This window comes from Erythrolamprus reginae, chromosome Z (genome assembly GCF_031021105.1).
Source record: "Erythrolamprus reginae isolate rEryReg1 chromosome Z, rEryReg1.hap1, whole genome shotgun sequence".
Taxonomy (NCBI): Eukaryota; Metazoa; Chordata; class Lepidosauria; order Squamata; family Dipsadidae; genus Erythrolamprus; species Erythrolamprus reginae.
Window position 1 is genome coordinate 110,497,301 of NC_091963.1, and position 72,089 is coordinate 110,569,389.

Consider the following 72,089-nt stretch of genomic DNA (forward strand, 5'->3'; position numbering starts at 1 on the left):
AAGAGATCCAACTTAGAAGTTTTCTAACAATGAGAACAATTCATCAATGGAATGACTTCCTTCCAGAATTTTTTTCACTGGAGATTTTTAAGAGGAGATTGGTTAATAATTTGTCCGGAATGGTATAGGGTCCTTGCTCAAGTAGGGAGTTGGACTAGAAGATCTCCAAGGCCCTTTCCATTCCTGTTGTTCTATATTCTATTTTTCTAAGAACAAATCATGTGGATATAATGAATGATTTGATAAAAACTGCAGGCACCAGAGGTGGGTTCTTCCCGGTTCAGACCAGTTCTATGGAACTGGTAGTAACTCGGTGGCCAGGATCACTGGAACCAGCAATGACCCAGGCTTGCCACATCCTGAAGCAGCTCTCTTGATGGTGCTTATGGTGCTACCATTTGGTTTTGGGTTTTTTTTTAGCACTGTGCATGTGCACAGCCCCACATGGCATGGCATGGAACAAACTGGCAGTGAAGAAAACCATAACCCACCCCGGCAGTCACCTTTTCTATTGCAGCATGGATCAGAGCATGTCAGCAAGATTTTTGTTGATGCCTGCTTGGTGTTTCCTGTTGAAAGCCACTTCCTCAGAGTTAAGCGTGGAATCCAGATTATTATTATAATTTATTTCTTCAATTTATGTAGCTACTCAACAAAACAACACTTGACAACTACAGCAGGTAAAAGCAATAGAAAGCATAACATAAGATACAATATTACATATAGCTGCAGTAATATCCAACTAGAATAAACCAAGTAGCATCTCATAGGCTCCCACTAATATTCTTTCCTCCAAAACCAGAAACACAACCATGTATTAAATTATTAAATAGCAAGCAAATAAATATCATTGTTTGAAAGAAGTATTTAACAACTGTGATGTCTATTTTGTTGTTTAGATTAGTTGATCATTGGGAAACATTTTTATATGAGAACAACAATCTTAGAATTCTTAAATGCTAAAAGATTTATTATGTTTTAAAGTTTTTGGGCTGGAATCCATTTAATCTGAGGAGGTGGACTGCACTTCATGCAAGCTAATGCTAATGGACTTGTCTTTAAGATGCCAACATATTTTCTTACTTTTTGCTGCAACAGGATTATGCAGCTTATTGTTCTGGAAACTCTGAATGCCTTTGTGGGGGGGGGGGGGGAAGAGAAGAAAATAGTTTCATCTTGAATGGTGCAGCAATTGTGGTTGATGCTCTTGACTCTTCGTGACCTGCTGGATATCATTCTGTCGGGATTATTTGTCTATAGCTGGTCCTCTGAATTCTTTTTTAAAAATATTTTTATTAAAGTAAAATATATTTTTATTTTACTATTATTATAGTAGTAAGAGGAAATACAAATTAAGCTCAGAAAAAGAAATAAAAAGTGCAAAGAGAAAGGAAAAAACCCCATACGAATTGACTTCTAATCTGCATCACAGCAAGTAAAAACAAATTTAATATAATAATTTAATAATTCTTCATTCCCTATAAGGTTACAAACAAATATCTTCTTTCCACAACCCATCCCTTATTTATATGCAAATCCATAAATAATCAACTTTTTAATCTTGATGTCAGCAAAAAGCCTGTAAGGCATTAATAGAACTTTAGAAAAAGATATTTTATTTTATTCTTGACCAAATAAACCAACTTTATATTTCTTCCTCTTTTTCAAGACCTGATTCAATCACATATTATTGTAAGATTTGGTTTATCTTCTATTTTTCTATTGTTTTATTGCAGAAGTTTCTTTGAAGCTTTAGAAACCTTTTTTTAAAACATCCAATAAAAAGTAATTATTCAGATCATTGTACTTGTTTCCCATTTGTATTTACACTTTGATTTTCAAAACTTTAACAAGCTCCTTTTGTTATCCAGGAAAAAATACTTATCAGTTTCTTCTGGCTTGTTATTTATATTTCCATTTTGACTGCCTGTTCTATCCTGTAATACATACTTTTTTTATTATGTAGTATTTCCAGTTCAATAATTTTTGTAGCAAGTTTAACGTCTTTAGGACATAGTCTATCCAAATGTCAGCCATCATTGCTGATATTTTTGGCATTATAACTACTAATGTCTGGGCTCATTCTCTGAAAATCTCCTGAAACATTTCTAATATGACAGTAGTTTTGTTATTTTGTAAATCTCCACATTAACCACAAATCAAACTTTTTTTTTCCTTTTCCCTTTTCCGGCCTAGAATATTTAATCCTTGAACAACCAATTTCTAAAATCATAAATCTCAATTTGTGTAATAATTTAAGATAGAGAAAACATTTTGATTCTCATAAAATGGTGTTTATTTGTTTCCAAAATAATACAGTATAGTGAAAATTCTCTGTATTCCAAAATTGTCTTGAACTTTAATTCAATATAAGAAAATTGATAACTAATGATGTGTCAGAATAGAGTAGAGTAGAGTAGAACAGAATAGAATAGAATTTTTGGACACACAAAGAATTTGTCTTTGGTTCATATGCCCTCCGTGAGCATAAAAAGACAAGATACATTCATCAAGAATCATAAGGTACAACACTTAATGATTGTCATAGGGTACAAATAAGCAATCAGGAAACAATCAATATTAATATAAATCATTATCAGGATACAATTTACACTTCTGCGGTTATAACTAGTGGAAGGAGATGGGTAATAGGAATGATGAGAAGATTAATAGTGATACAGTCTTAGTTAATAATTTGACAGTGGTGAGGGTATTATTTGTTTAGCAGAGTGATGGCATTCTGAAAAAAACCTGTACTTGTGCATAGTTGTCTTGGTGTACAATGCTCTATAATGTCATTTTGAGGGTAGGACTTGAAATAATTTATGTCCAGGATGTGAGGGCTCTGTAAATATTGGAATGGAATGGAAGGCAGGTTGGCAATAATTGTTTTGGGTTTTTTTGCAGTTCTTATTATCCTCTATCTTATTGGGTTGCAGAACTGAACCAGACAGTTATAGAGATGCTGATGACACATTCAATAATTCCTCTGTAGACCTGAATCAGCAGTTCCTTGAGCAGTTTGAGCTTCCTGAGTTGGTGCAGAAAGAACATTCTTCTTGTGTTTTTTTGATGATGTTTGTGATGTAGGTGGCCATTTTAGGTCTTGAGATATGAGAGAACCTAGACATTTAAAAGTCTCTACTATTGATATTGTGTTGACTGGTATTGTAAGAAGTAATAGAGTGGGAGGGTTTCTCCTAAAGTCTACCACCATTTCTACAGTTTGGAGTGTGTTCAGTTTCAGATTGTTCCAGTCACACCACAAGGCTAGTGTTCAACCTCCTGTCTGTATGCAGTTTCATCGTTGTCTCAAATGAGACCAATCACTGTTGTATCATCTGCAAACTTCAGTAGTTTAACAGATGGATTGTTTGAAATGCAGTCATTGGTATATCAAGAGAAGAAAAGTGGCGACCGTACACAGCCTTGGGGGGGGGGAGCGCTGTGCTAATTGTACAGATATCTGATATGATTTTCCCTAGCTTCACCTGCTGCTTCCTGTTTGTTAGGATGACTTTGCCCTGTTAACCTTATAAAATCCATACAATTCATGCAATTCTCATAAATCTCAGTATGTTGAAGAAATGTCAAAACAAACCACAGCATCTCTGATTGATGATGCTAGCAGCCCTATAATTAATACTCCAAACTTAGACCCATACAATCTTCACACTTCTCAAATATCAATTACCTCGGGGGCCGCTTTCTGCCACACGAATCCCAGCGACCAGTTAGGTCCCACAGAGTGGGCCTTCTCCGGGTCCCATCAACTAAACAATGTTGTTTGATGGGACCCAGGGGAAGAGCCTTCTCTGTGGTGGCCCTGGCCCTCTGGAACCAACTCCCCCCAGAGATTAGAATAGCCCCCACCCTCCTTGCTTTTCATAAGCTCCTTAAAACCCACCTCTGCCGGTAGGCATGGGGGAACTGAGATATTCTTTCCCCCTAGGCTTCTACAATTTATGCATGGTATGTTTGTATGCATGATTGGTTTTATAACAAGGGTTTTTAGCTGTTTTTAGTGTTGGATTGTTACATGTTGTTTTTACCACTGTTGTTAGCCGCCCCGAGTTCACGGAGAGGGGCGGCATACAAATCCAATAAATAAAATAAATAAATACCTGGAAGTAACTGTTGGTGATAACTTTTATTACATCTATATCTTGCCTATCAGCTTTCTAAAGCATTTGTTTAACCATTAGATATTGATGATTCTGCCAAGCAAATAGCCCACTTTGGTGCTTTATACAAAGGACAAGACAAGGACTTTCCACCTCCACATTCCATATTTTGTCAATTGGATTTTATATACAGCAACGGCTATATTGGCAATGTTCAGAGGTCAACTTTAGGAGTCTAGGACAACCATGAGTCAGTGATAGCTATATCTTTTGAAGTCAATTTATTTTCAAGTAGTCCTCAACCTCTGAAGATAATTGAGCCTAAAATTCATACTGCTAAGTGAGACAGTTATTAAGTAAGTTTAGCCCCATTTTACAATCTTTCTTACCACAGTTTTTAATGTAAATCATGAAAGTTATTAACATGGTTGTTAGGTGAATCTGACTTCCCAATTGCCTTTGCTTGTTACAAGGTTGTATGACCCCAGGACACTTCAACTTTAATTTTTTAAAAAGTGAGTCAGTTGCCAAGTGTCTGATTTTTGATCACATGACTGTAGGGATGCTACAATGGTTGTTGAGTGTGAAAAATGGTTATAAATCACTTTTTTTCAGTGCTGTTGTAATTTCAAACAGCCACTAAACCAAATGTCAGAGTTCCAAGTAACTCCCCCAACGAAAGAAACTTGGAGGCATAAACTTCCTCAAAGTTCCATTTTATAGGTACCATACCATACCATAAAAAAGCATGCCAGCCTATTTGCAAGTCATGACCTTCCAGAGTTAATAATCGTACATATTTTCAGAAGCATTGTTTAAGGAACAGTTTGTTAACAGTGTGGGAAAAAGTAAACTGAAAACATTATATGGAAGTACCAATGTGGCTTTCGACAATGGAAGCACTCAAACATCCAAATATTATTAGAATTCAATACCATCCGAGAAAAATGGAGAAAGTACAGTAAAGGAAAAAGTAAGAGAAAAGAGGAGTAAGAAAGAAGAAACAAAGAGGAGAAGAGAAGAAAAGAAGAGAGTGAGGAGAGAGGGCAGGAAGGGAAGTAGGGAAGAGGAGAAGAAGAAAGGGAGGAGAAGTATGTTTAGAAAGAGAAGGATGAAGGGAAGAAAGAAAGAAGGAAGGGCTACATGAGATAGGAAGGGACGATGGTAAAAAAACTCAACCTGCAAATTGAACTAACAAAGATACCATATTTGCAGACAGTAACAATGAAATAGCTTGCAAGCCATAAGAGCTGGGAACATTGTTAGCACCTGGTTAGGGCTGGAAAGAAACTTACTCAGAGCAAGTTAGAGCAATGAAAAAAACCCTGCAAAGACTTAGAGCTTGGAAAACATTCTTCACAGAAAGAAACAATGAAAGAGCTGCATGGTAAGGGCTTGGAAGATCGTTAGCAACTAGTTAGGGGGGATCTATATTCAGAGTATAAGACACACCCAAATTATCAGCCTCTTTTAGGGAAAAAAAGGTGCAACTTGTACACCGAAAAATACAGTAAATACAGAATATATGTATAAAGATTTTGTAAAAGAATGAAATGAGAAATGAGATGATAAATATGTAAAAATGTCTGTATGAGAATAAAAATAAACATTTTTAAAATAAAAAATGTTCCATTTAATGGAGATGTTGATCTGTTGGAAGAACAAGGGGTGGGGAATGTAGCAGATGTCATATCGGCGCATCTGGGAAAATCTGAATCTGAATGTTTGTAGGTTTTTCCCATCCAAAGGAAAGTTCAAACCCCTGCCCAGTACCCACAAGTCCATCACATGGTCCAATCAAAACCATTCCAACTGGAGATGTTTCCTAACCACTCCCCTCCAGGTGTAGGGCAAGTTGGTCCTGACTCTCTGAGAGAAGAATGTTATTATGACTTGTATGACTACATATCACCCATGCTCCATACAATCTCCCTTCCAGTGTCCCACAGTAGTAAGTGTGGTGGCTTGAAGGCCCAACGCAAAAGATGGCCTGACACTGAACCATTGTTTGTTGGTTTGTTTATTTATTTAGTCCAATACATAATATACATTGAAGAGAATAGATATTTAGTAATATAACTAAAGAAATGAATAGAAGGAAAGATATAAAAGTATAGGTGAACAAATTTGAAAGGAAGAAAAGATAAATGAAATAAGGAGAGACAATTGGACAGGGGACGGAAGGCACACTGGTGCACTTATGCACGCCCCTTACTGACCTCTAAGGAACCTGGAGAGGTCAATTGTGGATAGTCTATGGGGAAATTTTGGGGGGTTAGGGGTTGACACTACTGAGTCAGGTAATGAGTTCCATGCTTCGACAACTCGGTTGCTGAAGTCATATTTTTTTACATTTGTAATCCTACCTACCTTGTATTTAACCAGAGCTTAGAAATTAAAATGTTGCTGAACATTTTGTCTACTAAAAGCTCCTGGCAGGTTTAATTCAATGGTTTCTTTAATTCAATAAGTTCCTTGCCCCTAAGTATATACACCATTTATAGGGTGGCCTACCTGATGTTCCCCAAATGTATGAAACTTCACCTCTTAGATTCCTAGATAGTTCCTCTGACCATAATTGAAATAATATAGACGGTTGAGCAGGATGCTCATGTCAAATAAAAAAACAAACATTGCAGCAAAAAGTGCATGCATTATAAAACTGAAAATTCACAAGCTAAAACTGTAAAGGATGCAGTGGTAAGGCTGAACTACGTTTCTTTTCCTCGGCCAAGACAACTCCATGATCAAGAAGCTATGAGGGAAAAAATAGATTCATGACTCACCGAAATTCAACAGTCACATCATGCTTCTTCCAGCGGTACAGCAATATGTGACTAATTTCTGACTAATCATTTTTCTGTCTCCCAGGAGACAATAAGTTTCCAGGCTTTGGTTTGAATCGAACTGAGCAGCTGTAATAGGATAGAAAAGGTGGTGGCAACCATTTTGAGTCTTAGGAACTTTCGTGAGGAGTTATTTCAGTTTCAGTGGTGGTGGCTTAAATCCTTAACACTTTTTAGTTCCTGCTTTGTTCACACTAAGAAAGATTTTTAAAAAGTCAAAATGTTAAAGAAACAAACCAAATCAACCAGTGAAAACATGTTTTTCAAACCCAGGTAGCTATGTCAAAAATGGCAAAACAAAAAGACAATAACATCATTTTTAAAAATCCAAATTGATTTTTTAAAAAAATATGTAGGTGTTATCTACACTTGGATCTTATAAGACAATTTATATGCCAATGAGTCCCTTTGATTTAGAGGAAATTAATTTAATCACTATTTAATCCAATAAAAATAATAAGAACATAGCTAAAGTGTCAGGATGGTTAAAACCTTCATTGAATCTGAACATGAATACAATCAATCATTTGTTTTGGCAGTTTTCCCTATTCTGCTGCTCTCTACTATGTTGGGTGCTAAATGCTATTTATTTGATTCCATTAACAGACATAGCTCAATAGAAGTTTAATTTTCATATGCTAATTGGATATTTACAGAAGCATTTTTTTTCCTCCAGGGACTACAAAAATGTTCCCTTCAACTAAATTCTAATACTGTACAGCCTTTGTTATGTGGAATTATGGGAACTATATGGGAACAGGTTGATCTAGTGTTTAATACTTTTCTGTCTGATGAACTCTGGGAGTTGAAGTCCACAATTCTCAAAGTTGGTTTAAAGTAACAAAACTAAGAGACTATAAGTTCTAGTCTCGTCTTAGGCATGAAAGCTGATTTTGAGCCAGTCACTCTCCCTCAGCTCAACCTCCCTAACAGAAAATAGGAGGGAGGGGTATTATATGTGTTTATCACCTTTAATTATTTATAAAAGTAAAAAAGGTGGAGAAAAAGAAAGAGGAAAGAAAGAAAGAAAATAAAGAGAAAGGGAGGGAGGAGAGAAAGAGAGAGAGAGAGAGAGAGAGAGAGAGAGAGAAAGAAAGAAAGAAAGAAAGAGGGAGGAAGGAATATTTCAGAACATCAAGAGAGTATCAGGTTATTGATAGATGTCTTGGCATTACTATTCAAAAGCTTCTATGCACCTATGCTGTGTTTGTCCTGTATTTTCAATTATTGGATTTTTTACATAGAAAAGAGAGCCAGAAAAAATTGAAATGTTTTGGGATAATGTCCAGATTCTTGCAAAAAAGACTAGAGTGTTTGCATGGCTTTTCTTCCTGTGTCTGGCTTATTTTCAAAGGTTAACTCTGGAAAAAAAAAGACCTTAGTGGTATAACTTATCTTTCACACATGAAAGCAGTTGAAGGTGTCTAGTATGAAGGATCAAAGCCCAAGGATTTGAAATTGCTGACCACTTCTGGGCTATTCAAATGACACTACTGTATACAGAATTTCCAGGAGCATATCCGATACAATACCTCCTGATTCCATCCTGCACTGGCTTTTGTTCTTTATATAGAACAGTGATGGGAAACCCTTGGATGCTGAAAGGGTGTGTCCGCGCGCTATTGCACATACGCAAGTACACCCATAATTCAATGCTTGGGGTGGGCGAAAACAGCTTCTACCACCCAACACGAGTTGTTGCCCTAGCTCAGCTCCAACGTCCATGTGTGTGCCAGCCAGATGATATTTGGCTCACAAAGAGGCCCTCTTGAGACCGGAAATGGCCTGTTTCCCAACTTCTGGTGGAGCCAATAGGCTTGTGTTTTGCCCTCCCCAGGCTCCAAAGGCTTCCCTGGAGCCGGGGAAGGATAAAAACACCCTCCACCATCTTCCTGGAGGCTCTCTGGAAGCCAAGAACATCCTCCCAGAGCCTCTGTGCGAGTCAAAAATCAGCTGGCTGGCACACACTTACATGATGGAGCTGAGCTAAGGCAATGGCTTGATTGCCAGCAGATATGGCTCCATGTGTAACCCATGCCATAGGTTTGCCATCACTGATACAGAGGGTCTGTTCTGAATAATGGATTTCACAATCCCAGTCACACTGGTTATGTTGATTGATTGAATGGGTCATAAAACAGTTGTCAACTCTTAGTTACTTTTCTCCATCAAAGGTGCTTTGATATATATATATATTTAAACCACCTCCAGTCTTGTTATATTAAAATTATGGGCATATGCTGGGTTTCCAAATGTCAAGGGAGGGCATTCCCCGGTTTATAACCAATTATTCTTCCTGGAGCTTGAGGCATCATATATGGGGCTCCCTTCTCCAGTCCCCCCCCCCTTTGCAACCCAATCCTAAAAGGGAATAGAAGAATCTGACTAATCCAAAGTTTGAAAGTGGATTTGAATCTTGGCCTTATTCAACATCTTAACTACTCTAGTACTTCAGGCAATCCTTGACTTACAACAGTTCATTTAGTGACCATTTGAAGTTACAAGGCAATGAAAAAAAAAGTGACCCATGATCGTTTTTCACACTTATGACTCTTGCAATTTCACCACAATTCAGAGACTTGGCAACCGACTCATATTTCTGAGGATTGCAGTGTCCTCAGTCATATGACCAACTTTTCTGACGCACTGGCAAGCAATGTCAGTGGGGATGTCAGATTCCCTCAACAACCGTGTTTATTTATTTATTTTATTTATTATTTGGATTTGTATGCCGCCCCTCTCCGAAGACTCGGGGCGGCTCACAACGAGTGTTACTACATTACATGAGCAATGATTCACTTAACAACAGGCAAAAATGGCAAATAACATGAGACAACACTCACCTAGTAAGTGACTTGCTTAGCAACAAAAATTTTGGGTTCCATTGTAGTCATAAGACTACCTGTATATCCACGACCCCAAAATATTGGAACTACATGTAATCCAACTTTATGCAATCTTTACATCAGTGGTCCCCAAACTACGGCCTGCGGGCCACATGAGGCCCACTGAGGCCATTTATCCGGCCCGCCAGTGAGTGACAAGAGCACAGGGAAAAGAGAGAGAGAAAGAAAGAAAAGGGAAAGAGAGGGAGGGAAGGAGAAGTGGAGAGGAAGGAAGGAGGGAAGGAAGGAAGGAAAGGAGAAATGGAGGGAACAAGGAAGAAAGGAAGGAAGGAAGAATGAAATGGAGGGACAGAGGAAGGAAGGACTGTTTTGGGGGGGATAATTTTTTAAATTTTTTCTCTCAACATACATTCAAACAACACAGTGTACCATCTAATTTTCCATGAATAAAATGTGGTATTTTGTTAGTAACTAATATTAATCATCAAAAGGTGCAAAAGGTTTTTTTTCTAATTTTGTCATCCAGTTACATTCATTTTCTTTTAATTAAAGTCCCTCCTTAATGTTCCTTCAAAAAGTGCAACACCAATTATATTTCTAACTTATTAACCATTATGCCAAAGTGCTTCCTTCTTTCTTTATACATTTTTCATAAGCCAAGAAAACCTTGTATAGCCAATGAGATGTTAACAAAAGAAAATTAAAAATAAAACATAAACATATATGAATTTCAGATCTTCTCCCCCCTCTAAATAGGACGTTCCCATTTTGTTTTTTACTTTAAAACAAGTTATGTGCAGTGTGCATAGGGATTTGTTCATAGGGGCTTTTTTATAGTCTGGCCCTCCAACAGTCTGAGGGACAGTGAACTGGCCCCCTGTGTAAAAAGTTTGGGGACCCCTGCTTTACATAGTCAAAGTAGTGGGTTTTTTTCCCCCAGTAGTATCCAAGTCTCAAAGACTGACTGAACAATCCCCTGCTGATTCCTTAGGAAGACTGTTCTGAAATGGATTGCCATTGCCTTCTTTCCAAGGTTGAGAGAAACCTCAGGGACACCTGGCTGGCTTCAAATCTGAGGCAGGACTAGAACTCAGAGTCTCTTGGTTACAAGCCTGATACATTAACATTTACACCAAATTGAGCCAAACTATACCAAAGTAATACAAAGTGAAATCTCATTAGACTGTGATAAGATCTGAAACATATATATCTATTCTCTGTAAAAGTGGCAAATAAACAAAAATTAAACACGGGGAGGACCCCGGAACAGCCAAAAAGAACAGCCTAAATAATTTTCCACGATATGGAAAACTGAAGGCTGAGAGTAGAATGCAGGATTTGGAAAAGAGATTGTCTGACTTTGAAACCCCCCCCCCCCCCACTTATTTCCATTTCTTGCTATCATGTTCTACTGCTGTGGTAGATGCATTCAAAGGAGAAATGGTTTGAGTCATGACTTTGTAGTGTTTTGATTCCAGGACAAAAAAAGAGAAAGAAAATTAAATGCAGTCTAGGCAATTCCTGTTTCCTCTTTTAAAAAAAAAATTGTTTCCAGAGGTGGAATTTTGTGGTAGGAAACAGTGACCTCTACTGTTCAGCAATGAGAATTACATGTCTTCATAAATTTATCTTAAAATTTTGTGGTTGTGTGTGTGTGTGTGCGTGTTTGATTGTTTGTTTGTTTCAATTTGTATGCCGCCCAACTCCCTAAGGACTCTGGGCCGCTAATTTTTTCAGCGTTTCCTTTTCTGCTCCTTGAGCAGGAACCATCCAATTAGATCTCCCTCTATCAATGGTACAAATTGTCAATCTGGAAAGTAGTTGCACTATGCTCAGTGCACTTACTGAGTAAAGGAAGCTAAGGGCAGGCTTGCATTTTTAAATTAGTTTTTTGTTTGAAAATTTACTCTCTCCCCCTCCCCTTCCTTCTTTGAGAAGGAGAAAGTTGAGAGTTGCTAGTAGCAAGAAGGCAGGCAGATGATAAAACTGCTCAGATTGTAAAAATGGAGGATTTCCCAGCTATAAGATAGGGAACTCTTCTATGAACCAAGTTAGCTTCTGGAATATAGTGGAAAAGATTACACAATTTAGCAACTTTAGGATTGTAAACTTCAATTCTCAGAGTTGGGAATCAGCCATGCTGGCTACAGAATTCTGGAAGTTAAAGTCCACACATCTTAAAATAGCCATGGTTGAAAAAATACAGGATTATAAAGATGTTCCTGATTTACTGAAGGGCTCTAGAACATGGAGAAAAACAAAATATGTCTAAATTGAAGGAAAACACCACCAAAGTAAGCAAAAGTGCAATTAAATGTTTAGGGCCTATTTTAATAGTTCTGTATTTCCCACATTTCGGAAAACCTTGTTTTAAATTGATCGCCATCCTTTAAGAGCAGGGTGGATTAGAGATTTCTCTTCAGACTGCTATGACAACTTGGCTAGATAATTTCCTGAAACAGTCAAAACTAGGCAACTTGCTTAATAGATGCCTGCTTAATAGATGCATCATCAAAAATTGGAATAATGTCTTAGGAGGTAAAGCAGCATTTTAAACAAATCTGATTAATATGTGTCTTGCAATAGAATCTTTTATCACCAGTAATGGGTATTTTTATTTTAGTCAGTAATGGCAAGCAGAAGATGTTAATATGTGCCTTGCTTTGTAAGTGGAACTATATAGCAAAACTTTGTAGCAAGAAATCTGGCTGGCCAGCTCAAAGAACTTGTTTATAAATGAGATCAGTAAGTCCTGGATATTTTACTATATGAGGGTAAATGAACAGGCTCTTAAAATCTCTACAGAACCAATAATATATTTTTTTTAAAGGCAGAATCAAGTTATTTTCTAAATTTTGGCTTTCAAAACATCCAACAGCAAAACATTGAATTGGCCTAAATATCTTTTCAATTTGGAAGCCCTGCTAAATTTAAACATGTTGCAGGTTTAAAGAGAGGATACAGTAAAAATGGACAAGACTATTATTGAAGTAATCACTATACTAAGAATACTCAATGAGAAATGAATACATAAAACTCTTAGCCTCATTTTTATATATTCAAGGTAAAAACAACTCCTAGTCTCTACCCACCCCCCAAAAATCCTGCCTAGTCCAAAAAAATTTATAATTCAGAATGGGAAGTACATAATTTTCATGTTAATATTATTAAGCCTTTCTCGACCTTGGTATCTTCTCATGATTTCTTCTCTGCAAGAAAAAGGATTACAGTGTTAAATGACTCATTTGCTACAAATCTTCCCAAACACTTTTTCCTTCTATTTTTGATAGTCTCAATTTTATATACACATTTCTCCCTGCATCATAGTATCTAACATTCATAGCAAAACATTTGGAGTCTCAATTAACAATATGCATTGTTTGCAGTGCTCCCTCTAATTTTTTTTCGGGGTGAGCGGAAAAGTATAGTGTCTGAGCGGCAGTCCCTTTGGCACTGGGCGGCATATAAGTATAAATAAATAAATAAATAAATAAATAAATAAATAAATAAATAAATAAATAAAGTAAGTAAGTAAGTAAGTAAGTAAGTAAGTAAGTAAGTAAGTAAGTAAGTAAGTAAGTAAGTGTGGGGGTGCGCTATCACACATGAGCAAGTTCTTGCATCCATAATTCTATCCTTTCTATGTCTTCCTCCCTCTTTCCTCCCTCCCACTTTCCTTTCTATCTCTCCCTCCCTCTTTTCTTTCTATCTTTCCCTCCCTCTTTCCTTTCTATCTCTCCCTCCCTCTTTCCTTTCTCTTTCCCCCTTTCTCCAAGCCCTTCCTTTTCCCTCTCCCTAACTACCCCCTTCTCCCTCCTTTCTATCTCTCCCTCCCCCTTTCTCTCTCCCTTCCTTCATCTTTCATTCCCTCTCTCTCCATCCCTCTTCCTTTCTCTCTTCCTTCCTTCCTCTCTTTTTTGTTCTTTCTCCCTCCCTCCTTCCCTCCCTCTATGTCTTTCCCTCCCCCTCCTTCCCCCCTCTCTTTCTCTCTCTCTTGCTTTCTTTCCCTGTCTTTCTCTCTTGCTTGCTTTCTCGCTTTCTTTCTCATTCTCTCTCCCCTCCTTTCTCTCTCTCTCTCTTTCTCTCTCGTTCACCACGCCGGCAACAGAGAGAAAGAGAGAGAGAGAGAGAGATGGAGAGAGAGTGGAGGGCGCCGTTGTCTTCGCCTCTGCCCGGCGGCTCTGCAGTGAAGAGGAAGCAGCCGCGCACCGCCTCCCGGGAGTCCGGCCGACTTTTGGAGCCGTTTTGTTTTCGGCCGGGCGGAGGCGGCGCGCGGAGGCGAAGACACGGCGCCCGGCCAAGCTCCGCCTCTCGGGAGCCCGGCCAACTTTTGGAGCCGTTTTGTTTTCAGCTGGGCTCCCGGGAGGCGGAGCGTGGCCGGGCACCGTGTCTTCGCCTCCGCGCGCCGCCTCCACCCGGCCGAAAACAAAACGGCTCCAAAAGTCGGCCGGGCGCCGTGTCTTCGCCTCCGTGCGGCTCTGCTGGGCTCCCGGGAGGAGGAGCGTGGCCGGGCGCCGTGTTGCAGCGGAGGAGAAAGAGAGGCGGAGCGGGCAGCGAGTGGCGGGCGGGTGGCCAGGTGTTCGGGGGGCAGCCGGCGCGTGCTCTCCAAATCTCCCTGCCAGCCCACCCGCCCGGAACATTCAAAATAAGAAAACCCTTCGCTCTTACTTTGAATGTTCCGGGCGGGCGCGCAGGCAGGGAGATGGGAAGAGCGCGCGCTGGCCCGCGCGCCCGCCAGCCTCCGGAGAATGCCTGCCCCTCCCCCCTCTCTTGCAGCGGAGGAGAAAGAGAGGCCGGGCGGGTGGGGGGCAGGGCCGAGAGGCCAGGAGCGGGAGGGGGCCGGAGGCACCATGGAGAGGCAGGTGTGGCCGCGGCTTCCTTCTACTGCCCGCGCCTCCCCGCACGCCCCCCCCGCCCCCCCGCGGGCTGTCAGGGGGATGGGGACTGCGCGCCCGAGGAAAAAGGTGCGCGTGGGGGTATTTTGGAGCGCGCGCGCACGTGCGCATCTTACAGGGAACGGTTGGTATGCAATCCCCAAGCAACACATTGTAATCTACAACCAACAACTAACATTATCTTTATACACCCACCTATAAGTAAATTAAATAATCAATGTCTGCTACATGCATGTCTTACTGACTACTCAATGGTTAATCAATTGTTGAGCATTTATTTATTCCCCTTCTATGTTATTTTCATCATATGGTGTTCTTACTGCAAGCTTCAACTCCACATTCTTAAAAAAAAAAATCTAATTGAGATCTACTGAATTCATTATGCACTTTTTCCAAATCATTAAATTTAAAATAATGTTTCTTCCTGGCAAACATACATATCTCAGAGACCTGATGAAAAACAAATACTGACCTTCGCAAGGAACTTAAAGTAACACCATTGCTTCCTAAATTATGTTCATTGTCACCTTTCATACCCTTTCAATCAGAATTGTGTCAAACATCTTCCCAGGCATACTTAACAAGCTAATCCCTCTCCTTCTACTCCTGCTGTCCTTTCTTTTGTAATCAGGAACAATGACTGCATTTTTCTAATGATTAGGCACAGGTGCAGTCTTTATATACACATGAAACAGATCATAAGCCAACCATATTCATTTTTAACATATCTCCAGTTGCATCTTCTGCATTTGAACTTTAGCATTTTTTCCCAACAATGTCACAGCATTTATAACTTTCTTTTAATTCATTTGTTTCTCTGGGCTCTAGCATTTATAGCATTTGTTTCAATTTCACAGCAAATCACTATAATTCCTGTACAAACCTCTGAAACATTCCATCTATCATTCTCTCATGTCAGTTTTACCTCAAATATTTTCATTAGATTTTGTTCTTAGTTTCATCCTGCTAGAGGTCCTTATTTAGCCACTTTCATCTAAACCCCTTTTTAAACTTTCATCAAATCACTTTACAGTTCTCACTCTTGTGCTCTTAACTATTTCTCACTGTCTGTAATGATACGTTTTTGAAATACTGTTTTCTTTATATATAGTATATATACTGTACAATATTTTTCTTTTTTCATTTTTAGCAGCATTTTTCCCATTTATAGTCTTCTTCGCTTCATCATCCATCAATTACCATTTTCCATACTTCCTACTAGAGAAAATCCACCCTCTTATTTGGCATAATTCTTTTCACTTTATTCTAAGCAGTTTACATATTCTCTTCCCCTACATCCTCTTTTGATTTAATGTCTTTGAAGGTTAATATTTTTTCTAAAACTTTTTCATAGAGGGCTTAATCTATTTTTACTCTCCTTACTTATTGCCTTATTGTTCCCTGAGATCTACTCTCCACTTTAGCAAGAAATTGTCCCTCATTCAACATCTTTTTAAGTTAAAAGAATAATAAAAGAGTTAAGTGCCTTGTCCTTAGGGGCAGGGAACTGTTGTCCACAGGCCAGATATAGCCTTGCTACCAAGAAGTCTTATGATTAAACGCATCTGCAGGTTCCAGGTCTTTCCCAAATCTCCCTCCCACTTTCCTGAAATCTTATCCCTTTATGGACAGCTATCTCTACGTCTATACATTGGAGGCTGGAATTTAGGATAAAGCAAGAAACCTGGATCCTCAGAATGGATTCACATACTGATTTTGTTTAGTCCCCAAGAGAGAATTGCATCCCCAAAGCAAAAAAAGTTTACAGTGTTCCCTCGATTTTTGCGGGTTCGAACTTCGCGGAGCGTCTATTCCACGGTTTTTCAAAAATATCAATTAAAAAATACTTTGCGGTTTTTTCTCCTATACCACGGTTTTTCCCACCCGATGACATCATATGTCATTGCCAAACTTTCGTCTGCCTTTAAGAAACATTTTTTTAATAAACTTTAATAAATAAACATGGTGAGTAATAATCTAAATGGTTGCTAAGGGAATGGGAAATTGTAATTTAGGGGTTTAAAGTGTTAAGGGAAGGCTTGGGATACTGTTCATAGCCAAAAATAGTGTATTTACTTCCGCATCTCTACTTCGCGGAAATTCGACTTTTGCGGGTGGTCTCGGAACGCATCCCCCGCGAAAATCGAGGGAACACTGTATTTGGTTTTTGCTAATTTTTAGAAGAAGGCAGGTTGGTTAATGGCTACCCAGAACTATGAGTAGCAGTAGAATGGACTGCAACTAGTTTATTGACAATGAGGTGTTGATTCAGGGGAATTGAAATTTCCCTTCCCCCTAGGCTTATAGAATTTATACACGGTATTCTTGTATGTATGAGTGGTTCTTTAAATTGGGTTTTTTTAGATTGTTTTTTAATATTAGATTTGTTTACATTGTCTTTTTATATTGTTGTTAGCTGCCCCAGTCTTCGGAGAGGGGCGGCATACAAATCTAATAAATACAAATACAAATACAATACAGTGCTAAGCATGATGCACAAATAACTGAAGTTGCCTCTGCCTACAATTGCAAAAATTAATGAGAGACAAAAGGAGAAAGAATTAGGATAGGGGGAGAGATCTCTGCATGCATTAAAGAAAGAATGAAAAGAGGGAACAAAGAGACACATGAATTGTGGAATGCAAAAGATAAATTGAGTTCATAATCCTGTGTCAAATAAGGAGAAGGTCAGTCAAGGATTTCGTGGAAGGTACTTTCTACCTTAAAAGCTCATGAAAGAGAACGCAGGGGAGATGCAAGCAGGTCAATCACAAAGTGAGAGGCTTCATTAGCAAATTAATGTTTGATCAACTGGGAGGATCTGAATGAGAAACCAAAGGAAAAACAATAAGCAATGCGGATCTTTATTGAGAAATAAGATCCAAAATGTCTGAAAATAAAATACTGAACAAGGCAATGAAGAGAAACAAAGAATATAAAACACAAAGAAGTCAAGTTTTAAAAAGTAGAAAATGTGAAAATAGAAAAATAAACATATCTAAAGCAGAGTTACAACCATGAGATCACATGAATGTATGTGTTGCTTGAGGTCTCTCCAAAAGTTGCATTTGAAAGTATTTCATACAAATGAGCTAAATATGTAATTAATGTACTGGAGTTTACATTGCAAATGAATATAATTTCATTTTATATCAGTTCTGCATTATTCCAGTTCTTTGTTTTAGTCCACCTACTTTTTGGCCTCAGGATGTCAGTTCAAGAACTCACAGTGTTTGGGGGGGAAATGGTTATGCACATCATAATGCCCAAGACAGAATGGAGATATAAATAAAATAATTTTAGTTGAGTCAAATTAGAAAGAACTGTTTGAGGAAAATAATAAAGAATAAAAAGATCTCAGCTGCAGCAAAAATGTGAGCTAAAAGTTCTCAAAATAAGATGTAAACTAGAATATATCTTTTGTTAGTCTCTGCCAGTAGAGGATTCTAAAACCCTTTAGTTTGTGCGTGTGCTCATGCAATGCTTCTGTGCATATGCAGAAGCATTTCGGGAGAGTGGGCGGAGCCTCCCACAGCTGGCGCTACCAGTTCTTAGAACTGGGCTGAACTGGGGGCAGCCCACTGCTGGTCTCTGAGTAATATGCCATTCAATTCTACTTTACAGATTGTGATGTTCTGTCTTATTTAATGTCATTTCAGGTACACATTTACTTAGATATCTTATTTTCCATCCAGGTGCAGAATATTTGATGGACAACTTTCTCCTGTTCTTCCTCTATACAGGGGAGTAAAACTTTCATCAAGTCCAACCCTATCCCAGTCTTCTTCAAGTCTGGATTTAAATTTCAATATGATTCTTGCTGTTAGTTGGGGAGGGGGAGGGTGGATTTATGTTTTCCTCTTACTCACTTTGGAAGTCTCCTGGGCTGAAGAGAACAGGATAAAATATGCCCCATAGATAAGCCGAGAAACAAACTACAGATTTGCCCATTAGGAAATCCCTTTCCTGTGGATGGAGGGATAAAGAAACTCACCGGATGGAAGTTTATGGTTTATAAATAGTTTTTATGGTGCTATTAATATACATGGTATTGTGTCTCATATAAGGCGGGGGAATGCAAAATCTTAGTCAAGGCATGGTGTGTAGTACTGCAAATCTTATTAAGTGAGTGCTAGATAAACTACAGAAAAGATCTCAATGCCACCTACACTGCCTTTCTTTCAATTCCATATTTTCATAATGGTGCATTATTTTAAAATGCACCGTACCATATCTGGGGTAGTCAAAGCAATACAATGCTGTTGGTTCTTAAGATTGCTAGCTTTTAAAAAATTGTTGCCAAATTCTTAAGGGTAGCACGAGGAAAAATGGTAGAATTGGTAGAGTCTACGGAGAATTGGTAGAGTCTATGGAGAGGGGCGGCATACAAATCCAATCAATCAATCAATCAATCAATCAATCAATCAATCAATGATCTGTGCCCGTGTGAATCTGCAAACAGTAACAACCTTTTCTCTTAGGGATCATCTTGGAAAATATGAGGGGGGGGGATCAGCAAGGCTCTAACAGGGGTTATTATTCATCAAAATCATATTAAGAAATTGCTTTATACCGAATTAGACCATTGATTTATCTCTCTAGTGGGTTAGAGAAAGCTATCCACAGCACAGCAGGTGGCAGCACCTAGCTGGTATCAAAAGGCATTGGATGGATCTCTTTACTATGTAGGTGAAGAGATCAGTGGGGATCCTAGGGCTGTAGGCTACAGTGAAAAAAAAATTGAAAATGCATTCCAGAAGGCTGCAATGGCAAACCACTTCTGTGTTGTTGCTGAATAAACAACACGTGGGTGTCCGTGTGAGTTCACCAGGATTTTAATGAGATTTGTTAAAGCTTTATTTTTGCCTTACTGAAGATTTCACTTAGAACTCTGTCTCAGGTATTTAGTATTGTGCTTGGGACTTTCTGCAGATAAAGCAAATGTTCTAGCAGAGAATTAAAGTCCTTCAGCATTACTATACAGATACTTTACTACAGAGCTAGGCAAATCTTTTTGTGGTTTAAGACAACACTGATTAAAAATGATGTGTGTGGGGGGATTGGGGGGGATCCCAAATGTATCTGGGTAGAGTAGTAATGAATTGACATCATGGGGAAGAGAAAATGTAAAATTCCCATCTCCCCTTGGGTGACAGTGAGGGGGGTGTACTTTTTTTTAGAATTTGAGAGGATTAAGTAAAATAGGTAAAGAACAAATTGTAGCACTACCAAGGAGGAACAAGGGGCCACATGATGCTGCCGACTGGCCCACCCTATTCTTAAAACATTGGGGAGTTTTCAGCATAGATTTTTCCTCCTCTGTACCACTTTATATCTTTCCAGTGATTTGATTCATCTTGAAATAAATATATTTGACTCAATTTTGAACAAAATTTTGAATTAAAATCCCCATTTCCTCAATTTTTCATAGGCATCACAATCCTTGGATTGTTTGTTTTATATTCATATCCCAGCATCTCCTTTTTTGCCTATTTGCAACCCTAGAGAGCTACTGCCAATCAATGTTAAACTAAATAAACCAGTGTGAGTTGAATCACAATCTGTTTCCTTTGTTGACTTACCTTTTGGATACTTGCTCTATCCTGGAAATTTTCATGGATACTTTCCCAGTTTGTTCACATTCTTCAACTATCTGGTGCAAAGTTGGTCACAGGACTCCAGAGCGAGGTTTTTAAATTCTCTAAACTGAAGACTCAGGATATTTTTTAGATACCCAAAAGAAACAAACTCAACTATCAATTAAAAGGTTCTTTTCCTTCCATCCCCTATACTACCCATTCTGCAAAACCGTTCTTTGCTTTTCCTTCTGTTTCTTCTTTCTTTGCTTCCTCTGAGTCCGGTAACTTCATCCTTTGCCCAATTGGAACTGGACTAAGCTCAGCTCAAGTGATCTGGGTAGGTCAAAGGTTCACTGCAAAGGTCATAGGGGTCAATGTATAGCCATCCCAGGTCAATAGGCAACAGATCACCCCTCAAATTCTATACCAGGCACTTAAAGAAAACAGAGAAATAGAAGAATCCATTCAAGCTATTAACAGCTTTGTCAATCAAAACAAAGGCATGAGAAATACTAGGGAAAGAATGAAAGAGGAAAGAAAGGAGAAAAGAAGCTAGCCGTACCTTTAGTAGAATGAAAAAGAAGAAGTGCTACCAAAGCATATGCACCTCTTCTGTTCTTATAACCATTTAAAAACTTTAAGAAAATGCACAAAATATCTTGCTAATAATGCATATGTTTCTGTGTCTTAAGAGTTGCCTCATAATGCGTAGAGGCGTTACCTTTATACTTCTAAATTTATAAAGTATTTAGAAATAATACATCCATTATAACAATATTAATGTTTATTGCCTATAATTCTCATACACGTCCAGAGATGTAAAATATCCATTTAATATGTCAATTTAACATAATTGATAAATACTATAAAGAACTCTAAAAATACAGAATTTGCATTTTATAATATATCTTGTTGATAAAGCACATTTTTATAGTTATAGACAACATAAGATTTTTATTTTAAAAATTACAAAACAATGACATAAAATATACAGTTATAGCAGACTGAAATTTGGCACAGTACATAACAAACCAAAACCTATTTTGCTAACAAAAATACATAATTTAAATCATTTATGAACATACAAAGTGGTAAAAAAATATTTTCTAAATAAACCACAATTGTTTTTTTTAAGTGTTTATGTTAGCTCTGAGAAAGCAGTTTAAAATATCTATTAAATCAAATATTTACATATTTCATTATTTTAAAAAACGTTGGTGCTGATGAACAAAAACAGGTTGAAAAAGAAAGCAAATCACAAAGCTTAATTTGGCATAGAAGAATAAACAGGAAGAGACTTTTTTTAAAAAGATAAGAAGACTTATAATTTAGGATATTACTACTTTTTCGTATTTCCAGATAAAAGCTTATTATTTTGGATCTTAAAAATTGCAATCTTCACAAGTAGTACTAATGTCTGGGTTAGAAATTCATTGATCAGCTAGAAACATACGTACATAGGAAGGTATTATTTTCAGAAGTAAGACACAAAAAAGAATGTCATTCTCATGAGGTTAAAACCAAGCTTAGCCATGCATAGAAATGTCCTATTAAAATTAATGGGACAAATCATAATTAACTTAAAATCCCTTGTTTTCATTGCATCCTTTATAATGCAATGCACAACAACTAGTGAACTGGTAGCAATTCTGCCAGAGCATAATGAGAAGCAAATAGTTACAAGATTAATGTCAGAAGTTCTTTTTTTAAATATTAAAATTTGATTTAAATATTTTTTTTTAAAAAAAGATATTTTTCTTTTAGAAAAATATTCTAAAAGAATATTACCCCAACAAAAGATATTTTAGATGTGGTTGGATTGAAAATTCTGAGTCCAATGTATTTGGAGGCACCAGCTTAAGAATGGTAATGTAAAATACTTTTAAACAACAGATTATGTACACAGAAATAAGAAACTGTCTTTATGTCATCTATTGTATGTCATCTATTCAATCTTTTAAAAATCCAGATGGATATATAGGAAATATTAAAATAGAGAAATAAATGTTCAAATCCTGCCATTTATTGAAAGAATACATTTTATTTCTGAGGATACAAACACAAGATTAGACTGAAATAGAGCAAATTTATACAAGTGTAATCAGAAATAACTGAAATGAATGATATTTGCAACCCAAATGACTCTTGTGAATATAATTTCGATAGGAAAAAGTTGTAAAATTATGTGAGAATTTTCTTATTAGTCATATAAGGAACAATAATTACTTCTTAATCACCTCAAATAATATGCTTTAGATGATTGCTCCCATAATTGTTCTCTTCTCATCTGACATCAAATTTGCAAGCCTACTCTTGCAAAAATAAATATTACTTTTTTAAAGAAAGAGCCAGGTTGTTTTAAAAGCTGAGAATCAAATCACTGTATAATATAGAAAATGTCAAAGGAAGACAGAAAAATGGTACAGTTCCCTCTACCCCTGTCTTGAAGATTGATGCATGAATATTTTTCCTTGGAAATGTACAAACTCATTCTTTTGAAATGAGAGAATCATGTTAGCATTGGTGGTGGACAATAAAGTTATTCCTACAAAACTATGGGGGGTAGAGGTGGGAGTGGGGAGAAACAGAGAAATGAAAAAAAATCAAGAAAAACATATAAAAAAGGACATTTCCTTACCAGGTTATAGTAGGTTTTTAAAAAAATGTGTATTATGATTCCTTCACAAACATCTCTCTTCTGAAACAGGAAAGTGATTTGATTGTGAGGCCCATCATGGAAACACAATTATTTATTGTTTTTCCCTTTAATTCTCTTCAGTGACTTTGTACAGAGTACTTATCAAATGCATAATAAACTGTAGTGAGGTAGAAAAAATATTTGCTCCTACCTCTTCCACCTTTTGCTTCCCACTGTAAAAATGCTATTTTGAAAATTGCTTAAAGTAGAAATATTTTTCCTTTTTCTTTCTTTTGTTGTATAGCATATCCTGCCAAGTGACGTTTGCCATATTACTGTCTGCTTTGCAAATTTTCATGTTGAAAAAGAAGCAAACTTTGACCATTTTCTTCTTGAAACACTTTTTCAGGTATAAAGGGGGTAAACAATCCTAAAATTAAAATGAAATGATTTACAAGGCAATCCCCTCAATATGTTCTTTCTACAGCAAGTGATCACAGTCCCAAATAAAAAGTAGCAGTCTTCAAGAGTAGCCAAACATGTGCTACCGGAATTGCTAACTGCTTACAAAATAAATAAATAGCAAACATGATTTTAAAGTTTCACTCAATATTGATTTGAAACAACTGTAAATGTCTAAAGATATAATCCTTTCTGAAAGGAAAAAAAAGCAGTGAGTTGCTTAGGTGTTGCCAGCTGCCGTATATTTCAATCCTGTCTGTAGCCTTGATTCAGTGTTTTAGAAGATTGAGCTATTTTGTATATTCCAATGATATATTGTTCAATTTATCTCCAATGCAATAGAAAGATGTACTACATCTAAATGAATATTTGTTTCACTTAAGAACAATACAGGAGAGATTATCCATGTCAGGATTAAACATTAGGATGGATCATTGATTTGTTCTATGCCTAAGAAATTTCCTCAAGACTTACCCCTCCAGAAGTCCCATCATCAACCTAGAATTACATTTGAAATCTTGATTCTGAGATCAATTCATATGGAATGAAGACTGGTTGAATTTCATGGAATTACTCTCAGGTCTGTATTACATTTAAACTTACAACTTTTTTATTATTGAAGAAGAGAGTGAAACAGTCTTCTGTACAACCACTATTGTTTTCTTAACAAAAATCTCTCTCTCTCTCTCTCTCTCTCTCTCTCTCTCTCTCTCTCTCTCTCTCTCTCTCTCTCTCTCTCTCTCTCTCTCTCTCTCAAATAAATGCTGCTTAAACTTATTTTATTTGTGGACTTGCACTGAACCTCTAAATTTCTGATAGGTAGCCAAGCAATTATTGTTTTTCTAACTATGTACTGTATTTTTCTTCCATATATAGAAACAACTTATCCTCATAAAATGTGTCTACACTGAAAACAAAATATCAGAGCTCAATCAATTTTAATGCATTTATTTTGTTTTAGTAATTTAGCAATGCAAGACTGTGCTTAGCAGTCTACCATATAACATCAATAACAACAAATCTAGGGATTATGGAGAACAGATGCTTGTTTTCTCCTTCCTTCCTTCCTTCCTCTCTTCCTTCTTTCCTTCCTTCCTCACTCACTCACTAGAAATGGGGCAGAATTTCATTCTGACATTTTGGCTTGCAGTTTAAAAAAATACACACATATATAAGCCTTCAACATTTTCCAAAAGGTGCCACCAAACTGCACTTTTTACATTGAATGTGAAAGCTATTAAGTACCAATACATTTAATTCATCATTTCAATTTAATTAATGAAATCAAATTTAGTTTTATCTTGGGTCAGCCTACTCACTCTGACAGAGAGGGAGACCTCTCTGGATGTAGCCTATGGTGATTTCATTTTTTAAAGGCTAAAGAATTTGAAATGGGAAAATTAAACTAATATAAGGCAAATTGAACAGCTGAGACTGATGCAGTAGGAAAACGATGAGAAGGGTGAGTTATTCTGCATTACGCTGCAAATGACCTTGTGGATATTTATATAAAAATCTCCACATAAGGGAATTCAAAAGTACCATAAATATGTTTGCCTGCAGGTAAGCTTTTCAAAAGGGATTAATATTCACCTGAAACTTCCCTCATGTTGAAATTCTTCAAATCTTACAGAACACCATTTTAGGCTTGCATTCAAAGCTATTTTGCTTGATCGAATTGTCCTGAGACATTATTAAAGTTTGTAATTTCTTGCCATTAAGATTTTATTGATGTTTCCTTAAGAAGCCCTGTTTTTCTTCGTTTGATATTAGCATCACGGATTCCCAGTTCAAAACATTAAAAAAAATTGCATACTCATTCTATGCAAAACCACCCCCCTCCCACCCAAACTCAACCCCTCTGGGTACCACTTTTTATTACCACAACTAGAAAACATGCAGACAAATAAGAACAAGCAAATATTGCCCACATACATGACAATCAAATTCATTATATATGGATTGCTAGAAGTGAGAATTGGTACTCATATGAATCTGGATTTCCAATATGTGGAAGGAACCATCCTGTTCTCTTAAATTTTTCCTTTGACAGATCTACCTAAGGCTGCACAATATATTTAATATTTGTGTGTGTGTGTGTGTGTGTGTATACATAAACACATACACACACACACAGGCAAAAAGACGGAGAGATAAAACATTCAATTAATTCTCATGGAAATCAAATAACTTTAAACCGCTTTCGTGATCTTCAGATTAGGTTAGATTTAATCCTGGCAGACATTTAATTCAGTTTTTTTTAATTGGCCTGTTTGCTGTCATTCAGCCCAACTAAAGAATCTCTAAGACAGGGGTCCTCAACCTTGGCAATTTTAAGACTTGTGGAGACCCATGCAAAGACCATCCCAACCAACACTGATGGGCCAAGCCACTAGAACTGCAGAAAAAACAATTGCTGCCAACCTGCCTTCCATTGAGGACCTGTATACTGCATGAATCAAAAAGAGGGCGGGGAAAATATTTACTGACCCCTCATATCCTGGACAAAAATTGTTTCAACTCCTACCCTCAAAACGTCGCTACAGAGCACTGCACACCAAGACAACTAGACACAAGAACAGTTTTTTTCTGAACGCCATCACTCTGCTAAACAAATAATTCCCTCAACACTGTCAGACTTTCTACTAAATCTGCACTTCTATTCTACTAGTTTTTTTCAGCATTGCTATCACCCATTTCCTCCCGTGTTGACTGTATGACTGTAACTTGTTGCTTATATCCTAAGATTTTTATTAATATTGCTTCTTCATTGCTTATTTGACCCCTATGACAATCATTAAGTGTTGTACCACATGATTCTTGACAAATGTATATTTTATTTTATGTACGCTGAGAGCATATGCACCAAGACAAATTCCTTGTGTGTCCAATCACACTTGGCCAATAAAAATTCTATTCTATTCTAGAATATAAGCTGAGAGCCAACTCCACTCCTTACTAGCACTCAGGATGGATTTGACTTAAATCAACCAGTAAAAAGGCTCAATTTAAATAAACACAATTTAAATCATAACTTTTAAAGAGCAACTGTCTTTTCTGTCCCGCAGCAGCTCCTCCTCTGACCACTCTTGACTTATCAACAGTCCCATTCACTTTAATGAGATGGCTGGTGATGCAATAGTGACACAACAAGATGAGGGATGTGCCAGGCAGCAGGTGAGTGGATGCCCGCTGAATGGCGCTGCCATGATGAATCTGAAATGACAGGTGATCTTTAATATTATATTTATAAGCTGTTTGGAATATTTCACTTTCATTTTCATTGATTGCCCTTCCTCCTCACACTTAAAGCCCGGTGGTACAGATGCATTTATCTTCAAACAATCATATAGTTTGTAGTGTACATAGATCTGCAAAACAATAGGATAAAGGAATATTCCTGAACTTTATTTTATGATTTGTGTCATGGTTAGTGTGAAATTGTGTGAGTGCATCAATGAAGTGCATGTTATCTCTGCTTGCAGAGTTTGGATTTATTGAATGTGTTTATCAAAAATGAAAATATTGCAGAATATACAGCCTCACGCTACATAAATAAGCTCCATTTCATGCTGAATAAACTAAATTATTAATATATCTTAAATAGAAAACTATCTTTCAATAGATATTTTTATCCAAAAGCATTTTATTAAAATAGATTTGATACAAATAAAAAAAATCAATTTAAATTTTAAAAATCTGCGGTTTTTGGAGGGTGGTTGTGAATCATTAATTTTTATCCCGCTTGCTAGCATTGATGATGCTTTTTGGTTTGGGTAATGAAATGTCTGCAAAAAACCAACCAAGCTCACAGAGCACCAAGGAAACCTCATTTCAACCTGGAGCCACAAATATTCTCCTTTATTGGAATCTAATTATGACCAGCTGAAGTCTTATTTCATTGAACAAATCTCTTCATCAGTATAGCTTATTTACACTTCCAGCTCTGAAAGGTTAGAGAAACGTTAGATTTTCAAAATCCAGGTCATTTTTTTAAAAAGACATTTTTAAATTTTCTTTTTTATAAGGACAGTAGAAGATGTAATTCCACCCTTTATAAATGTCCCAGCTAAGTTTCATATTGGAATAATATGCTTATATGCAACTAAATGGCCTGATATTGATTCTTCTTCTTTACTGAGACATAAAGCATGTGCCCTCCCTAACACAATAGCCCTAGACAATGTGGCCAATGGTAAGTCTAACAAAAGTCACATGTGGAAAGGATGTTGTTTAGTATTGGCTGGGGAATTCTGGGAGTTGAAGTCCACTCATCTTAGAGTTACTAAGGTTAAGAAACACTGGCTTAGACAATTGTAAAAAATCTAACATGAGGGTAGGCTCTGTTGTAGTTTCAGATGATCTACAATAGTTGCAAAATTATTAACCAGAACTGGGTAATTTGTTACAATATCTGGGTTTTGTCTGCTGCATTGACATTCTGTCTATTTAGGTTAATAAACATGCTCCCCAAATAATAATATGGTATGTTCTCTCTCATGTACTTTACCAATTTGCCTTCCTCCATGAAATAGTTGGAGATGTGACTTTCAATGAAAGATTCTACTTAGTGAAAAAACTCAGCCATACATCAATCCCCTAGAGAAGTTCCTTAGCATCACTTCCTGGTATTTTCAACATTTATAAAGTCACTATCCCTCAGTTATTCTGCAGAAACACTGTTTCTGCAAAGACAGAAAGTCTTGTTTGTACTGCAGATCTAAGCAGACGTATTTGGGGATAATTTTCATTGGACTCTTGAGTTGCAGCACAAAATTTCAATCTCAAGATCCCAGATATAATCCTCAGAAGATAATAGAAAAGAATTATCTCTGATAACTGGGAGGTTTTGCCAGAGAAGGTAGACATGTATGACTGAGAGGAGAACAATCCCTAAATCCTTTCTGGACAAGACCGCCTTTTCGAAGAAAGATCCTCAGAGACATCCAAGAGCAAGAAGCACTTTGCTCACATTTTCTTGACAACAAATTACTGTAGCTGACTGTGACTGTATGCAGATGTTCATCTGACCTACATAAATATCCAATGAACTCTAATGTTTCTTTTCCAACCATTTGATTTACTGGTGGCAGGGGCTGTTCTTTATTTTACAGATGGGGAAAAAATGTGTGCCTTTACTACCTGAATGCCCTACCTTTACTCCAAGGAGTTCAAGGCAGTGGACATTATCCATTCCTTTCTTTTTTTCATTTCAGCAACCTGTGAGATAAGTTAGATCGAATATTGGTGACCAGTACAAGGTCATCATTGAATTTCACAGACAAGCATGGATTGGTTCTTCAAAAAGATGTCTGCAAATCATCCATGTTAAAAACTTAGCTCATCAAAAAGCCTAAACAATGTTAATTACAACATCCAAGATTCATTATACAGTACAGTGGTACCTCTAAGAATTTAATTCGTTCCATGACCAGGTTCTTAAGTAGAAACGATCTTAAGTAGAAGCAATTTTTCCCATACACTGCCTCCCATACACTACCTCCTGCTGCTACTAAGTGCTGCCTCTTCCTTCCCATGCTGAACGGCTCCCCTCTCCTCTCGCAGTGCAGGCCGCGGAGTGTTGATGAGACATGGGCATACCTAGGGAAGCCCATGATTGCTCTCGCGGACGCATTCTGCACGATCTGAAGTTTCCAAACACTTTTCAGAGGTAGCCCCATGTAGAGAACATTGCAGTAGTCGAACCTCAAGGTGATGAGTGACTGTGAGCAGTGACTCCCCGTCCAAATAGGGCTGCAACTGGTGCACCAGGCGAACCTGGGCAAACGCCCTCCTCGCCACAGCTGAAAGATGATGTTCCAATGTCAACTCTGGATCGAGGAGGACGCCCAAGTTGCGAACCCTCTCTGAGGGGGTCAATAATTCCCCCCCCCCAGGGTAATGGATGGACAGATGGAATTGTCCTTGGGAGGCAAAACCCACAGCCACTCCGTCTTGTCAGGGTTGAGTTTCAGCCTGTTGACACCCATCCAGACCCCAACAGCCTCCAGGCACCGGCACATCACTTTCACTGCTTCACCGACTGGACATGGGGTGGAGATGTATAACTGGGTATCATCAGCATACTGATGATACCTCACCCCATGCCTTTGGATGATCTCACTCAGAGGTTTCATGTAGATGTTAAATAGCAGGGGGGAGAGGACCGGCCCCTGAAGCACCCCGCAAGGGGGCAACCTAGAGGTCGACCTCTGACCCCCCACTAACACAGACTGCGACCGACCAGAGAGGTAGGAGGAGAACCACTGTAGAACAGTGCCTCCCACTCCCAACCCCTCCAGCCAGTGCAAAGGATATCATGGTCGATGGTATCGAAAGCCGCTGAGAGGTCAAGAAGCACCAGGACAGAGGATAAACCCCTGTGCCGGGCCCGCCAGAGATCATCCATCAGCGTGACTAAAGCCGTTTCCGTGCTGTAGCCGGGCCCGAATCCCGACTGTTGAGGGCCTAGATCAGTGGTTCTCAACCTGGGGGTCGGGACCCCTTTTGGGATTGAACGGCCGTTTCACAGGGGTCGCCTAATATCCTTGGAAAAGACAAATTTCCCATGGTGTTAGGAACTAAAGCTTCTATTCTGGCACCTTGGAACATGTTTTTACAATCCAACCAATCAGGCACTTACAGTGGAGGTGTCTCTCTGACTTTCCTGCTAATCAGCTTAAAGCTCTGTTGGGAGAATTTGCCCTAGACATATGGTTGAGTGTCACCACAACATGAGGAACTGTATTAAAGGGTTGCGGCATTAGAAAGGTAATGAACCACTGGCCTAGATAATCAGCTTATTCCAAGGACCGCTGGAGCTGGAGCGACACCACCTTCTCGACAACCTTCCCCATAAAGGACTGGACAACAGTTATTAAGTACGGCTGGGTTTAGGGAAGGCTTCTTGAGGAGGGCCCCCACAAGTGGCTCCTTGTAAGGAGCCGGAAAGGACCTCCCCTCAAGGAAGCATTGACAATCTCCTGGACCCAGCTCCATGTTACCTCTCTGCTGGCCGAAACCAGCCAGGAGGGACACAGATCCAGTAAACAGGTGGCGGAACTCACAGCTCCAATGGCCTTATTCACTTCATCAGGTGTCACCAGGTCAAACTCCTCCCAAACAGATGGACAAGCACGGGCCCCAGTCACCTCGACTGACTCGTTGTCAGTCGACACTGCTATCCAAACTTGATTTTATTGAAGGCAACATTGACTTCAGAGGGCTGAGAGACATGTCAGAGGCACCTGTGGTGGCTAAACGCTAAGGCAGGACTTCTCTGAGATCCCCCTTCACTCTCATTATAAACTCGCTCCTTCCTTCCCTGCCTCCCTCCTTTTTCCTTCCCTCTTCCATCTTCTTGCTTCTCCTCTTTTCTTATTATGTCCGTGCTCTCTTCCATCTTTTTCTTTTCTCTCTCCCTTTCCCCTTTCTTGTTCCTTCTTGCATGCTCAAATGCAAAAGGGGAAGCATTCCTCTTTTGTTTTTAGTTTGTTTGGATAGCCCTCTGCCAGCAAAAACGGAGCCCACCCCCCCCCATTTTCAGCCATGGTGACTTCCTGCAGCCCTCTGCCAGCAAAAATGGAGCTCTGTTTTTGCTGGCAAGGGCACCGCACCATGGGCTGGTGCTTTGCTGCTTCCAGGCTGGCCCCATGGGCCAGATCTATGCACCCCACAGGCTGGATCTGGTCCCCGGGCCCTGGGTTTGACATCTCTGCACTGATGGTTAAGTGTAATACATGGATAACAATACTGACTTATATTGCATGGTGACTTTGCAGAGATTACAGAACTAATATATGTGAATCACTTGAGAGACTGCTACTTAAAAATCCAAACAAACTTTACTGTTTTTTCAGCTGTTTCACTTTCAAGTCAAAACAAAGCTTTAAAGTTACCCATCAAAGCAAGACTTTCACAGTTTGAATTAATTTTTAACTTCCACGCTTAAGGAGCAGTTTGGGGCAGCCTTTCCCATCCTGCTCCCCTCCAGATGTTTAGCACTATAAATCCTTAATCCCAAACCACTGTACCCTCTAAATTGCGCGCCTGTGCGCCCGTGCACCCCAAAACACCTCCCCTTTTCCAAGGACGCACAAGAAGCAGCGGCCGCCCCCACCCCCCCAGCACCTCCAGCCCTCTCACGCCCCTGGCTTCTCACTGCTGCCCCCTGCTCGCCCGCCCGATTTGCCCCTCTTTCTCCTCCTGCCTTGCTTCCTGCCTTGGGGCGTGGCTTCCTGCCTTGGGGCGTGGCTCCTCCCGCGTCGTTGTCGTCTCATCCTCCTGATTCAGCTGCTAGCCGCTCCAAACGCTTTGGGAACGCCCGCCCCGCCCCTCTCGCAGTCCCTTCGCCGAGAGTGCTTTCGTCCCGGCTGTCAGCAAAGGGGCTGCAGGAGAGGCGGGGCAGGCGTTCTTCTCACAGCAGAGGCCGGCGAAAGTTAGTTTGAATGTCGGGCGCACATGCGCGCGCGCTCCCCATCCCCCTGCCCACCCGGAACATTCAAACTAAGAAAAACCTTTGCCGGCCTCTGCAGAGAAGAAAGGAAGAGAGAGAAAGAGAGAACAAGAGAGAGAAAGAGAGCAACAGACAGAGCAAGATAGAGAGAAAATGAGAAAGAGAGAGAGAGAGAAAGAAAGAGGGGGGAGAGAGATAGCAAGAGAGAGAGAACGTGTGTGTGTGAGAGAGAAAACAAAAGAGAGAGAGAGAAAACAAGAAAGAGAGAGAAAGAAAACCAGAGAGAGAAAGAGAACAAGAGGGAGAGAGAGAGAGAGAGATAGAAAGGAGAGAGGGAGACAGAAAGTGAGAATAGAGAGCAAGAGGGGAGAGAGAGAAAGAAAGAGAGAAAGAAAGCAAGAGAGAGAGAGAAAGAGAGAGAGAGAGAAGATAGGAAGGAAGAGAGAGAGAGAAATGATAGGAAAAGGGGAGAGAAAAAGAGAAATGAGAAAATGATTGAGGCAGAGAATGACAGGAGAGAGAAAGAAACAGAGAGAGAAGTGGCTCTTGATTTAAAGCATATGGTAAAAGCACTTAAATAATAACAGAGAAAAAAAAACCCAGCCCTCACCTGTTTTTATTAATAGTTATGTTTTTGGTTTTGCCGGTTGTTTTAGTTTTAATAGTAATAGATTTTGGCTTTGTTTTATTATTAATTTCTTTTAATAAAAAAGAAGGGATTCATTCATTCATTCATTCTTTTATATCGCCCAGTCCCAAGGGGACTGCTGCTCAGACACTATACTTTTCCGCCCACCCCGAAAAAAAATTAGAGGGAACATTGTCCCAAACCAAGCATCTTGAAGGCATGAGTTGGAGAAGGATGCCTTTAAGGACACACAACTTGTGTTCCTTCACCTTATATAAAACCCTTTGTGAGGCTATTTTGCTCCCAACTTGAGTGTATGAGGGTTGTTACACTGAAGTAACAATTGGACACTGTTCATTTTCGCAATGGACATGATAAAATGAAATGTGACAACAATAGTTCTGCTCTTTGTGTCAAACGGACGTGAGACAGCTGTTTTCATATGAAACACTATACAGCTAGAATATCTACACAGATGAATGGTTTGGTCTTTTTATTAGGGAAATTAAGATTTGCAGTAACTATTCTAATGAATTTGTTCAGGATTGTTTCCATCTGTAAGGGTCTAAAGCAGTGTATTATGGATTGATATAAACTATAAATCCATATGCAATGTGAAATCCCAAACTGAAATTGATTCTCATGCCAAAAATCGACTCAAGCCAAAAAATATTAAATTTGTTTGAATGCCCAAATGAGGTTGCACATTTTTTTTAAAAAAAAACTGCTATGTGGAAATGATAAGATTTGCAGCCTGTTGTGTCCTTAGTGCTCTCTTGCTGACATATTGTTATCCAAACTAGGTAAAATCATATGTGCTAGACCAGTGATGGTGAACTTATGGCACGCATGCCACAGGTGGCACACGGAGCCATATCTGAGGGCACGTGAAGCCGCTCCGAGTCTCCGGAGAGGGGCGGCATACAAATCTAATAAATAATAATAATAATTGGCCTATGTCAGCTTTAGAACACATAAGTGTGCTGACCAGATGATTTTCAGCCTTCCTTTTGGCCATTTCCCCCCTTCCGCAGGGTTCAGGAAAACCTCCTGAAGGTTTGGGATGGTAAAAAAACGACCCAACAGCCCAACCAGAAGTTCATTTCCAAAGTTCCGGTTGACCTGTTTGGCCATTTTTCACACCCCCAAGGCTTCAGGAGGCTTTTCTGAACCCTGGGAAGAGCGAAAAACAGCCTAATAGGCCTGCTGGAAGTCCAAGAGCTTCAGTAAGGCCTATGTGCATGCGTAGACGGGCTACAAGAATGGTTGACGGTCTTAAGCATAAAATGTATCAGGAAAGACTTAATGAACTCAATCTGTATAGTCTGGAGGACAGAAGGAAAAGGGGGGACATGATCGAAACATTTAAATATGTTAAAGGGTTACATAAGGTCCAGGAGGGAAGTGTTTTTAATAGGAAAGTGAACACAAGAACAAGGGGACACAATCTGAAGTTAGTTGGGGGAAAGATCAAAAGCAACATGAGAAAATATTATTTCACTGAAAGAGTAGTAGATCCTTGGAACAAACTTCCAGCAGACGTGGTTGGTAAATCCACAGTAACTGAATTTAAACATGCCTGGGATAAACATATATCCATTGTAAGATAAAATACAGGAAATAGTTTAAGGGCAGATGAGATGGACCATGAGGTCTTTTTCTGCCGTCAGTCTTCTATGTTTCTATGTAGTGGGAGCACGGGGAGATTGTATGCATGCAGGAGAGCAGCACACATGCACATCAGGGAGGGCATTGCATTATGGGTGTGGGCACATACATGCATGCGTTATCTTGCACACGCGCACCCTTTTGGCACCGGAGCAAAAAAAGGTTCACCATCATGGTCCTAGACCAGGGGTAGGCAAAGTTGGCTCTTCTATGACATGTGGACTTCAACTCCCAGAATTCCTGAGCTAGCATGATTGGTTCAGGAATTCTGGGAGTTGAAGTCCACAAGTCATAGAAGAGCCAACCTTGCCTACCCCTGTCCTAGACTAAATAGGATGATGTAACCTCATTTGGGTACCTAAGGACCTTTCACTTCAACCCTGAACTATAGATTTTCTCTTTTTTGTTTTGCAGTATGATATATCTGAATTTGAAAAACTGATTTAGAGACAGGTGAATATCAGCAATTAATCTAATTAAATGGAGTAGTGCATTTTCTAGCAATTGCTTAACATGGTGGACATATAAGGAATGACACACACTTGGACCACATCTGGACTAATATTGGAGAGTATGATCCTGAACTGTCATTGCACACACCTTTCTATGGCTCCTAAGAACTACTTCACATAATACAAAAACTAAGGCTGGGCACAAGGATACATTTAGCAGAAGAATGCAACCCTAGCACTCTAGTAGATGTGTATAGTTTGTGTCTGTCAGGCTATTGAATGTCACATTGTTAGATTAAATTTTGAAATATCTCATACAGAAAACGTTAAGGAAGAGCATGTGTTGATTTCTCTCCAAATGTTTTGATCTAATGACCAAATTGGATAAATAAGCTGGGTGCCTAAACTCTGATTTATTCAAGAAAAAGGAAAATGAATTGCAGATTAATTTTAAGAACTAGGGGATTGTAAAATCCCCACCATTTCTTGCAGTATGAAATGCAAGAAAATGCATTGTAAAATCCCCACCATCTCTTGCATTATGAAACCAGGCAAATTTTGCACAGCTGAGTTTACTTTTATTATATGAGCTTAATAACCCAATCTTGCTTTTAACATTTTCTGTTTTCCATGTGATTTAGGCTTAAACACACAGCTCTGCCAACTTTATGCCTTTTCTGACCCTTTGCAGGAAGGAAGACACAAAATGTAGATTACTGAATTGTGTGCCAGTACAATCACCAATCAACTGATATCAGAGCAAACAGAATTATACTCATATTGAAATGAATTTTTTGTTTTAAAAAACGTACACGTTCTTTGGCTAAATGGACGTTAATAGGAAGCGGACATTGGAGAGAAATGTGTTCTGCTTCCTTTTAAAAGTATGTTCAACTTACAACCACCAAAATACATTTCATATTTCCTACCTATAAGGTATAGGACATCTTCATCAAGGAGGGAGGTCTTCAAAGTGCCTACAAGCAGTCTTGGTGAGGACAATGGGTGTCATCCCTGGGTGGATGTGCCACTTAAGGCAAAGCAAGGTGGATGGGAGATGGAGGCACAAGTTGCAAATTTTTCCAGTTACTTGGAGAAGACTTCCCCAAGGAACTGTGCCCAGCAAGCAAATTGGCGCCATTCCTCTTCTTCAGGATGCTGGCAAAACTAAAGCAGTTTACAACTCCAGCTTCCCAAGAAAACAAAAAACATCAGGGATCTTCTCACTCCTGGAGGTGGGGGGGAGAGATAGGCTTTTCACTTCCTCCCCCTCCCCTCATGCAGCATCGCCTCTGCAGGAAAGGGAAAAAAGGGGAGGGAAAAAGTAGGTGGGTGTCTTATTTTAATCGGCCAGAATCACAACAATTCAAACCAATGGGTGTAACACAGCTGAATCCATGTATTTTCTGTTCTATGAAAGGATCGGTATACATTTTAGGGTTTGATTTTTATTTGGAGAGGGTAGGGGAGAATTTTCTTAGGGAAATTAAAACTGTTTAGCATTCTTAGCTTTCTTCAATGCCGTAAAGGTTTCCTCGGCTGATTTCCACGTTTTTGGATGTATTTAGAAACAATGGAAACACCAATTGGAGGGTTATTTACATAAATGATTAGAAATACATGCAAATGCTGGACTCTATGATTGTTGCTTTACACTTTTGTTTGTTTGTATGATTCACAAAGTTGTCACTTAACAGGAATTGCTTCAATTAAGCAAAATAATACTAAGCTTTAATATTTAAGATTGCATTTTTACTCACCATCATTTGATTAGTTTCTAAATATTGATACAAGAAAGAGATACCTCCATATGAAAAAAACTCAGGCTGCAAATTTTATGCATATTTATCTAGAGTATGCCCTAGTGATTTCAGTATTATTTCTGAGAAAACAGACGGAATTGCACTAATAGGATCACAATTTTAAGTGAACTCAATAGAAAAGATAGAATCAAGGATGTCTATGTCAGGTTTTATGTTAGTATATTTTAATATATTTTTAAATCTTGTTTGCAAAGTAGATTTAGACTGTAACATATTTGCAAAATAAAATATATATATTGCATTTAAAAAATATATTGATTGATGCTTAGTCAAAGAGCAATTTTGATTCCTTTTCAAGATTTAGTTTTTAACAACTAAAACTTAACTTCTAACCAAATCTCCATGAAATTATTTTTAAAGACAAAAAGAATCCTATGTGGATAATATTTGCAGAAGAAAAATGTCTATCTATGGAGAGAAGACACTGGGATAAACATTCTTACAGTCGGAAAGGAAGATAGTTAGATACTCATAATGTCCAAAAATTGCAATAGAAAGCTCTTGAAGCCTTTTGAAAAATATCAGTGGTTCTGCTAAAATCAGTGCAATAGCAGCCATTCTTTAGAATAGAAAACTCAGATATGACAGAGAAAGAAAGAAAGAGAGAGAGGAAGAGAGGAAGAAAGAAAGAAAGAAAGAAAGAAAGAAGGAAGGAAGGAAGAAAGTGTGTGAGAGAAATAGAGGGAGGGAGGGAGAGAGAGAGAGAGAGAGAGAAAGAAAGAAAGAAAGTACACATTTATGATTAAACTGCAAGATTTGTTCAGCACAATCACAGCACTAATTTCATTCTGAAAAAGGGGAACATATTCTTCCAAATCATGAATTAAAAAATTGAGGCTCTCTACTGAGAAATTTTGTTGTGCATCCTCATTGTAATACATGTGATTGTTCAGCAATATTTTGTGACTTAACTTTCATTAGTTTAGATTATTACAACATTACGACATTAAGATCAACTACCAGTTTATTTCCTCACGGTACAAAGAAAAACTCATTTCTCTTCAGAGTATGTTTCAACAAAAGTTGTTACTAAACACAAAAATAAAAATGATTTCAAAAGGAATAAATAGATGCACACACTGAAGTATGACCAAAAATTCCAAAATCTTCATCTCCTTTCTCATTCAATATATTTCCAGACATTAGTAGTTTAACATCCAGATAAACTCTGAAAATATGTTTAAAGTATGTTGAGCCCTGAATTATATTATAGCTTTTCTCACTTCAATCTAGAACAAGGGCTAGAAAAACGGAGAACTACATCCTCCAGAATACAGAGCAACTAGTGTGCAAACTTGAACATCCTAATTTTCTACAGGGGCACAACCCACATCTGCTCCAGCCATTTGTGACACAATACATTATTCGTTCTCATGCAGGCTTCTTTACCCTTGATGTAGGAAATGCACATTGAGAAATCCAGTCCTGCATTGAAATTCCACTGGCTTGATAGAATGAATCTATCACCTATGGATTTTCCTTCACTGGAACAAAACATTGCTTGAGTATCCCTACAGTTATAACATTTTAACAATTCTGAACACATTTACTTAAAGTAAATTCCTCTGAAATGAGCAAGTTCAGGATGATACAGATCTATTCAGAAGTAAAGCTCACTGAAACACATAAAACTTACATCAAGATTAATATGACCAAGAATTTTTCTTCAATTAGGATTGTGCTATGATTCCTCTTCTCATCTTAACTCCAACAACCTGTAGGCTCAATAGAGGCAAATGGGAATCATATGCCAAAAATGTACATAGCCCTTGATATCCTATATATCGAATCAGATTTGTGACATTATCAGAACTAAGAGCATTCATAAACAATATCAAATATTTACCTACTGATGGAAAGTCCCTCGTGTTAAAAATGAAGAACTGGGAAGAGATTTGGTAGAATAATTATGAAAGCCGAAATTTCCAATTTCAAGGCATCATTGGTATGGATGATTAAAAGACGTACTTTACACAACGGCAAATGCTTTTGTTGGCGATTGGTTTTACAGAAGCACAAGAAATCACTTAAGATCTATAAGAAGGAAAATATTATGAAGAATTCTATAAAGAAATCAACTTAGGCAAAAGGAAAGGTGAATGTGTAAAATATTTGATGTGAACTAAGAATCAGGCAGTCTTTACCTATGGATGGAATCTGATATGTGTCTGGAGATGTGTATTTAATTTTCTTCTGTTTTAAGAGGGTTTAAAGTGTTAAAGCACATTCAATGCAATATCAGAAATCAATGTTTTTTTTCTTTTTTAGGGTCAAATGAATTTATTTTCACACTGGCCTTTTCATTTTTAAGTCTTGTATACATCTTGCTCTGAGCTTTGGCTATAGGACTGAAAATCAATCTTTTTATTTTATTTTTTTTACAAAACTCACATTCTCTGTGTTTTTATAGATCTTCCATTCATTTCATGTCATGTAGGACAGACATAGCTCAGCTTCGTCCTCTATTGTGTTCAATATGTTTTTAATATAACATAATCCTATGAATATTTATCCAAGAGTTTATTCAATTGTATTTAAGGCAGCTTATTTGTAGGATAGTGTGTGCAAGATTATAACTTAAGTTATAAACAGATGAAAACTACAATAAACTTCTTAGGATAATAGTAATAGTAATAACTGTGGTGAAAAATATTTTTTCCCCTGAGAGTTGGATATCTATACATCTTTCCAGAGAATCCACACCCCTCCTTAAGAGCCTTCTCCCAATCTTTACATATTAAAGGAAGGCTGTAATTATTGAAGATCGATTTTTAAAATTTGGCTAATTGTTGCTTGCATTTTTTTTGGGTAGAGAAACATGAATGCATGTCATTCTTGAGCAGAAAGATTTAGAGCAAATTCTAAAATTAATAAAAATATTGGAGCAAATTCTAAAATTAATAAAAATACCCACACCTGTATTACAAAAATCATTCCAAAAAAGATATTATTTTTAAAATTAGACCTTTAGCTTTATATAAACATACCTATAGATTATGCAGAAAGAAAATGCTTCAGTTCATTGAAAAATGAAAAGATCAATAAATATATTTTATAAAAATTGGTAATACTGCAGTTTTCTTCCAGATGTGAATTCAAAAATAAGATAAGGATTAAATTTCAGGAATACAAGCAATGCATATATGGAATCACACCTGTTCAGATACATAAGTAAAAATATTTCCATTCATTTTCTCTGAACATGCATCAGTATGGAGTATATGAAAATCCTTTCTAGCTTGGAAGAGGGTGTCACACTGACTTTTAAATGAAAGGGGTTTATATGTGTGTGTGTGTGTGTGTGTATGTGTATACTGTATATATATATACTGTATATATATATATACACAGTATATATGTGTGTGTGTGTGTGTGTGTGTGTGTGTGTGTATGTATATATATATATATATATATATATATATATATATATATATATATATATATATATATATATGGGTTTAACACAGGGGTGTGTGTTAAATGTTGGGGGTTTTGTGACATCACCAGGTTAAAGTACCCAATCAGCTTGCACTCTGGAGAAAATTATTTAGTGGGGTGTTTCCTATAATATACTGTACTCAAGACTCTTAAAGAAAGAAGCAGGAAAAAAAGGTGGCCACGCCATGGATTTTGGTTGGTGTCTGGGGGGGACTGAAAACCCTACTTTTTGCTGTTCAGGAATGATTCTTTGCTCAAAGGCTTCCTTGTTTGTTTTTAAAGATTGAACTGATTAGGAGATGGGTGAAATTATTTCTTTGGTGCCCCTCCCGGGAAAATTTGATTCCAAGAAGAAAAGAGAGGAGAAGAAGGAAAAATAATAACCGGAGAGAAGACATTTTTCTCCTTTGGACTTCTCTGGGGATGCTTAGCGAATGGAGAATAAAGCGCTGGGAAAAGGCAGCTCTGGATCCTCAAGAGATGCGTCTGAAAGGAAAATTTCTCACTTAACGATGAGTGCTTGATTTGGGAAAGGGGAAATAGATGGGAAATGGGAAGAGGTTGGAAGAAGAGTCGTTTCTACTAACTCCCCACTGGCGACCTCCCTACCTCCCTTTTATTTTAAACATGTTTCTGACCTGCGGGATGGCTCCAGCTGCGGCTTCTGCTGCCACTTCCATGGATTACAATGGAGATTTCCAAGCTGGTTATCAGGAAATCGACGGCATCAATTTGGGTTACTTGCAGATTAACGGCACGAAGATGTTTGCTCTGACCCAGGTCTTCAGCGACCTTTTTAAGGACATTCCTCGGGCCGCCGTGAGTAAAAAAATGGAAAGCCTCAAGATCCAGAGTCGCCGGTGCGACCTGAAGGAGCTGCGCACTCTCAAAGCCATCCAGTCGGTGCCGATACGCGCCGTCAAGTGTTCGCTCATTTCCAAGGCAGACCTTGAGGCCCTCTGCACCTCCTGCAAGGCCTTAACCCCCAGGAAGAGGAAAAGGAAGAGGAAAGTCAAGAGGAGGGAATCCGAGGTCCTGTTCGATGGGCCCCGGTTACTCCCGGCCTATGACGAACCGGATCCCCACGCTTTTCGTGCCAGTTTGGGTGCCGGCTGCGCCAAGCGCGAAGCGCTCCTCGGACTTTCATTTGCTAGGAGCTACGAGAAAGCTGCGCCGCCTTCCAAAAGCTACAGCCGGAACGGTAGAGCGCACCTCCTGGCCGGCGTCCTCAACGCTTACCCCGGGGACTTGCAATTCCTACACTCGGCTGTCAGGGCGCACGGAACCGGCCAACCGCCTCGCGAGCCGGAGATCGGGCGCCCCAAGCGCTCCACTTGCGGCTGCCTGGCCAAGAAAGGTCGCTCAGCCTCTATCGCCGGCTCCAAGAGACAAGGTACGTCGGCTGGCTATTCCAGTGATTCGGATTCCAGCGGCGCCTCAAGCCCGGCAAGTTCCAGCGATTCTTCGGAGGAGGAGGAGGAGGAAGAAGAGGAGGAAGAGGAAGACGATGAAGAGGATGAATCTTCCTGCAGTAGCGAAGACGGCAGCTCCTCCGGGTCAGAAAGTAGTTCTCTATGCAGTGGCGACTCGGTGCAAAGCACGCGATACAGGCAGGCCGCCCTTCCTCGCATCCCTCCCCAAAATGCATCTTCCCAAGTCTTCCCCAGCGTGGCCAAAGCGCTGCGCCCCGATCCGAACTTAATCTTTTGGGCCAGGACGTTGCGCGCCTCTACTTTGGAAAGTTGCAAGCCAGTTCCTACCACTAAGTCGAAGGAGCTTCAGCAGGACAGACCGGAGACTCGGCCTTTTCGCTCGCTCGGCCCTAGCGAAAGACCGCAGCCAAAGAACGTAGGCGTCAGGGAGGCGTCGGAGTTGAACGTCCAGGAGGGCGAAGAGGCCGACTTCCTGAGCATTTCAGAAGGTGTCCGAACCGGTGAGCAGGATAAAACTAATAAAGCCGGACTTCATCAGACCTCCGAGGAAGGGTCAGGCAGAGGGGCCCATTTCGACCGGCTTATCAGGCAGTCGAAACTGTGGTGCTACGCCAAAGGGTTCAATGTGGATGGGAAAGGCTTACGCAGAGCCGAGCAGGCCAAAGAGTGTTCTCCCACTTCCAAAGCGGGCCTCCATAGCCTAGCCAACAGACCGCTGAAAGGGAGCAGCGACTCGGAAAGGATTGCCAGGAGAAGTCGAGTCGAACAGAGCAAAGGGAGGCCCCCCAAGATCCCGAGGAAGACCCCAAAGGGGGGCACCCCGCCTTGCAAACGCTTGCTCAGCACCAGTCCCGGGCCTGTAAGGAATCCATTTACTTTGATGGGCAATTTTCCATGTACACCCGCTTTAGTCGTGGGTTCCGATGGGGATCTGTGTCCTGCGTCCTCTCTATGCGTCAAAGACTCCTGCGCCCTCTCCAAAACGCACCCACTTTGGGACTGGCAGCTGGGGGGCAATGCCATCCCCATGCCTCCCAGCCTGAAATTCCGGGGATATGGTTTTGAAAAAGTCTAGATGGAAGGTTTTAAATTAGTTTATGTGCAACAATTTGTCTTTTGTGGAGGGAACATTATGGATGGGAAAAGCAAAATAGAATATATTCTGTAAAGAAAAGGGAAATGATTTTGCAATCTCAAATACATAAACTTGGAAGTAACTTTTTGGTTTTGGTGGCCTTTAATTCCAAGTCAGATGATAGTAGCAGTGGATTGTGTTTAAACTCATTTGCCCCAAAGTAAGACTGGCTGAAATAGTTAAAATGTTTTTTTTAATAGAAAAAGTGCAATCAAATATATAAGGAATTATAATTCAGAAGGAATTATGGGGTTTAATTATGTATAAGTAGCTGTACATTTGAAGCCTAAAAGTTTTGAAAAGAAAAATGGATTTTTGATTCCCAAATAGTTTGATTTTTTTTAACAATGAAATCTCCCTCTCTTGGCATTTCTGACATTCCTTTATTTATATCAATGGCTTTGTTATAAAGAGCCCATCCAATCAGTAATTCATAATAAAATTGCACATCTTTGAAACTATAGAAATTTAAATCTTACTTGACAATGATTATAAGAAGCCAAAATAAATTATTAAAAAGAAATGTTGTCAGAGAAAGTAACTTGAAAATAAAGTTGAATATGAATATCTAATTGTGATGCTTTAGTTGGGGATACAGTGTTTTTGTTCATGTTGCACATTTATTTTGTAGGAAGCTGCAATAATATTTTTTTTAAAAGATACAGGCCTTTTGGAGAAAATCTGGTCTTTCCTTTTAACATGCAGTGGTTTGTTCCATGCTGTGAAATTTAGAAAAGCTGTGGGGGTGTGTTATAGGGAATGAGAAAGTTTCTGGACAAGCCTCCCCTCCCCTTTCCAAGTGAAAGACCCTTCTCTCTTCCCCCTCCCCCATTAGCAAAGTTAAAAGTAGGCTTTCTTCCCAGCCCCCAACTTTCTTCCTTAATTTGGAAGAGAAATGGAGTGGCCTTTCAACTGCAGCACATTAAACTCATCAAAGGATCACTCCCCTCCCCATTCCATTCACTTCCTGATTAAAACTTAAACAAAGCCAATCTGACTACTTTATCCCCAATACCAGAACTTTGAGAAGAAGAAAGGACTCCATAGTAGATTTTCTTCTTCTTCTCTTTCAATAAAGAAAAACAGGGCAGAATTATTTTAAACAAAAGTAGAAGGGAAAAATACTTATCTTTCCTGTATGAAGAAAAAAAAAGTTGTTTAAATTTTTGGATCTTTTCAAGCAATTGTTTTTGGTTAATAGATCCCTGACATTAGTAGCCTAAAGTAATATTCTGATTATTTAAACATTTGCTGGAAATAATAAATTGGATCCAGGGGTAAATGAATGAAACACAGATGAACAATTTGATCTCCAAAGTGAAATGTAGAAAAGAGGAATTCTTTTTGTCTTTGCCAGAGAAAACAAGTGATCTCTTTTTCTCATGCAAATAATTCTTTATTGTTTCATGTGTAATATACCCCTTTGTCTTCCAAGATTTCTCTGTGTTACCAAACTCAAATAATCACCAAACTCAATTTCAAAATCTTATCTGAGGGAAGAAAGAGTTCAGTTCCCCCTAAATTGCTACACAGTCCATAAAGACCACAAGCAAAAACATAGTTTAAAAGTGCAAAACAAATTTAATTAGTAGGTAAATCCTTCTGGAATTACTGAACCTTAAATCTTTAAGTCTACATGATTTTATCTATAAGTAAGCTATGCATCAACTGATTTTATTCCCAATTGAGCAGTCAAACAGTACCATATTTAGGAATTAGATACCAATATTTGTCTGCATCTATTATTAAAATAGGCTTTCCCGAAGAAGAAGACAAAATCTTATCAGGGATGGCTAGGTGAAATGAATTGATTGAAATGCCAGACTTTATCTAGAAAGAAATTCCACCACTTTGATTTTTACAAATTGATTTCTAAGCTCAACAATGAAACAAACCAAATATGGAATGTATAGAAAGTGTGTGTAATTTAAGAAAAATAAGACACTCATCCAGAACACAATAACAAAAATCCAAAACTGCAATTTCTGCTATTCCCCATGTTGGTTAATTATACGGTATTTAAATTTTGCAGATAAATTACACTTTTTTCTTAAGGTTGTGGTTATACTGTATTCTCTTTTACTTGGGAGTAAGAAGGATGGATCTCAACAGAATCTTATTTTTTTTAATAAACCTTAGGATTTTGGAGTTAGTTTTGTTCACCTTATAATCCTGCATTTTTGTTAAATGGGAGATGTTTTATTGTCAAAATTGTTTTCATTGAAGAAAGGGAGATATTCTGGTGGGTTTTTCCCCCCAAAAGATCTGGGCAATGCAGTGTTCTTATGCAGTTCCCATTCATTGTGTTTATGCAGAAGAGCTGTCCTTTGAATTGTGTGAGTCCCAAATATTTGAAAGCAACAAAGAAAGAATGAGAAAACCTGGTTGTTCCTGGGGGCATTACATAACTTAAGTCTTTGTGTGAAAGAGCTGAATTAAGAATTTCCTGGCTGGCAGCTCTCTCTCTTCCTCCCTCCCCCCCTCTCCATGTCCCCCTCCCCTTTCCCCCCTTCTCTCCCCCTTGCTCCCTCTCTCCCCCTCCCCCAGTTTTCAGCATTTATTTGGTATGAATTAGTTTTGCTAAAATATACCAACAATATAGAAGATAAGAGTTTTCAGAAAAACAATGTAGATCATTGTATTTTGGGATTCTTTCATTATGGATTAGAAAAGGGACCAAGGAAGAATTTGAAAGATAGCAAAGGAGAAAGGAATATTTTTTTTCACCTGCAACCCATCCCCCTTACCCAGCCCAATCATTTTATTTTAGTGTTCAAAATATGAGTTTGGGTTTGCTTAGTATAAAGGAGGCAGAATGCAGCATTAGTTGCAGGCTGACTATTTAAAGGAATGTGGAATTTGATGGAAGCCAAATATTGACATACCTCTTCAGTTTCTCTCCTGAACTTCTCACTGGGCTTTGCATACAGGAGCCACACAAATGAAGAGGAAAAAAGAGATCTAACATAATCTATGAAGAATTGGTTAAAATGGGGAAAGGAGACTGCTTCCAATCTTACATTTGCACCATAATCCAGTTTCTGTATTCAGGAATAAATCTGAAGGACCCATCTGTTATAGGGTATTGCTGCTGAAGAGAGGTGTGGATATGTGGGTGTGAGTGTGTATGAGACAGAAAGAGAAATTGCACCCCCATGGTGCAAGGCATACTTGCTCCCTCTCCAATACAATCATTCTTTTCTGCGGGCAGTACTGTTTTATATAAACTGCCTTCTGGTTCTCTGGATCAGAGTTTAGTTGCAACGTTGCCCACCCCTCTCCTTCTTTACATAAAATAAACTTACCATCTTTATTAAAATATTAGAAAAGTAGTAAATAAAAAAGAGGCAAGGACAATCTGGCAGGGGGAAAAATCATTTGATATAGTAAACCAAAATAATCTCACATCTACTTCTCAATCAACCTATTCAGCTTCCTACATTCATTTTATTCTGTGTAAAATCTACTAGCGTGTTCTGTCACATAAACCCAGTCATTTCAGTAAAGATCCTTCCCTTTTGTGCTGAAATACTGATACAATTGCTAGTTCATGGTTCTTAGAAATGAAAATGCCCCTTAAGACATACAAACATGATGTACTGTAGTGGTATTCACACTTGTTTGTACATGTCAGACAGAGCTCTGTATGACACACAAATACAAATACTAGGAATAGAAGAACCATGGCATGTGTATGAATTAATGTGAAAAATACGTTTGCAAACAATGAAAATAGTATTAAAATTGCACACTCAGGTGAGTCAATCTGACTGAATCTGGGAGACTGATCTTTCTATAAACATGTTGCAGAATTGCTATGCTGGTTTTTCAGTACTTTATGATAAACCTTTGTTGATTAACTCTAAATATTGTGGATGTATATGTCTTGTTGCTTATGTGGTTTACAGTACATATACTGTATAGGGCTGCACCTATGCATTGCCAGGAAAGAAGCAATTACTTAGATTCCCGAACACACAAACAATATTGTAAAATTAAATGGTTCCTCCACTCAAATGTATGTGATGACAGGCTTTGCAGGTAATCAAGTCCTGTGTTTTGAGTGGAATGGAGCTGCTTTATGTGTGAGATTTGTGTGGGTGTAGGTGTATAAATCATTGTGATGTATCAGCTTAGACTTCATTCACAATGGATATTCAGAGCATCAATTGGAACATTTTCACACATGACACAGAATGTACATTTGATCTTGTATGCATAATGCAGGTATAATCCCACCTCTCTTAACATGGATAGTGGGTTTAAATCTGACTCTATTTTTCTTATTTTACCTTCATAGCATTCACATGTATTGCAAGGGAGGCTCCAGGGAACTTCAGAGTTGTGTTAAAAATCCTTTGTCTCTAATGTCATGTTTTGATACTGCATTCAAAATACTCAGGGCTACTCAGTGAATTATTGGCATAATTTTCAAATTTTTCTGGGATAGTCAAATTCAATTGATGTTAAGAAAACTAGAGCTACATTTTGATCTTCTTGCATGATATCTCAGATCAGTCTCTGACAATTTTTCTACTATTTATGGTATGGAGGAAAATGATTTATAACATTTTATGAAATCATATTCCCTTGTGTGCATGTGTAAATACTAGTACATTTTTTCATAGAATGTGAAAAATATATTTTCCAGTTTACATTTAAGTCAGTAGGCAGTCAATATTACAACATAAATAAAAAGTTTCAAAACTTTTTAATATCATGCATGTAAACACTTCCTAAAAGAAACAAAGGGAATTTTTAAAGTGTGGTTCCCATGCAATGTTCTTCTAAAATATGGTTAGTTTTGGATTTAGAATTACATTATCTGCAGGCCAAGAACCCACATACAGATCTACAAATCCTGATTCAGAGTTAGGTGTGATTTCAGCTATACTGTTATGATATTTATTTCAGGCACATAGGTCTTAAAAAGGAAGCACTATTTAGAGAGGCATTGAAAAGTTAGATTTAGGTTAGCCAGGCAAAGCTATAATCACATCATATTTAATACACCTACCATGGAGTAAAAGATGAGGCTTGCATGAGCTTGATTCCTAGTGACATATTGGATACTGTATACAGAAGTGATTTAACTTTTCTTTCTTCTAGAGAATTTAAATATACTGTATATACTGTATATACCAGTTTATTTTATAGATCAGGTTCCACATTTTTTGGTTTGAAAGGCTTATTTCCTTTAGATCAGTCTGGAAACTTGGAGAAGTCAATTATCAATCTTGTTCAATTAAATTAGTTGAAAGTAAGGATATATTTGTGTTGGATAGTGCAACATGATGGATGTAAACATGCATAATTAGAGGCCTTTCTTGCTGAAAATTCCACAGTTACATTGTTGAATAGGACTTTTAGATCCTGGGAAATAAGTATATTTTAAAGAGGTCATATGGCGTTCAAAGGAATATTGTCAAATCAACTTGCATGACCCTAAGTGTCTGTGATCTGCACTGACTTGCTGCTTTCAGTGAAACATTTCTAAAAAAATGATTGAATGCCATCTTACATTCGAATATACTGTTTGGTTTTTTCCAAACTGCCAGAAATGTGGCCTCAGATTTTTATTGGAAAATATGCCTCGTATTTTTAAGTAAAGCTGTACTAAGCAAGATTAACAAATTAAATTATTGTGTGGTCAGTATCTACATTGTTGAGATTTTGTGGAAAATGATATGCATCCAGCAAATCTTAGAACAAAGCTGTAATCCTATGAGAAATTTCTTTCTATCCTTATGTATCCTTTCTATCATAAAAAAAATAATCATATGCAGAGAGTAAGGAGCTTGAGATTTGATTGAAAGTAACATTAACTAACAAAAGGGAAAACATGTTTTTCTGATAAAAAAAAGGAGGTAGCATTCTTAATAATCTAAGTCACACAATTTCAGCAAGGAGTTCTTTAATTTAAGATGAATTTTTTTCCTATAGTATAAGTCATAAGGTAGAGTACAGTAGTCCCTCGCTATACCGTGCTTCACCTACTGCAGCTTCACTTCATCGCGGGTTTCTGAGGAAGTCGATCAGCAGATTTTAACAGCCCGCTGAACTCGATCGGCAGGTTTAAAAAAAAAAAAAAAAAATCTAAAATTGTAAATACTGTATTTAAATACTGTATCTAAAATAAATACTGTGTGGGAAGGGTTTATAAACACTTAAAACAATGAAAACTTACCAAACAATTACAATATAAACACTTAAATAAGTACTATCAGTCGATAAATTCCCCATCGCGGAATTCACCTATCGCGGCCAGGTCTGGAACGTAACACCAGCGATAGGTGAGGGACTACTGTACTCAATGATGTTTGGACCCAAGTGCTTTCTCTTGGGAACAAGCGTCCAAAACTGGCTGAGAAATTCTGGGATTTGAAGTCCAAAAATCTTAAAGTTGTCAAGATTGGAGATCCCTGTTCTAAAAGATGACAATCATTGGCCTGTAATGGGGGTATCCCAATGGGCACAAGATTGGTCGGGGGAAGGATTTATCAATATCGGTAGTACTGCTGAGTAAGCCAACCTTTTATGATGGAAAACTTTGTCTATAAAAATAAGAGGAAAACAACTATTGTGAAGTTATTTTAGACTATAAAAACTCTAGTTTAGACAGTTTCTTTTCCAGGGATTATTTCATTGCAGAGTATAGATTCCAGTTAATTGGAAGATCTACATATATCTCTCCCAGTTGCTTTTACAGAGCTGGCTAGATAGGATGAGATAAAACAAACTTCCATTTTCATTTAAATCATTTAAAGCCAGTCAAGAAAAAAGATGAGAAAATGAAGTTGAAGGAAGCTTATACAAATGTGGAAGGCAGGGTGATGAGGTTGAGTGGTTAGGTGGAAGAGGAAGCATGCATCTTCATAGCATGTTCATATAAACAGCATCCTGTGAATTGCTTTACTAAGTTGGTTGTAGCTGAATTTGAAGGAATTTACATTGATGGGTAGAACTTTCATGGGAAATTTCCCAAACCTAATTCTCTGATTACTATGAACTAATAACAGGTAAATTTTAAGAAGTAAAAACTATTTTTTCCAAAAAAACAGTATTTTTCCTTAAAAATTGATTTTCCCTTTTGACTGTGTTTAGGAAGAAGTGAGAGGTTTGTCTTGGAAGACAGCTAACAAAACAAAAGCACAATGAACTAGCGTTTTCACCTTTGTTTGGATACAGAAGTGTTGGACAACTGATTATGATGGAAACTGTAATACAACACTACTGAATTATTCCTTGTTACTGGAAAGTTGTACACAACAAAAAAGAGTATTTTCTTTGTCATCTCTTTCAAGCTAGCTGGAAAAGAGGGAATAAAGTTGGGCTTTATGTAAATGAATTTAAGTTGTATATACTATATATAAACTGTATATACTGTATAACCTTCACCGTGCAATCTGGAATCCTAAGTAAATAAAATAAATAAAAAAATGTATTTTTAAACAACAACCAAAACAAGTGTGTATTCGACTTTTTAAAATAGAGACATTGATATCAGGCTACAAGATGGATTTTTGTGTGCGTGTTTAGTAATCTCACTTTCTGGAAAATGATTGCTGGATCAAGACTAAAATCTTAGTTAAGTTAGGTTTGCTGAATCCAGTGGAATTAAGTGTCACTAAAGTTATATTCAACTCTGTTTTGTTTGTGTAAAACATGAATACAAGTATTAGACTAAGCTTTCATATTCCAAGCAACATTAAATGTATTTTGGGACAGCATAATCTTTGGTACTCCTTATTTGGTCAAGAATATTCCAAATGCATGATGAATATTTTCATATTGTTTTCTAACATTTAATGGTATAATCAACCTCTTATTTCTCATTTTTGCAGAGTATTAGAGGAATTCCAATTTTCTAAAAATTGGAATTTCCTAAAAGTTCTGCCCTAAAAATTCTAAACAGGATTTGGAGATGTTTTAGCATTACTGTATTTTCATTAAAAACAATGGTTCTGTTACTTTGGTAATACTTCGATTGTTATGAAGAATGATAAAGGGACTAGAAACTAAAACATATGAGGAAAGGTTGCAGGAATTGGGCATGGACAGTCTAGCAAAGAGGAGGTCCAGGGGGGACATGATAGCAGTCTACAAATACTTGACAGCCTCAGGGAGGAGGGGAACACATTATTTTCCAAAGCACCAGAGAGCCAGACAAGGAGCAAAGGTTGGAATCTGTCCAAGGAGACATTCAACCTGGAAATAAGCAGGAACTTTCTGACTATGAAAGCGATCAATCAGTGGAATGGCTTGCCTGCAAAGGTGAAGAACGCTCCAACACTAGTGACTTTCAAGAAAAGACTGCTATTGGATTAGTGTGATGTAGGGTCTCCTGCACCAGCAGGGGGTTAGACTAGATGACCTGCAAGGTCCCTTCCAACTTTAATAATAAATAAATAAAATTAAGAATCAAACATGGCTGTTCTTTACAATGCTACAATCTGCTATTTGGATGTGTTTACCAGTTATGCTGATTTCCAATTCTGTGCCTTGTTGCAAAATAACTAGTGAACTGAATTTCGGACTAGCCTGTTTCTTTATATATTTTACAGATCTAAAAATAAAATGCAGTTAATCTAGATGAGCAAAATGTGCATCAGATTATTTTATTTTCTGGAAAGTATAAGAATACAAGGAACCTGATGCTTTTTAGTGAGCCCATAGGAGAGAAAAAGTATGCCACATCATTATAACAATAGCATGTACCATAAATCTCTATGAAAACAATTCAATATACAGATTTCTTCAATTTGGTGTCTTCTAAGATGTGCAGGATTCTCATCATTCTGATGTAGCATAGCAATTTGCAGATACAAAGTCAATGAAAACTACATTAAAAGTTATGCTAGCCTATGATTTAGTCAACATGTATTCAATTAGCTTGGTTTATTCAACACTGCATGCAGTAAGAAGGGAGGACTTGTAAGCCACATTGGCTGGGTTACCAAAACCTCAATTAGGCAAACATTTATGCAATATCTCAATGAATTCTTAGTCAATTGGGAGCTAGAGAAAATTGATTCAGGCTTCCTATATAGTTGTGAAGCTCATTGGACAATTTTGGAGCCTATAGCTCACCTACATGTATAGGCTGTATTTATAAAAGATGCTAAACCAGGATTTGCTTAAACTTTGTAAATTGGGGGGGGGGGATTAGACTCCTACAACCAAGTGTATAGGTGCGCCGGAGGCATTGTTTTAGTTTATCATTATGTTTTAATCCAGTATGCAGTTGTATGCACAGCCTAATTCTTGCGGAATTAGAGTAAGCAAGTCAGAAAAATCTCTCAGCTTTATGTAGAATAAATCATTTAGCATATTTACTCTGAATTAAATTTCAGTAAATTAGTTAGAATTGCATCCTTAGTATAGAAAATAATGGGCTAAGATCATTTTGGATCAAATGTACATTCCTATTTTTTAAATTCATTTTCCAGTGAAGCAAAATATCACTAAGAGACATACGGTAAATAGCCTTACTTTACTAACTAAATTAACTTACTGTAATTTTGGCTTAGGTTTTTGAATATTCTTTTACCCCAATTGTTAAAAGAAGGAATAAACTTTACCTCTAACTATAGTTCTCAATCTATTTAGAACTGTTAGGTTGAATTGCTATATGAAGGAGGCTCTTCCTTATAAAGGAAGAGGGGCGGCATACAAATCTAATAAATTATTATTATTATTATTATTACTATTATTACTATTACTACTACTACTACTATTATTATTATTATTATTATTATTATTATTAAAATAAGGTTTTTCTCAAAATGGGAATATAGCAGCCTTAGGCATTTCCTAACTTTTGTATTTTTTGTAGCATTGTAAATGTTGCAGAAGAGAAATGAAATAATTACACGGCAATTTATAAAACATATCCACTTGATTTCTACTCCCAAATCTATAGGAAATATTTTTGAAAGTTCTGTAGAACAGTTTTCACATCCTTTAAGTTGTTTTATTTAAGAGAAACATAATAAGCTAAGCTAAAAAGAGAGCTAGATCTTTCAGATCTACTTTTGTTTTAAATATTAACCTTAAAATCTTCCAGTCAAGTGATCCAAATAGTGTAGAAGAATATGTTGAAAATTCAAGAGCAATATGCATGTCAGGATAGATTTGTTCAGCTGGAGGAAGTTCATTTTATCAATTACAACGGAAGCGCTGACTTTTTTAAAAAAAATTATTTTAAGCTGATTCAAGAAAAAACATGGGAATTGCTTCATCACCTCATTATCCACAGGCCTTATCACAGCTTTTTCCTTCTCCACATGGTTCAAAGGTCACTTGTACTCAATAGGGGGAAAGGCAAGTTGGATAGGTGGGGCTGCAACATGTTGGAGAAATAGGAAATCAATATTTATAATATTAAGGTTTGAAAGCAAACATTTGTATCCCAGTATTTTGGAAATGTACTTGCCTTCTCTATTTTGCCCCAAATCCCTACTTACATTATTGGATAAATATGAATCTAAGTTACAAAGTAAGGACATTTAAGATCATGTCTGACTTAACATCACACTGAATTATAAGATGGCTTGATTGTTTTTGATTACTATAAGTTATTGTGTAACTTATTCAATAAGCCAAGTTTAAACAAAACATGGCTTAACATACATAAACGTATCAATATGAGATATTCTGCACACATGAAATGTATTATATAAATGCTATCAATTATATTTAATATTAAAAAATAGTTTAAACAAAACATGGCCTAACATACATAAACGTATCAATATGAGATACTCTGAACCCATGAAATGTATTATATAAATGCTATCAATTATTATATTTAATATTAAAAATAGTTTTTTATTATTGTGGTCAAGTAGTATACAGTGGTATTTACTATAAACAATAGGATGCAAATATTAATTTGGTTTACTTTGTTTGCAAGGACAATAGCTATGCGTTGTTGAAAACTTCAGCTTCATTTTAAAAATTTCTGAAGCCTGGTTTTCCAAATAAAAGTATATAATCCAAACCTACCATCCACAACAAGGTTTTTTTTGAGCTGCAAAAATGTTTTTCCAATCCTAACTAAAGAAATTCAAACCTTTATTATATTCTGCTTTGTAAAATCTTGAAAATAAAAAGACTAGAACTGTGAGATGTGATTAAATGTTAACCCGCCTGCAGCAAAACTTCAAGCCTGGCCACAAATTACATTTTACAACCGCATTCCACAAAAGGAGGCTTTCCTATTTCATGCAATGCGTTTAGCAGTCAGGTTATGGCCTCAGATGCAAGCCCTCGAATTTCTGATAGCCAAAGAAAGGGGAAAGAAGAAGACTTGGAGCCCATCGATATGAAGAGATGCTGCAGAAAAGTGCCTTGCTCAGGGGATCATCTACCTCACCCCTTTGTGTTACTTTGTGGGTTTGATTATTAATCACAATTTGGATGCACGCTGAGGAGCAGATTAATAGGAGATTTCATTCTATGTGGGCAGTCAGTAAATAAGTTTCTAAAGCTGTCTGTTAGTTATATGGCCACTTTGGGGAGGAAACATTTTCTGTTTCTTTATCTTTGTTTAATAAATGTCAGAGACATTATTTCCAGAAGGGGAAAAAAGAGTTAAGGAAGGGGTGAAAGATAAGAGGGAAGGGGTGCAGATTCTTTATTTGAATGTGATGTTTAAGTGTCAGTGATAAATTAGATAAAAGGAAGTTAAAAGAATCGGGCCTTCGAGAGGGGAGCTTCAGACTCCTTAAATCTAGTAGTTGTTGAGGGAGCATAGTGTAATTTGGGGAGGTTTTTTTTTTTAAAGGATTAGTTTTCCTTAAAAGTCTTCATTTATTATGTTTACATAGAGTCAGCAGAGAAATGGGAACAATGATTTCTGACTGGGACATGAGAAATGCTGTCTATGTTTGCCTGTGTGTGTGTGTGTGTGTGTGTGTGTGTGAGAGAGAGAGAGAGGGGGGGGGGTACAGTGTTCCCTCGATTTTCGCGGGTTCGAACTTCGCGAATAGCCTATACCACGGTTTTTCAAAAAATATTAATTAAAAAATACTTCGTGTTTTTTCCTTTTTCCCACCCAATGACATCATATGTCATTACCAAACTAATAATTTTTGCAAATAAATAACAAAAAAAATGATTAATAAATAATAAATAATTATGTTTATAAATATCAGGATCACTAAGTGTCTTATTCAATGGTGAGTAACAGTAATAATGGTGACTAAATGGTTGTTAAGGGAATGGGAAATGGTAATTTAGGGGTTTAAAGTGTTAAGGGAAGGCTTGTGATACTGTCCATAGCCAAAAATGGCGTATTTACTTCCGCATCCCTACTTTGCGGAAATTCGACTTTCACGGGCAGTCTTGGAACGCATCCCCAGCAGAAATCGAGGGAACACTGTACTCACTTACACACAAAGGCCCTCCATGCCCTTGACTGTTTTGGTTTATCAATCGCTGATGGGATTGAAATGAAAGGTCTTCCTAAACTCACACCCCAGGAAAAATTCTTTTATTTTGTTGCAGATAACAGAAAGAGCAGAAAAGGGGAGGGGGAGGGAGAGAAAGCACTGAAAACATCACAACCCCTAACCCTAATAATCAGTCTAGCATTTTAACTTCAGACTGCCAGGGTGTTATTTTCCCTATATCTGTGCTATTAACATCTGTATGTTAATAGCGCAATGGACTCAGTTTAGGCAAATTGCAAGGAATTTACCTTAAGTGAGGCCATATGGAAATAAAAGAGAAAACCAGGAAGGAAGGAAGGAAATATCCTTAGATCAAATTTTCAACAAAACTGGATCTCCTTGGAAAAAGATCTTTAAGAAACTTGAGAAATTTGAGATGATGAGATTGATAAGAATAAAATAATGCATTAAAAATTACTCTTATTTGTCCTATTTTCCATTTAGTCTTTTTTTCTTTCTTATTCTACATTCATTGCCTTTTTCTTTTCATTTTAATTTAAAGAAAATATAATGTAACAAAATCTTCCCTTAACTTGAGCAAATTCCAATGGGAGTGTGTATATATATCTTTAGTGTGGAAGGACAATTTTATTACAAATTAAAAGCTTATAATATATTTTTGTGTGATGTTTCCATGCTGCCACAAGATAAGTATATTAGTGCAATAGCAAAAAAATATGCAATAAAAAATTGAACCAACTACTAACTGAAAGTCAAATATTAGAGAAAATGTTCAAATGAGTTCCCCAAAGAACATAGCTCTATTTAATGATATTATTGGGTGATAGTGAGGGAGGTGAATGATGATGGTAGGAAAGGGAAACCCATAATCATTATATACAAATAAAAACAAGAATTAAAACCTTTAATATGCAACATGTTGACAAGCAGTAATATTAAATTTGTAATTAGCCACATCAACAGATCAATGTACGTGTTTATATTGGATCATAGAGTCCATTTGGGAATTTATATGCAAGGTGGGCTAGGACCCACAAAGCTATACACAAAGAACTGTTTCCCAGTTTGTTTAATTGCCACAAATACATATTCTCATATTCTCTATCTCTATCGCTCTTACAATAAAACAAAATCTTTCTTTTAGTCTTTCTTGAATATTTTTATTACAAAGGAAACAACCGACAGCTTAGCTTCTGCTATTGTTTGTACAATTCGGTTCTAATTAAGTTTACTCAGAATCAAGTCCTTTCTGCTTTCCATAATCACATAACAGTATCCATCTTAGACAATATCAATGATTCAAGAAAAAAGGCTTTTCTTTATTGCCAACAGCCCAGAAACTTCTCTTCTCAAACCTTCTGTTTCCTACACATCTTCTTTGTTCAAAGTGCTAAAATCTCCCAACAAAGCTGCAGACACCTTATTGCATGTGAAATCATTAGAAACGTTTATTTTCCTCTTGATGTGAAAAATGATTTTGTACAATGAAGGTTATTTGTTTGTTTGCTTAGATTCCTATGCCTGCATACAGAAGAAATGGCGTAAAAAAGGATGGTGTCAACAGTGTCTGCCATAGGAGGAGAGAAGAAACATATTTCTTGCTTGTCTTTCATATTTTATGTAAATGTACTGTTTGTTGTCATTGTTTCATTGTATATATGTAAATAAAAACTATTTTTTTAAAAAAAGAAATGGCGTACATTTGCTACAATGTAAGACAAGTATGTAACAGCATTCAACATGTACAGTGATACCTTGTCTTACGAACTTAATTGGTTCCAGGACGAGGTTCATAAGGTGAAAAGTTAGAAATCAATGGAAAAGTGATTAATGCATGCAAGCCCAAAATTCACCCCCTTTGCCAGCCGAAGTGCCCGTTTTTGCACTGCTGGGATTCCCCTGAGGCTCCCCTCCATGGGAAACCCCACCTCTGGACTTCCGTTGCCAGCGAAGTGCCTGTTTTTGCAATGCTGGGATTCCCTGCTGGGATTCCCCTGCAGCATCGCAAAAACGCGGAAGTCCAGAGGTGGGGTTTCCCATGGAAGGGAGCTTCAGGGGAATCTCAGCAGTGCAAAAACGGGTGCTTCGCTGGCAATGGAAGATCCGGAGGTGGGGTTTCCCAATGAGGGGAGCCTTTGCCTGGCAACGAAAGTCCATAGGCGGGGCATCCCAGCGGCGGCGACGGGTTTGTAAGGTGAAAATAGTTCGGAAGAAGAGGCAAAAAAATCTTAAACCCCGGGTTTGTATCTCAAAAAGTTAGTAAGATGAAATATCACTGTATTGCTAAGAGGTGGTTCATACTTTAATCATGGTTTGTAGATTAACCATACTTTCTCAGTTTATACATAACACTTTATCAAAGAATGTGTGGGGCATGCTTTTTCCCCTCTGCCATCTAAAAACAAAAATAAGGATGATGATTATTATTATTTATTAGATTTGTATGATCCTATAGCACAATCATATACATTTTTGAGTTCTTTCCTATTTAATGAAATATAGTCTGTTTCTATCTAGTGATATCATATATTATGTGCGGTCAGTGCGGTCAGGCAGTAGGGAAAGCAAGTAGAATGCTTGGCTGCATAGCTAGAGGTATAACAAGCAGGAAGAGGGAGATTGTGATCCCGCTGTATAGAGTGCTGGTGAGACCACGTTTGGAATACTGTGTTCAGTTCTGGAGACGTCACCTACAAAAAGATATTGATAAAATTGAACGGATCCAAAGACTGGCCACAAAAATGGTGGAAAGTCTTAAGAATAAAACTTATCAGGAAAGACTTAATGAACTCAATCTGTATAGTCTGGAGGACAGAAGGGAAAGGGGGGACATGATTGAAACATTTAAATATGTTAAAGGGTTAAATAAGGTTCAGGGGGGAAGTGTTTTTAATAGGAAAGTGAACACAAGAACAAGGGGGCACAATCTGAGGTTAGTTGGAAAGATCAGAAGCAACATGAAAAAATATTATTTTACTGAAAGAGTAGTAGATGCTTGGAACAAACTTCCAGCAGACATGGTTGGAAAATACACAGTAACTAAATTTAAACATGCCTGGGATAAACATATATCCATCCTAAGATAAAATACAGGAAATAGTATAAGGGCAGACTAGATGGACCATGAGATCTTTTTCTGCCGTCAATCTTCTATGTTCCTATTATAGGTAATAGGCTTGATTTTTCTTATCAAGTACATGATAAAGCAAAAATAGATTCACAATTGTAGTTGTTGCAAAGCTTATTTGAAAGCCAAGGTACTGATTTCCTTTGTTCCTTGTTGGAAATGAGTAGAAAATTCTTGTCCTAATGTTTTGCAACTCTGATTTCAGAGAAGCAATTTCTGGAAGCTTTAAAGGGTTTATTCGGTTAGTAAGGTGCCTTCTGTGATGATAAAATTAATATGCTTATTATTTTGGAATTACTTTATTATTAATACTGTTAATAGCATATATAACTTAGGTTTACTGATTTTAATTTTACTATCAGAAGAAAAGAACAAACCTCTGCAAAGTCTAAACTCTGAGAATTCGTAAACAAATCAGTTTCATCCAATAGGCCTTTCTGAATAAACAAATGTTTATACAACTTTAGTTTAGTCTACATTTTGTTAATTTTAAACGAACTATTTTTTAAAAAATATCCTCGTCTTTTCCATTGTTTATTGAGTTAATTTTCAAATAAGAATCAAGAACATAATCTACAAATAAAAATGAAGAAGCTCATCTATTTAATATTCTGCCACAATTATTTGATGAACTATATCCTTCTTCATCTATCTATCAGGTTGCTCTCAAGAACAGTACAGTGGAACCCCGACATAAGAGCTGCTCTACTTAAGAGCAACTCGAGATAAGAGCTGGGAGGGGAGAGATATTTTTGTTCTACTTACAAGCCCAAATTCGAGATACAAGCGCCAAGGAGCTGTCTCCTGAAGCCAAACGCTAACTTCCGCGTTCGGCTTCAGGAGACAGCTGCGAAGCGGCGCGCGGCCTGGGGGGCTCGGGGGGGTGCTTGCAGCTTTCTTTCTTGCTCTTTTTCTTTCTCTCTTTTACCTTCCCTTCCTCTATTTCTTCTTTTCTTTCTCCTTCCCACCTTCTTCCCTCCCTCCCTCCCTTCACTCATTCCTCTCTTACTCTCCCCTTTCATAAGTTTCCTTGCTTCCTTCCTCTGTTCCTGTCCCTTCCCCCTTTCTTTCTTTCTTTCTTTCTTTCTTTCTTTCTTTCTTTCTTTCTTTCTTGCTCTTTTTCTTTCTCTCTTTTACCTTCCCTTCCTCTATTTCTTCTTTTCTTTCTCCTTCCCACCTTCTTCCCTCCCTCCCTCCCTTCACTCATTCCTCTCTTACTCTCCCCTTTCATAAGTTTCCTTGCTTCCTTCCTCTGTTCCTGTCCCTTCCCTCTTTCCTTCCTTCCTTCCCACCCTCCGTCCATTCATTCACCCATTCCTCTCTTGATCGCTTAAAGCCGGTCCCTGGTGCAAAAAGGGTTGGGGACCTCTGTCCTACAGGATTGGGTGGCAGAGAAGTTGAACATATGTAAATTTAAAAGTTTAAGAAAGTTTACAAGTTAAGTGAAAGAAACTTCATTATTCATTTATATGTACATGTACATTTCTTCATTAAAAACATGTCTTTCTGCATAATTTAGACTAACTTTGTGAGTTTTTTGAGGGCTGGAACCAATTAAAATTATTTACATTAATTCCTATGGGGAAAAGTCGTTCGAGATAAGAGCTGCTCGACTTAAGAGCCCAGGTCCGGAACGAATTAAACTCGTATCTCGAGGTACCACTGTACTTATTTGCAAGGCAGCATAGGAATACTGGTGGACATTCATTTTATTATGTAGATAAGAGGAATGAAGAATTGGGAATGTTTTAAACATTGAGGCCAAAGGGCCATAAAATATAAAAGATAAGATTTTTACATTTTTTACACAAAGATGTATGAGATAAGAACAAAGTAGCTATTTTCTAAGGTAGTCTGCAATGATAATGGTATCCTTTTAGATGTGTTATGCTACTTTAGCCTTTGTAGTTATCAAAAGCACAAGTTATAGAGTACAGAAATCAGACTGAAGATACATTCTAATTCAGCAGCTTCATTCTAGGATACTTTTTACTGATAAGTGTTCAGTGGCAGAATTATCTTGGAAGAAAATGTAATTAAACACACTGAATTATTAACATATCTGTCCAGCACATACGAAACAGTGTTCCCTCGATTTTCGTGGGTTCGAACTTCGTGAAAAGTCTATACCACGGTTTAAAAAAATATTAATTAAAAAATACTTTGCGGTTTCCCCCCCTATACCACGTTTCCCCCCGCCCGATGACGTCATATGTCATCACCAAACTTTCGTCTGCCTTTAATAAATATTTTTTAAAATAAACTTTAATAAATAAACATGGGGAGTAATCATCTAAACGGTTGCTAAGGGAACGGGAAATTGTAATTTAGGGGTTTAAAGTGTTAAGGGAAGGCTTGTGATACTGTTCATAGCCAAAAATAGTGTATTTACTTCCGCATCTCTACTTCGTGGAAATTCGACTTTCACAGGCGGTCTCGGAACGCATCCCCTGCGAAAATCAAGGGAACGCTGTATATCTTGTTCAAAACAGACATAATTTCAGCAAGTGAAAACTAGTTCTTGTGAGGAAGTAACTTAAAGTATCAAAAGCTAGATTTTTTTTCCATTTCTGTTATTCCACTTTTATTACTTTTATAAATATCTCAAAGAAGAAAACATACCTAATATTCCTTCTTCCTCCTATCCCCTCCCCCCCCCAACAATAGTTCTGTGAGGTAATTTGGGCTGAGAGAGTGTGTGACTTGAGTTGGAGGATGAAATTGTATCTATTTTATGTTCTGCTTTGTATTCCCTCACCAGCCACTAACCCTGGGTGGGTGGGTGGGTGGGTGGGTGGATGGTAGATTTCCCTGACTACTTCTGAAATAAGAATCAACTGTGATTATCTCAACATTGTTTATCAAGGGGAGGGATCACTGCTTCTAACAGGAAAAATATTTGATATCAAATCACCTACCATGGTTACTGAAACGCTGCATGTTTGTCTTTATTGTTCTCTTGTGTTTCAAGTCTTCTGGGAAAATTATATTTTCTTGATTAAAAATACATCTGGAGCTTTCTTATAAAATATACAGAATTTAAGCTTCCTCAAACTGGAACTTTTAGATGAATTGGATTTTAACTTCCCAATCATCCACCTTTGAAATCCAACATGTCTGGAGAGCACCAGATTGGTGAAAACTGCCAAAAAGCTTGGGTTTTCTGAAAGTGGTTTCTTTCGATTTGATGCCATCTCAGTGCTCTTGAGCAAATGTTAAAAAAAGTAATATTTGGGACATGGTCAGAAAAACCTTTCGTGAAAATAATCAGGATATTGAGCTGTAAATAAAAATATTAGATTCTAATCAGGGATGCTTGAGAAAGAGAACTTTTAGAAAACAAAAATGTATAATGTAATATATTCCATATATTTCTTATTAGATTTCCCCTTAGGAGTGCTTATACCCAGTGTGCCACACCATTTAAACTTCCATTTCCCACTTGATGTAACAATGCAGAAATACTGAAAGTATATTTATGTTGTAGTTTGTTTGTTTGTTTTTTAAATTTGAAAACCAATGAATTTTTTCAAAAAACTTCCCTTCCATTTTCTTAAAAAGTTGAAAAGGAGATAAAGAAAATTCCTAGCAATTTATGAAGATGTTTATGTAAAATATTTCTTTATTGTTGTAACATTCATGTAGAAACCTTTGGTTGGTTTACAGTGATTAAAATATAACATAAATGTGTTATAACAATGCAGGCTTTGCCTTAATTCACTTGAATTCAAAATGTTTCCTCAAAGATATACAGTGGAACCCCGACATAAGAGCTGCTCTACTTAAGAGCAACTCGAGATAAGAGCTGGGAGGGGAGAGATATTTTTGTTCTACTTACAAGCCCAAATTCGAGATACAAGCGCCAAGGAGCTGTCTCCTGAAGCCGAACGCTAACTTCCGCGTTCGGCTTCAGGAGACAGCTGCAAAGCGGCGCGCGTGTTTTAAAAGGTTGCAGCCGGCCTGGGCGGCTCGGGGGGGTGCTTGCAGCTTTCTTTCTTGCTCTTTTTCTTTCTCTCTTTTACCTTCCCTTCCTCTATTTCTTCTTTTCTTTCTCCTTCCCACCTTCTTCCCTCCCTCCCTCCCTTCACTCATTCCTCTTACTCTCCCCTTTCATAAGTTTCCTTGCTTCCTTCCTCTGTTCCTGTCCCTTCCCCCTTTCTTTCTTTCTTTCTTTCTTGCTCTTTTTCTTTCTCTCTTTTACCTTCCCTTCCTCTATTTCTTCTTTTCTTTCTCCTTCCCACCTTCTTCCCTCCCTCCCTCCCTTCACTCATTCCTCTCTTACTCTCCCCTTTCATAAGTTTCCTTGCTTCCTTCCTCTGTTCCTGTCCCTTCCCTCTTTCCTTCCTTCCTTCCCACCCTCCGTCCATTCATTCACCCATTCCTCTCTTGATCGCTTAAAGCCGGTCCCTGGTGCAAAAAGGGTTGGGGACCTCTGTCCTACAGGATTGGGTGGCAGAGAAGTTGAACATATGTAAATTTAAAAGTTTAAGAAAGTTTACAAGTTAAGTGAAAGAAACTTCATTATTCATTTATATGTACATGTACATTTCTTCATTAAAAACATGTCTTTCTGCATAATTTAGACTAACTTTGTGAGTTTTTTGAGGGCTGGAACCAATTAAAATTATTTACATTAATTCCTATGGGGAAAAGTCGTTCGAGATAAGAGCTGCTCGACTTAAGAGCCCAGGTCCGGAACGAATTAAACTCGTATCTCGAGGTACCACTGTATGTGCACACCACTGCCAGAAGAAGAAACTTTGCTACTTAAAAAAGGAAGAGTTATTGTGGGGATAAAATGGGAAGACTTACCCACACTAACAAATTTCTTAGTTTTTTCCCCCCCACGATTGCCCATGGGGAAAAAACCCTAAGAAATTTGTTAGTGTTAGCATCATTTGTTAGCATCATTTTGTTCCCACTCTAAAAAATAAATATAACAAAATGGGATGGGTTGAGATTCAGAATGCAACATGGTAAGAACCCTTTCTTTAACTTGAGAGCATGAATCTTCCTTTCCTGAAACAAGGATAGGTACTTGATCAATGATATGGAAAATGCACACTAAGCTTAGCCAGAGGTAATCTCTCTGCTTTTTGTATGTAGATTCTCCCACAACCTCTGTCCATCTAAAACTGCAGTGTTTTTAACTCTTTTCCTTTCCTTTCCTTTCCTTTCCGTTCCGTTCCTTTCCTTTCCGTTCCGTTCCGTTCCTTTCTTTTCCTTTCCTTTCCTTTCCTTTCCGTTCCTTTCCTTTCCTTTCCTTTCCGTTCCGTTCCGTTCCTTTCCGTTCCATTCCTTTCCTTTCCGTTCCTTTCCTTTTTATTCTTTTCAGAAAGAAGAAAGAGACCAATTAACCATGGAGGGATGTTGGCTTTCTCTGAATATAGAGTTGCATTGAGGGTTGTCAATGATCAAAAAGGTAACTAAACTACTGCATTGATATTGCAATGGGCAAATATAATGGTAGCTCTTGATCAAAACATGGTAATTCATTAAGATTCATAATAGGAAACAAGTAACATATTAATATAATATTGGATATCCAGGGGATGCTGAAAAACCATCAAATATGAAGACTAATTTCTAATGTCCCAGGAAGGATTCATTTTAATACGAAAGCTTGCTCCTGTAGCTAATGAATTAGTGGTAGCCAGGAACAACTTGAATCTGATTCTATTATCCACCATGGACTTAGTATTCTCTATTTTCTATTTGTAATTCAGAGGACAGAAAATTGTGGAGAAATGGTTGCTTTATTTTCCTAATGTAGGTAAAGTTCTCTAAAAGTCCTGCCTCATCAGCTTGACTCAATTTGTGGATTTTGGCAAAAAAGTATTTAAGGCATCTGATAATGAGAAGGGCTATAAAAAGACAGAGAACAGTTCAGAAACAACATTGATAGAAAGGTTGTAGCAGAGATGGGTTCCTCCTAGTTCAGACCAGTTTTGTAGAACTGTTAGTAACTTGATAGCCTCAGTTGATGGAACTGGTAGCGATCCAGGCCTGTCACGCCCCTGAGCTGGTTCTCTTTGTACAGCCATAGGTGCTACCATCTTGTTTTTTTCCTTCTCCACATGCACAGAGGCTTTTTAAAATAGTATTTTGTATGTGCAGAGGGTTATTTCCGGAAAGTGATGTGCGAGCGTGCAGAACTTGCTTTCTGTCGTGATGCGAACTGGTGGGGAAGGTGAGTAGAATCTACCCCTAGGCTGTGATTCTATAAACATCTACCTGGGAATAATCTACTTCAGTCAGGTTTATTTGTAAGTAGAATACAGCTCACCTGTCTGGAACCCACACCGAATTTCGGACATCAACACCCTAGAAAAGGTCCAACGATACTTCACCAGAAGAGCCCTTCACTCCACCACTCGAAACAGAATATCCTACGAAACTAGACTTACAATCCTGGGTCTAGAAAGTTTAGAACTACGAGGCCTTAAACATGATCTAAGTATTGCCCACAAGATCATATGCTGCAACATCCTGCCTGTCAACAACTACTTCAACTTCAACTGCAATAACACAAGAGCATGCAACAGGTTCAAACTTAATATCAACCGCTCCAAACTTGACTGTAAAAAATATGACTTTAGCAATCGAGTTGTTGAAGAGTGGAACTCATTACCAGACTCCGTGGTGTCAACCCCCAACATTTTTCCCTTAAACTTTCCACAGTTGACTTCTCCAGATTCCTTAGAGGTCAGTAAGGGGTGAGCATAAGTGCACTAGTGTGCCTTACGTCCCCTGTCCAATTGTCTCTCCTATATTTTATATATCTTTTCTCCCATCCATATATCCTTCCTCTACTCTTCATTGATGTATTCTATTCTCATATCTCTTCTTCTATCCCTTCCCTGATATTTACTACTACATGTTTTTATTCTCCTTAACTTTCAATTTGTATTGGACAAAATAAATAAATAAATAAAATAAATAAATTGTTATCAGATTTCATTACTGTATATTCCTCTGAACTAAGGAGGGCCTCTTAAGCAATTCATCCCAAAATCAGGGTGGGTTGTTTTAGTTGACAATTGCTCTGGCAATTTTTCCCCCCTGTTCCTCAAGACCATTTTTTCTGCATTCAATAGTATGCACTCACAATACTGACTTTATCATTTAATATTCATTGTGGTTTATGCAATAAAACATGTTAAGCAAAGTTAAAATAGGGTAGAAAATAGTAAGTGGACACCTGCCTACCCTAGATGAGTTCAAATCACCAGGATCCAGATGGTTTACCCCCCCAAGGTTCTGAAGGAACTGACAGACGATATCGCAGAACCACTGAACTACAGTGGTACCTCAGTTCTCGACCACAATTCGTTCTGGAAGTGTGGTCGAGAACCGATTTGGTTGAGAACCGAAACAATTTAAGATAAATTCCCCTCCTCAGTTGTCTCTCCCTCTAGCTTGCCTGCTTCTGTCCCTGTGTGTGTCTCTCTCTCTGTAGCTTGCTGGCTTCCGTCTTCAGTTCTCTCGCTCGCCCGCTTCTGTCCCCGTCTCTCTCTCTCTCTCTCTCTGTAGCTTGCCGGCTTCTATCTTCAGCTCTCTCGCTCTCCCGCTTCTGTCCCTGTCTCTCTCTCTCTCTCTCTGTGTAGCTTGCCGGATTCTGTCTTCAGCTCTCTTGAGTGTTCGAGTTCCAAATATTTGTTTGGATTTTAGGGCAAAAGTTTCTTGAATTTCCTGGTCGAATACCGATTTGTTTGAACTGAGAAGCGTTCGAAAACCGAGGTACCACTGTATATCTTTCAAAGATCCTGGAGCACCAGGGAACTGCCAGAGGACTGGAAAAGAGCTGATGCAGTTCCCATGTCCTCATGATGTTTCCCCTTTGTCATTGTGCATATTGCGGACATAGAAATCAAATTCAGTTGTTCTGGTATTAAAGTAATACAGTGGTACCTCTACTTAAGAACGCCTCTGCTTAAGAACTTTTCTAGATAAGAACCTAGGTGTTCATGATTTTTTTTGCCTCTTCTTAAGAACCATTTTCTACCTTACCCCGAAAAATTTGCTAGGAAATTTGAGAGCGGCATGAAGACTCTGGCTGCCAGAGGAGCTTTTCGGTGGCGCTCCCCCTCTCACCTGCCTGGGTTTCTCTCTCTGATGCAGTGTATGGGAGCCAGCCTCATGTCAGCTGTATGGGAGGTGCATGCTCCTTCTCGCCACCTCAGAGTCCCTCTTTTTTTTTTAAAGCCTTAAAGTTTTGGATTTTTTTGATTCCTCTCACCTCACCTTCTTCCTTCGGCAGTGACTGTCCTCCTCCTCTTCTTCCTCCTCCTCCTCCCACCCAAATTCTGAGCTTTTATTTCTTTCCTAATGTGATTAGTCAGCAGGGTATTATGACAGGTGCAAGTGGATCTAGGAGTGACTCTGCTGATGGGACTGCATCTTTTCCCCATTCCATCCAGTGGTGGATTCCTACCCATTCGGTCTGATAACGCAATATTTGGTGATTTCCCCCCCCGGCATCTCCATGTCGTAAGAAGCCCTCCCGCTCACCCTTGTCTTAATGCCAACCTTTATTCTTTATCCAAAGCATAGGTGAGAAGCTCCTCAGTTGTGTTTTGGCTTGTAATGTGGTCCTGAGGACGTGGAGAAGTGAAATCATGTGATGGGACGCATGCGTTTGCACAGATGCACACTGGTAGAAAAATTCAAGTGGAACCCGCCCCTGACGCCATCTGACACTTCTTACACCCCATTAATTTGTCTCCTGTTTTTTGCTGTTGTTGACAGTGAAAGAGTTGACTTTCAGAAAGTTGACAGATAGGTATCCCTTGACAATTTGATAGATAACTAAATCCTTTATCCAAGAATTCAATCACATTTTATTTTTAAAAAATTTCAGGGTTCTTTTTCTACTAGCTGGTGGCAAAGGGTGGTAAAGGAAGTGGGGACCTATCATTGACTTGAAACTATCCCTCATTAAATCTTTAAGGAAAGCACCATTTTATTGTCGTAATGAAGAGTAACCTCCACATGTAAAGTTCAGCACAATTATGTCAATATTGTTTTCTAGTTGCAATGATGATGTGCCAGTAATTCCTATTGTCTGTATTCAGGCACCCTTTCCCATGCTTTAACTATAGAATCTTAGATGATATTTTAATTCTGGAAGCATTGAGTATACTAATTCCACATTTATGAGGTCCTCGTGTCTCACCATTCGGTTGATGGACCAAATTCCTGGAACAACAGTGCAGAACAGCACAAGGCAGGAGTAGATTGCTGTTACTGGCCACTATTGATGTGTTGCGTGTGCAGCTTCGGTCACTTCGCATGTTTGTGTGCACCCCCAGCATGATATTGTTTCTGCGCATATGCATAAAGTAAAAATGCACCAAAATCTCACAAGGGGACATCTGTGTGTGTGTGTGTGAGTGAGAGAGAGATGTTGGTGATTTTGAGATTTTAGTGATCTGCGCATGAGTGTGAGCGTTCCCTCAAAAGATTTTGCTTCTGCACATGCGCATGAAGCAAAAAAAATAAAGGAAAAATATGGTGGGGCCTGAAAAAGTGGCACCAGAGCAGTCGTGTGCAAACTGAGCAATTTGGCAGCCACTACTGGTGTGTATTGGTAGTAACCCATCCCTGGCACAAGGCCATGAAAAAACAAACAAATAAAAATCATTATTGTTCTATGTTATTTATTTATTTATTTATTAGATTTGTATGCCGCCTCTCTCCGTAGACTCGGGGCGCTCACAACATAATAAAACAATTCATAACAAATCTAATAATTTACAATTTAAAATTTAAAGTAGTTAAGAAAACCCCCTTTTTAAGCAGACATACATACAAACATACCATACATAAATTATATAGGCCCGGGGGAGATATCTCAGTTCCCCCATGCCTGACGACAAAGATGGGTTTTGAGGAGTTTACGAAAGGCAAGGAGGGTAAGGGCAGTTCTAATCTCTGGGGGGAGCTGGTTTCAGAGAGTCGGGGCCGCCACAGAGAAGGCTCCTCCCCTGGGGCCCGCCAACTGACATTGTTTAGTTGATGGGACCCGGAGAAGGCCCACTCTGTGGGACCTAATCAGTCGCTGAGATTCGTGCAGCAGAAGGCGGTCTTGAAAGTAGTAATGATGCTAGAAATGGATGTCCAGAATAGTTTGAAATATAGGACGGCAAGAATCTTTTTTAAAAAGCTGAACAGGGGAGATTAGAGATGGTACTTTGCCAGGTGCAGTTTAAAACTGGATGCCAATGTTTGGTTGAGGTTTTAGCTTATTTTTCCTCATTTTAATGATGGAGGCATGTATTGGTAGCGTTGAATCTCTAACCTTAAATAATATCTTATTTTATTATTAACTTATCCACCCCTTTCTTATCTATCCCTTCTAGTACTTCACTCAAACCTGTGAATAGTACCATGCCCGAATACAAATAGATTTATTATAATGTCTTAAGAGTGGGCTTCCTTGAGGCATTTTGGTTACTGAGGGAAATATAATGTAAACTATTAAATAGGCCTTACATATGTCAATGGCATACGGTAGAGTTTTTCTTATGCAGTATTTGTTCGTTCCTAAACAAATATGTGCACATCTCCAACACCACCACCAGAGGTCAGAAAATGATTCTTTTTGATAAAGATCACTGATAATTTAAATTCTACATTAGAATACTACCCTTTGTGGGATTCTAAACATAATCCTTTTATTTCTCCCTTCCAATTTTTAGAAATCATCTTAGGTTTTAAAACAAATTTATAACAATTAGGAATTCTTTCCCTCTCTTTTAAAAATAATTATCATGATAGAACACAACATACATGTACTGATTCTTAACTTTAGCCATTTAAGACATGTGAAGTCTTAAAATGGTTAATGCTGAGAAACATTGGATTAGAATAACAGATCACAAAATTGGATTATATTAAAAAAAGATTGATAATAATGTAACACATGACTAACTCAATAAGAAATGAATATTGATTAAAGAAAGACAACAACATAACCAAGGGAGTTATTAACTTTAATATATTTATATTTAGTTTACTATGCTGAAATCTTTCTAAGCAGGTACAATAAAAATAGGCTTGTTCTAAATTTATTCTGGGAAGGTCTGGAAGAAAGTGAAAACTTGTTTTTCATTCTAAAAACATGCAGGCTGGAGGTTGTGCAGATTTAGTTCCAACATTTTTGGAAACATCTATTTTTACAATGAAGACCGATTGTATTCAATAAATTGGTAGTGATGTACAATCATTTTCCAATGTACAAAAGGAGCTTACATACTTAACATAATTTTAGCATTTTTGCTGCTCCTCTGACACTGATATTGCAATTCAATTTTGTTTAGGATGTTGTGTGAACCTAGATAATTGTGACTTATTTGATACATCTTTATCAAAGTAAAAATTCACATGATATGTGATCCAAGTTGCTGAGATTATATAACTACAATTTTTCAGTGGAAAGATTGGAAACACTCAGGACCAGAATAGATGTGGGCAAGACAAAATAAGATTTATTGTCATTCTTTTAATGTGTGAGCACACCTGTGCACACGTGCACACACACACATACAGAGAGCAATCCCCCCTATCTATCTATCTATCTATCTATCTATCTATCTATCTATCTATCTATCTATCTATCTATCTATCTATATCCGTATCCCTATCCAACCCCCTATATCCATCCATCCATCCATCCATCCATCCATCCATCCATCCATCCATCCATCCATATGTAGACTGTTCTGAGTTTGGGTTTTGCCCCATGTAATATTTTGAGTGTCTATGCGACGTTTCAGTGAAATCACATTTACAACCCTCTCTATCTACATCATCTATAAAAAGGTAAAAAAATTGACCCACATAACTACAGACCAATCAGCTTAACATCAATAGCTGGGAAAATACTGGAAAAGAATGATTTAAAAATAGATCTATGACCACTTAGAAACAAACAAAATAATAACCAGCAGCCAACATGGGTTTATTAAAAACAAAACATGCCAAACCAATCTCATTTCATTCTTCAACATTGTGACCAAATTAATAGACCAGCAAAATACAGTAGATATAATATACTTGGACTTCAGCAAAGCATTTGACAAAGTAAACCACAACCTACTTCTCCATAAGCTAGAAAAAAAGTGGGATAGACAGATAACCAAATGGATTAACAACTGGCTGACTAACCATACCCAATGAATGGTTCTCAATGGGTCTGAGTTCATATGGAGAGAAGTAAGCAGTGGGCTACCACAAGGTTCCATTCTAGGCCCAGTATTCTTTAATACATTCATAAATGACATAGATCAGAGGTCTTCAAACTTGGCAACTTTAAGATTTGTGAACTTCAATTCCCAGAATTCTCCAGCAAGCTAAGCTGGTTGGAGAATTCTGGGAATTGAAGTCCACTAGGTTTAAAGTTGCCCAGTTTGGGGATCCCTGACCTAGATGAAGAAATACAGGGGAACTAATCAAATTTGCAGATGATACCAAGCTGGCAGAAGAAGCTAATACCCCAGAGGACAGGTTCAGGATCCTGACAAGATGGATCTTGACAGACTTGAACACTGGGTCCAATCAAACAAAATGAAATTCAATGCAGAGAAAAGTAAAATCCTACACCTAGGTAAGGAAAAACAAAGATATACATATAAACTGGGTGAAACCACACTCAATAGCAGCAATTGTGAGAGGGATCTTGGAGTCCTGGTAGAAAACCAATTAAATATGAGTCAGCAATGTGCAGTGGCAGCCAAAAAAGCCAATGGAATCCTAAGTTGCATTAACAGAGGGATACAATTTAGGACTAGGAAAGTACTAATACCATTCTATAAAGCCCTAGTTATACCACAACTAGAGTACTGCATCCATTTTTGGTCACCACACATTTGAAACTCTAGAGAAAGTGCAGAAGAGAGCAACCAGTATGATAAGGGGACTGGAAACTAAAAGTTACGAAGAGTGGTTGCAGGAACTGGCATGGCCAGTCTGGCAAAGAGAAGGACCAGGGGTGACATGATAACACTATTTTTTTATTTGATTTGGTTTGGTTTGGTTTGGTTTGGTTTGGTTTGGTTTGGTTTGATTTGATTTGATTTATAGGCTGCCCTTCTCCTTGTGGACTCAGGATGGCTTACAAGGACAAAAAAATAGACAAGATAAAAGAAATAGATAAAAGTAGAATACAATTAACTGCATTGGCTGCCAATTAGTTTCCGGACACAATTCAAAGTGTTGGTTATGACCTATAAAGCTCTACATCGCATTGGACCCGATTACCTCTGGGACTGCCTTCTGCCACATGAGTCCCAGTGACCGGTTAGGTCCTACAGAGTCAGCCTTCTCCAAGTCCCATCAACTAGACAATGTTGCTTGGCGGGACCTGGGGAAGAGCCTTCTCTGTGGGGGCCCCGGCCCTCTGGAATCAGCTTCCCCCAGAGATTGCCCCCACCCTCTCACCTTCCGTAAAAGTTTAAAGACTTATCTGTGCTGCCAGGCTTGGGGCCATTATACTCTAGGCCCCTGGCTGACAAGCGCTCACACGACTGCATTTTGCATGATTTGCAGTTTCCAAACACTCTTCAAAGGTAGCCCCATGTAGGGTCCTCTCTGTGGGCATGTGCACCATTGCCAGCTGCTCTTCTGATTGCTGGCATGCAAATGTGCACCAGCCAGCTGGTCTTTGGGTTTCTGGTGCTCTGGCACACATGCATGTGCACGCATGTGTGCGTGCATTCCGGTTTGAGCCGAAAAGCTTTGCCATCACTGTTGTAGGCAGGTGCTGGAACTTTGAATCTGCATTGTAGCATTTTTGAAGTCCGTCATAACTTAGAGTAGTTGTTAAGCATAAGTTGAGGATCACCATTAATTAACAGCAGGGAAGGTCATCTGTTGTGCAGGTGGGCAGCCAGTAACCCTAAGGACATAGGCAGCCATAATGCTTTATTGGAAGCCACAAGAATTGATTGGGAACAGAATTGGTGAACATCAATAGAAACTGATGTCTTTCTTTTCTGCTACTATTTTCCTAACACATTTTTTCTTTCAACCAGTAGAGGAATAAATATTTTTTGCAGGAGTACTGAGAACTTTTGAAATATGGTATAGCTGAAGACTACATAGATTTCCAAGCCTGAAGTCTAC

The 72,089-nt window shown here is 38.1% G+C and overlaps 1 protein-coding gene and 1 long non-coding RNA gene across 3 annotated transcripts; one reads left to right on the forward strand and one right to left on the reverse strand.

Annotated features, from left to right (window-relative positions):
- Positions 1-21,059: 21,059 nt before the first annotated feature.
- Positions 21,060-42,981, reverse strand: LOC139153563 (uncharacterized). Its single transcript, XR_011556849.1, has 3 exons — positions 40,493-42,981; positions 35,523-35,885; positions 21,060-23,358 (listed from the first exon to the last, which is right to left on the reverse strand). It is a non-coding gene; the product is annotated as an uncharacterized lncRNA (long non-coding RNA).
- LOC139153562 (SKI/DACH domain-containing protein 1-like) lies at positions 40,126-49,831 on the forward strand. 2 transcript variants are annotated; one of them, XM_070727655.1, is made up of 2 exons: positions 40,126-42,146; positions 49,527-49,831. In XM_070727655.1, exons 1-2 carry the CDS (start codon positions 40,398-40,400, stop codon positions 49,578-49,580), a joined length of 1,803 nt encoding a protein of 600 aa, XP_070583756.1. In that variant the 5' UTR covers positions 40,126-40,397; the 3' UTR covers positions 49,581-49,831. The 2 variants fall into 2 exon arrangements, with proteins under 2 accessions (XP_070583756.1, XP_070583757.1); XM_070727656.1 differs by having other exon boundaries at positions 40,126-41,787.
- Positions 49,832-72,089: the final 22,258 nt, after the last annotated feature.

Bases quoted from the DNA above. Each gene is read 5' to 3' on its own strand.
- LOC139153562 (XM_070727655.1), top strand. From the start codon at position 40,398: ATGGGAAATGGGAAGAGGTTGGAAGAAGAGTCGTTTCTACTAACTCCC. The intron at 42,147-49,526 runs GTAAGGAATCCA...GACTGTGTTTAG, and splicing joins TCAGCACCAGTCCCGGGCCT to GAAGAAGTGAGAGGTTTGTC.